This window comes from Nansenia antarctica (genome assembly GCF_963989245.1).
Source record: "Nansenia antarctica genome assembly, chromosome: 9".
Classification (NCBI taxonomy): domain Eukaryota; kingdom Metazoa; phylum Chordata; class Actinopteri; order Argentiniformes; family Microstomatidae; genus Nansenia; species Nansenia antarctica.
Genome location: NC_137679.1, coordinates 31,570,018 through 31,641,840, shown reverse-complemented (window position 1 = coordinate 31,641,840; position 71,823 = coordinate 31,570,018). Strand labels below are relative to the sequence as shown.

Below are 71,823 nucleotides of genomic sequence, written 5' to 3'. Positions count from 1 at the left end.
CTTGGAGGTAATGTTGGAGACACAGTTAATGGTTTGTGTAATCTCTACAAACATGAGTCAATAGCTGGTGGGAGTAGAGTAGGAGGATAGGCTTTCTCAAGGTGTCAGAAAAGGAGAATAGAAAAGAGGATGTGATGCTTGGTTTGGTGGGCAGCGAGAGTGTTCCCTGTGAAAGCAGAAAGGATCTGTAGAAGACTGTGTTCTCCAGGTTTACGTTGAGGGGAGAGGGGTTTGTGAAGGTCAAGGGGAAATGATAGGCTAGTTGAGTCGAACTTGGGTGCAAATAAGGACACAAATTCATACTAGAACATATTTCTGCTTTATTATTCAGTGTCATGTTTACGTTTGTTTTGAGTACCTCTTCCCAATCACATCAGTAGGGTCCCAGCGGGAAACACACCCACGACCTAAGCGTTGTTTGCGCCATGCTCTACCCACTGAGCCACAGAGGGCCACATCTATTACGTCTTGCTTGTGTCATGGGGCGGCTGTGGCGCAGGAGGTAGAGCTGCAGTCTAATGATCGCAAGGTTGGCAGATCGGCGGTTCGAGCCCCTGCTGGCCACATGTCGAAGTGTCCTTGGGCAAGACACTGAACCCCAAATTGCTCCCAGTGAGCGGGCCGGCGCCTTGCATGGTAGCCATTGGTGTGTGAATGGGTGAATGAGAGGTTGTTGTAAAGGTGCTATATAAGTGCGGTCCGTTTACCAGTCCATTTATGAAATCACATACGGATAAAAAACAACATCCTTTTCTAACAATTCAATGAAATAAAACTTGATTTTGTTGAACAAGAACGGTGTGGTGTGGGGGGGAGTCCCTGCAGCGGGTGGAGGATGTTGTAATATAGACTGAATGATAATTGATGATTTGGACATGGTAGATTAGGACGTCATGTACTCTAAAATGATGCAGGCTTGAATCACTGAGGGCGAACCACCTAGTTCAGTGCCGCGTGTCTGGGGCTCTGGAGGCCATTGTGAGGTTTAGCGTTGGAAATGGGAAACAATTACACGTTTGGTCTCATTACAAGAGCTATTGTTGACATGTCTCAGAGGAGATCCCACGTCCGTTTCAGGTGGGAGGATGTCTATATTTGATGCCCCTGTTAGCCTTACTCACGGACCAGCCCAATTGGTACTGTCGCTACTGTATGTCACAGGAAACCGGGAGAGGATGTTGTAATTTTAGGGGTGTTGCTGCTCTCAAACGGACTCAATCCAAAGAGTTACATTAACATCCGGTGATGTCACAATGAATGAATCAACTTCCTTTGCACTCGCAAGCGTATTTGTGTAATATCCTGTGCAGGTTTGCCATGTGAAAGAGAAACACATTAGTTCCATGCCATTTGAGGTGGCAACACCAGTTGAGAATAAGTCTGCTCCATTAAAAACATCTGTGAGTGGCATTATTCAGGACTAGCATTACAGTACTACTTACTTAGTACACAGGCTTTTGGTGTACGTTTTACGTAACTAGGTTTCGTTGTCTCAGTATTTGTACACTGCAGTGACAACGTTGAATCTAATCTAATACCTACTCTTTGCCATGGTTACAAGTATGCTAAACTAAGTATTCCAAAGCCAGTGTTGAGGTACTTACAGGGTTGGGGACATCTCCTACATAAAGAGCAAGGGAGGCTGGTGGAGGTAGAAATCGGATGACAGCTTCATTGTAATTCATGTAATGGAATGAAGAATGGCATCAAGCACATACCATTTCTTATTCCATCCCATGCATTACAATGAGCCCATCCTCCGATTTCTACCTTCATCAGCCTCTACTGCCACAGAGAGGGAGAGAGAGAGGCTGAGGCCCTGTGGGTCAGAAACAGAGACTGTAATGCTCTCACTCTCGCTGCCAGTCAGTTAGGAACAGGAAGCGTGGCTGCAGTGAAGTGCACTTAAGGGAGAGGATTAGATCTTAGGGTATTATTAGAGCCAGCTGATTATCCCTTACCTGAGCCTCCTAATACCTCTGGTAGTCTATTCATTGGAAGAAAAGGAAGGCAATTATTTGCATCCAGAAAAGCAACATAGGGCTTTTTCCTCTCAGTTTGTGGTTAGAGTTGATTTGCTGGAGTCTATGTGGTCACTGGGTCTTTGTTTGCTGTGTAGGCTGGTCTCCCGGCTCTCTGGCCCGTGGGGGTTCAGTGATTAATGCACTGCTGACCATGGAGACTGGCTGACCAAGGGGACTTGTCCAAGTGCCAGGGAACAGACAAAGGAAAATGGTCTCTAAATGACCTAATGATGAAGGGGGTGGGATACAGGCGCGCAGCCGTGGAGCCATGCCCCCCCCCCGCCGCTCTGCTTTAGGTCTGAACACAAATGACCCAATATCCCCAGAGACGATCCCCCACGATTGCACGTTTGGAATTGACCCAGGACTGTATACTGTAGTCTTGATACAGTTTCTGCTGTGGACTCACAGGTTTCTGCCTAGAACGGGCTTTGTGTTCCGTTGATCCATTCAGGGGCTTTTCATCGACCCTGGCCCCTGTCCATGCACCTGTCTGTGTAAGCCTTTACAGAGAGAGCCTATGATGCATGGGTTGAACTGGCTGTGGGACCCGACGAAATGACTGTGAATAGCGAATGAAAAATGGCTGCAGTTGTTCAAGTTAAACCTATTCCTCACAAGCATCTACAGTAGAAGTGTTGTGTTATGAATGGGATATAAGGCCTATTACTTCTGTAGCACAGAGCCACAGTTGGCTGTTTTCCAAATTGACTGATGAGGTCAGATTGAGGAAACGTGTTTGGGAGGAGAGGAGAGGGGGTGAGGGAAAGGGAAGGGAGAGGAGAGGAGAGGAGAGGAGAGAATAAGAAGAGAGGTAAGCAGAGAGAGGAGGAGAGGAGGCCAAGATCCGGTGTGATCAAAGAGTTTTTTGACACAGGGTTGATCGCCTCTTCACCTCCCATACAGGGATCATGGGACCACTGCCCGAAGCACTGAAATGACAGTTTGGCAGCACGTCACTTGTCAGTAAGACCTTACACTTGAGTAACTTGAGTAGAATGTCTACTGGATTGTTTTTTGCTGGGTGTTCAATTTGTTGCTTGGTACCCACCCCCTCAATATTGACGTAATGGTGGTGTTAAGATTTTTGGTATGAAATGTATTCTAACTGTGTCTTTCCTTTCTTTCCAGTGTCCAGTGTCATGAAACTTAATCCACAACAAGCTCCGTTATATGTAAGTATTAGACCTAATGCTTGATTATCTCCATATGTAATGCTAGATACCCAGTTGCATATAATAGCAAGGCATGGCAGTGAATGAATTAATAAGCCAAAAGAAGAGTATTTCCCCTGATATCAGCTCCCTCAGTACAGTAGACAGTACATGTACTGTATGTCTTCAGGGCTATTAGGATAATCACTTTGAATCCTTGTTATCCTCCTGAAGATAAACCTGAGAGGAGTTGCCCAGTGCTGATCCCATGCTGCGTGGGCCTGTTGCATGTGGCTGTGGTTTATTAATAATGTGGGTTACCAGGCGTAGGTGTTCTGGCTCTGAGTTGCCCAGTTTGACCCCACAGGAAGGCACTGCAGTGGAGGCTGGTGGAGGTAGAAAACGGAGGACAGGGTCAATGTTTGGTCAAAGTTTGATACCATTCCTGACTCCATTCCATGCGTTAGAAGCCCTTCCTCCCATCTATACCCCCACCGGCCTCCCCATCCACTGGCAGATAACAGGGTTTCTGTGTGTCGAAGGAAAGCTCTGCTGGATTGAATACATTAACCACACTGCCTTCTCTCATCATCACTGACACTTTACCCAGTAGACTCATCATCTCACCTTTCATGTGGGATAGGAGCGGGCCAGCGCGCGCTTAGCGCCAGGCTACCGTACGTACCATCGTCTGGTGGAAGCTTGAGGTCACGTCGGCATCCGTCCTCTGAATGTAATCATGTGAATCAGTTCCACTCAGTCCCACGGGGGGGGAAGTGGACATGGGGTTGTATTGTGGTGGGAAGTGGACTTGGGGTTGTATTGTGGTTCTTTCCAATAGGGGGCTGCCTCCCCCAGCAGCCTCCAAGTCACGGGGCTGTCAGCACCCTTTGTAGGGCGGAAGGGGAGAGACCGGGAGGAGAGTGATGTATGGCCCAGGCTCTGGTTACACCCCTCGTCAGGGGACAAGCAGTGCACATACAAACACACACACACATGCGCGCCCGCACATGCAGACACATGCAAACACACACACACACACATGCATACACACACACACACACAGGAACACACACACTCAGACCCTGAAGTTCATAATTCAGACTAGACTCAGCAGTCAAGTCAGTCACCGCAGTGCAAGACACTCCCAGAGAGAAGAGCAGCTCCCTGAGTCACCCCGCTGTGTCTTGTGGCTTCAAAGAGACCTTCTGATGTGGCTTCAAAGAGACCTATCTCTCTGTTGACACACCACAATTAGCAGGTCAGGAAAGCTCAGTCAGGTCATTAAATGAGACAATTTGTGTTATGACTGCAATAAGAAACTCTTAATGAGATCCTTATTTAGATAACAATGATGACTTTGGTTGAACAAATGAACTAAAGTAAATATTGTACGCCAACCTCTGCGACTATCCTATTGTTCTTGCGTGCAGTGCTTTAGCCTCTGCCTTCAGATATGTTAGCAACATATCTGTCAAAACACTGTCTGTTTGTTTTCATTTTACCAAATGCACAATGCCTCCAGCCATATATTTACTTTGATGAATAGTGGAGTTCTCTGCCCTCCTACTCCTGACACATGAACACTGACTACACTGCAGTGTGTATGTATGTGTGTGTGTGTGTGTGTGTGTGTGTGTGTGTGTGTGTGTGCGTGCATGCGTGCGTGCGTGTGGTGTGTCTGTGTGTGTTTGTGTGTGTCTCTGTGTGTGTGTGTGTGTGAGTAGGTGTGCGTAGGTGTGCGTGTGTGCGTGCGGTGTGTGTGTGTGTGTCTGTGTGTCTGTGTGTGTGTGTGTGTGTCTGTGTGTCTGTCTGTGTGTGTGTGTGTGTGTGTGTGTGTGTGTGTGTGTGTGTGTGATGTCTTGTGCAACAGCCATCTGTGGTCAACTCTGCAGAAGGGTGGTGTGTGCAGCGTTTCCTGTCCCCCACAGCAGCATATGTTTCACATCTTTTGCTTGCGGTGGCAGACAACCATTCTGTCTTTAGTCTGAAATGCTAGTTATTCAAAATAGTCTGAACACCAAGGATTTTGACCTTGTAGAACACTGTACTATTATAATAACAATATGGTTATTTGTCAATAATGAAAACATCATCATTTAGTAAGCTATATATACAGTTTATTAGGATTCAGGTGAACATACATTACAGGATGTTGTGAGCTTTAACGACATTACCACCACCATGTCCTTACCATCAACATGAAGGTAACACCCCCATCTTCCGGTTCTACGTTTCTTGTGGTGGAGATTGCAGATAGATCTGATGTTACGGCTGGAGTTAGTAGAATTAGGGTTTAGCTGGAGCTACAGAAGGGTTGGGGGTGGAGTTAGGGTTAGGGCTGGAGCTATGTTAGGGTTAGGGTTAGGGCTGGAGCTAGGGTTACGGCTGGAGCTAGGGTTAGGGCTGGAGCTAGGATTAAAGGCTGGTGCTAGGATTAAGGGCTGGAGCAAGGCCTAACATCTCCTTCCTATATTCCTCTGCAACAGCAGCTTGCAGAACAAGTGTTGACAATGATGATGATGATGATGATGATGATGATGATGGGTCTTAGCGTGATGTTGTCCCTGACAAGCCTGTTGTCCCTGCTGTCATCTGGGTAATCTCCGCCTGTGTGACAGAGGCCTGAGGTGACAGCTGCACAAAGTGGCGGAGGAAACAGGAAGTAGCGTGTCTCCTCAGAGAATGACCTCTGACCTCCCTATGTATACCCCCTCTTTAACGCAGCCTCAGGGCTCAGCAGCAGGAGATGGCCTGCTTCAGACAGATGTTGTTGTTACAGCTCTGTTCATCTGTGTACACCCAGACCGCCGTTGGTGAAAGCACGATAGGATGGCTCTTAATATGATATGACAGAGATTTTTTTTTGTGTATCTTCTTCAGTCATCTGTCCTCAGATGACGTGACATCGCCAAGTAGCTCACACACAACTGTCAAAAAAACGCCTGCTGCTCGTGACATTCTGAAGGATGACAGAGTGAGAGGTAGAAATTGTGCTTCAGTCATATTGTGTTCTCTCCTGGTCTATTCATCCTCAGTTGAAGTATTGGAGGGACAACTTAATCACAGGCCTGCTGTGTCTCCATATATAAGAGAGAGAGAGAGAGAGAGAGAGAGAGAGAGAGAGAGAGAGAGAGAGAGAGAGAGAGAGAGAGAGAGAGAGAGAGAGAGAGAGAGAGAGAGAGAGAGAGAGAGAGAGAGAGAGAGAGAGAGAGAGAGAGAGAGAGAGAGAGAGAGAGAGAGAGAGAGAGAGAGAGAGAGAGAGAGAGAGAGAGAGAGAGAGAGTGTATCTCTTTCCCCCCCAAGACCCACTGGGTATGTGATAAGACAGTGGTGGTATCAGGGTTTTGTGAATCTGACCCCTGAACACACAGCCTATAAATAAAGGCCATAAGGGCAGAACTGTACAGTTGCCCCCCCATATCTTATCTGTTTCCTTGCAGGCTCCTCTGTGTGTGGCAGTTTCAGTCAATCATGTCTTGAGTAGCGGGGGCATGACCCTGGTTGTCAGTTACAACACTCAATCACAACACAAGGTGTTTTGCTTTTTAACACAAGTACACTAGTACTCTCCGAGCTGGTTTCACAGACAAGGCTTAAGCCTAGTCCTGGACTGAATCACAATTTCAATGTAAAATCTCCATTGAAGATGCTTTTTAGTCTAGGATTAGGCTTAAGCCTGGTCTATGAAACCGGCCCTCCATGTTTTAGTAATTCCTGCCTTTCTCTCTCTCACTCTCTCTCTCTCTCTCTCTCTCTCTCTCTCTCTCTCTCTCTCTCTCTCTCTCTCTCTCTCTCTCTCTCTCTCTCTCTCTCTCTCTCTCTCTCTCTCTCTCTCTCTCTCTCTCTCTCACTCTCTCTCAGGGCAATTGTGTGATTACTGTGCAGCTATGTGATGAAGAGCTGGTTGAGGATGAGGATGGTGTGGTGGAGTACTTCCTGTTGTTCGCTGGCGCCACCCAGAGACACCTGACCAGCACCCTGAGGAGCGGCCATGACACCCTGCAGGCTGTGTGTCCCGGTAAGAGAGAGGGAGAGAAAAGGGGACTAAAGAGAGAGAAAGAGAAAGAGCGTGTGAGTGCGTGTGTGTTGGTATCTCCAGGTAAGCTTTCACATCACGCATGGCCCACAATCCTTTGCAGGAAGCCATCAGTCACACTGTATTCATGGCATGGTAGCTCCACCTACTGTGCTGGCTACATATACTGCATTTTACTATTCTCTGGATTCAATTGTTTCTAGCATCTTAGCCATTGTAAGGCTAGGATTGTTGTCACTTCCCCTCAATTGAAACCATTTCGGGAGACCACACTAGTTACAGTGTTAACAGTGTTTGTAGTCCCAGGGGGTAACCCTGCACAACCGGCACGTGACCGACCATCAACATGTGAAATGTGTTCGAAATATGTCAGTTGTGACATACGTTTAATGTTTAATGCCACATTTCCTTTCAAAATTCAACAGTGATTCAACTTTGCTTCATGACGTTGATTCACCCGTGAATAAATGTTAAAATGCTGGCTGGGAAATGTTTAATTGGGTCCTCATTCATTCTGTGAGTGTGTTTGCTGAGATCCATGCCTGTTGACTCTGCTGGGTTGAGGAAATTTCGCCCCCCCCCGCCTGTTACAACTCTGCCTATTAGATTTCCTTCAGTTAGAGTTTCTAATTGATAGCACTCCCACACTAGCCACCGTTACAGATCTGTTCCCCTCCGTGGAGTGTGAGGTAGGTAGCAACAGCACGTAGCCTGTCAGGAAACATGTTCATCTTGTTATCTTGTTAAGGGCTCAGGTGGATTGGAGGAGAGGAGGAGAGGAGGTCTGTCACAAACAGAGCTGTTGCCTTGAGGCCGCTAGGGGGGGTCGATCCTTCTGGTTACACATTAGTGCTGCTGTCAGTGACGCCCATCCAGGCTTGTATCTCTGGGGGAATGTAGCTGAACAAGCCCCGACAATCTAGCGTCAATGATTTACCCCTGGGGTCAGAGTCGATGCTAGGCTAAGGCTGGGCCTACCAATACAGTTAATGATGCTAGGCTAAAGCTAAGGCTTGTCTTTCTTGCGTTGTGGTTGCGTGGGCGTCGGTTGGAAAGGCCTCAATTCACAGGGAGGAGGGTGAGAGGAGTTAGCTGTGTGGTTTGTTGTTTAATTGGAGATGAATCATGTTTCCTTATTGTCTGGTCTCTGAGACCAGAGCCAGGATAAATCGACAGAATGAGCCGCAGCCCTCCAGAGACTTCATTCCGCTGAAACCGTGCCTTGGCTGCAGCTTTGTTATTTGCTCACTTTGTTGAGTAGCTTATGTTCCCCCTATACGTTCGGCCTAATGACACAGAGCTGCAGCGTTCGGCAGTTTTCTAATCGTTTACGCGCTGTGTTAATATACCGTGTCGCTGTGCAGAATGGAATATCATTAATGTGTTGTCAAGGACGTTTGTTCCTCCTCTTCTTGTTTGGCTGTGTAACAACATAAGATGAAAGGCAGGGAAATCATACGGTGTGGCTGTTAGGCTATTAGGTCATACAGTTCACTGTTTTCGCACACATACTGAGTTGATCTGCAATATATTTCGCTCACCTGAAAGCACAGGGAAACACTATTCAAATTTCTATTTGTGTAATGTAATGTGGTTTCTGGTTTAGTCCATTTTACCAGAATTGCAGTGTATTTTTCCTATAGGGCCATCTCTGACGTAGATGAGCTAAACCACCTTATTTAGGGGCTAACCGCTTTGTGGAATGAACACTGGCTGTCACTTTTACTGGCAACGAGCTTCCTGACCACAGCAGTTAGGGTGTGTGTGTGTGTATGTGTGTGTCTGTGTGTGTGAGTGTGTGCCACTCAGACCTCAGTCTCTGTAACAGATAATGCCTCACACAGCACCCACCAAGCCCTGAGCAGAACTTCTTAAACCATGTTTATGCACACTTTCCCACTTGCGGTGTTGACGAAGAGGTTGCATAACACTGAAGTGTTATTTTCCTTAGACCGCAGTGTTTGAGTGTGACATGAAATGGGATAGTGTACACTTCATACTGCTATATTATTATGTACTCTTCAAAAAGTGTCCTTAAAATGTTGTCCAGAATGGACGTCGCGTTAAATATAAAGACAAGCTGTGGCCTGGGGTGGTCCAGTGGTCTAGCACCGCTGGCTACAGTCCACACATATGCCCATGTTGGCATGGGTTCAAATCCATCCCATGCCCTGCTGATATGCCCTGTCCTCCTTACTTTCCTGTCTACCTTCACTATCTCTATCCTATAAAATGAAGAATATGATTTTTTTTTTAAATAACCTTAAAAAGAATATAGCTTCCTTTCTCCCGGTAGACTGTGTGATGTGAGCAGCCAGCCTCCTCAGTTATGTCCTGTTGTTGGTAACACGAGAACCTGAAAGTATACATCACACACATGGACTGCTTTGCCACAGGGTCATTTATGACACTGAGAAAGGCCAGTCTATTTGCAGCAACAAGGTGACAAAGACAGTAATTCACACAGTCTGTAAGCTGTCAGCCTCGCCCACACACTCTCATTCATACCGTCATGGCTCTTTCTGACACTTTGACATCTCATGCGAGCGACTGAGAGATTGTTTATTGAGCCTCAGGTAAAGGCTGTGTTGTGTTCGTTCACTGTAGGATGGCTGACCTTGTACAATTGTTTCTGATGATTACCACTCGTTTTCTTTGAGTCTAACTCCCTCCCTCCTCTCCCTGCCCCCCCCTCCAGCCCATGAATGCTGTGAGGCGGTGCGGGTCACCCTGTGCAGGGCAGCCAGGCCCAGCGGACCCACAGCCCAAGTGGCCGAGCAGCGCTTCAGCTTTGTGCAGGACCTGGCCTTTGACATGGCCCAGTTCCTGGTGAGCACCGCAGGGAGGGCGGACGGCCTGGAGGGGGCGCTGCTGCTGGACGAGTGTCAGATCCCCCTGCAGGAGTGTGAGAGGCTGGACCAGAGTCTGGCTCTGGCTCTCACACACCTCTCCCTGCCCCAGGGGTGGAGCGTGCTGGGGACCAAACTCAACAATAGCACAGGTGAGACACACAGACTGGGAAAGTGTGTGTGTGTGTGTGTGTGTGTATGTTTATAGGTGTGTTTGTGTGTGTGTGTGTGTCTGTGTGTGTTTGTATGTTTATAGGTGTGTGTGTGTGTGTGTGTGTGTGTCTGTGTGTGTTTGTATGTTTATAGGTGTGCGTATCTGTGAGTGTGTGCGTGTGTGCGTGCGTGCGTGTCTGTGTCTGTGTCTGTGTCTGTGTCTGTGTCTGTATCTGTGTCTGTGTGCGTGTGTGTGTGCGTGCACACTCGTGTGTGTAACACCACAGTTCATGTTGACTTAGATAGTTATATTCCATAGTGGCAACATACAGTACATCCTGCTGTAGTTATAATTCATTTATAATTATGGTAATTATAACACCATATCAGCCATCTGCAACATATTTCACTTACAGTAGGGGATGCAATTACAGTGTCTTACTAATTAGTGAAACACCTACAAGAGGAAAATGTGGTGTTTCTGAGGAGGAGGCGGTTGCATGGGCGACTGGGGTCCCAACATGGGGACAGTGGTTCTCCATAGACCCAGCTCCCAGCCCTGGGACTGCAGCAGGGGTCCCAACATGGGGACAGTGGTTCTCCATCGACCCAGCTCCCAGCCCTGGGACTGCAGCAGACACATCACTGTTGTTCTTGGCGCTTCTCCTTAGATGCATTTCCAACTCTCCTCCTTTCCCCACTCTCTTTCCTACCAGGCTTGCCATTACAACCCCGGAACATAATGTCAGACATTCTAAAACAAACATTCCTGGCCAATTAAAATGTCTCTTTCTGGCACTTTTTAGGCTGTAATACCCTGTAAGTGGAGCTAAAGTGGTGGGTAATGATAAATGTATGAGTCTGGTGTCAGACAGCTCACTGATACTTCTGCTTAATACTGAGAGCAGAGCTTTAGTCTACCAGACAGGAGAGAGCAAAGCACTGCAACTCTGTTCTTTAAACGTTAGCAAGACAGAAAATGTAACTTTTTTTGCTTTTCTTTTCATAAAGGTTTCTTGTTGCGTAGCCGCCATGCAATGGTTTTGTATATGTTTCTGAGTTATGGAAAGGACACATTTAATTTCCCTGCACCCTATGTGTGTGTATGGACGAGTGTTAACAGGGCACCTGTATCTGAAGAGGGTTAAGGAGAGGACCAGGTGTGGTTGAGGTAAGTTGGTCATGCATGAGAGAGACTGCCCTGTGTGTGTGTATGGACTAGTGTTAACTAGGCACCTATATCGGCAGATGGTTAAGGAGAGAGGACCAGGTGAAGTTGAGGTAAGTTTGTCATGCGTGAGGGAGACTCCCCTGTGTGGGCGCTTCGTGACCACAGTGTACAGTGTGCTGGAGGCAGGATAGAGAGACCAGGCTGTTGAACTAGGCCACTGGTGTTCGTACTGTGTGAACAGTGTCGTACTGTTTTACATTGACATTTTTGACATTTAACATAGCCGCCTATATACAAAGCGACTTAACACAAGTACATTTGTTTCAAGTAAGTGAATCATCTATACATCGGTCGATAAGAAAAACGAATATATACATACCTTTGAAGAGAGGCACAATTGTGTACAATGGCTTTGTAAATCAGTGGGTAGGGTCGTGTGTGACATTTCCAAATATTAACACGTACTGTATTAAATACATTTGAATAGAGTCAGTGGCTACAGCCATGGGAGACATTCCTAACATTAACACTGATCAAATACATCTGAATAGAAGGATGAGTTACTGTATCAAAGTATCACAATCTGTAAATGGTTTTATTGGCTGTATGTGATATACGGAATAGTAAATGTTTATACAAGAGCACCGACACTCATGATATGGCGTGGGCTAAACTTTAATTAGGCTGCAGCCAGTAGGCTGTACAATGCCTTCGGAAAATAATATTCGGACCCCTGTACTGTGAGAAATGTATTCAAATGTATTCAAGAGCCCCTCAAAGGAGAGATAGCTGACATGATGGATCCAGTTTCATATGGCCATTGATACTGATAGCTCAGTTGATTTGAGATGATAAACACTCTGAGGTAATTGCTTGCTGTACAAGCTCTGTCGACAAGGTTTTGGGAATACTTTGCGGGGCTGCGTTGAACGTGCTTATCCCCGTGGCTATTGTAAACATAATAGCAGGAGGATAATAACTTCCTCTTCTAAATTACACCACATCTTCAGCTCCACATTTTTGAAAACGTAATTGTTTGTAGAGATAAAACAGTGACGGCTCAGTTTGAGAGTGATTACTTGACTTGTGTGCCGGAAAACATTTATGAAACGACTTTTGTACAAGAATCACTCAAAGTATACAGTTTTAAACAGAGACAGTTTAAACTAGGCCTACTCGGAAGCTCACTGCTTTCTCCAGCCATTGAACCAGCATGCACATACTATCGTTGATGGGCTTAGCCTTTTTAATTTGTGCACATTATAGTGGACATGGCCTGGTTGGGTGGGAGCCTACGCATAGACCTTGTACTAATGGGATCAAAGGTCTTAGAAGGCTCCCCCTCATCCTCTCTGGGCCCGCTAGGCTGAGCAGAACTTGTGTGCTCTATTGTCATGAGTGTTTTACATTTTTGTACATTTTTAACCATAGCAGACAATGCAATTACGTGCAATTACACTTACACTTGCGATTGACAAATGCGAGTTGCAATTCAGATCACAGGGACAGTCTCCCTGGAGTAAGTTGGGGCTAAGTGCCTTACTTAAGGCCACACTAGTGGTGGCGTTCCCAGGTGGGTTTTGATCTCATGACCTTCTGATCACCAGTCCAACTCAATATCCCCTAGGTCACCACTACCCCGTTTAGGTCGTTTTTTTAGGTAGCTCCACTGCTGATGTGCCGTTGTCTAGTTCTGTACAATAGGTTCTGCTAAACAGCATGCCTCAGCTTCAGAACAACACTGACGTGAATATTAAGTGTCAATGTGAAAAGGAACATCAGAATATCTCTTGACAGTGTGTGTCAAATCTGTCTGTTTGATTGATGTCTCAAGAGCCACGTTGGAAGGGAATGTGTCTCAAATCATCCATCACAGTGTTGAAAAAAGGAGTCGCGTCCATGCCCCGGCAGTACGCGCTTCTACGGAGACAGTTGGGTAATGTTTCACATTTTCAACAGCCTGTTGACTGCTCTGTCACCATATGATCGAACGGTACTGCGCATATTTCTGATGGCCCCTCTGGCTAGGGAAAATTGAGTCATTTTCATTGCCTGCCCATGAAGAATGGCCGGCTTTGGGACCGAGACAAGACCGTGGCATTTCCTACAGCTGGCAAGGGCACCAGGACCAGACAGAGCCCAAACTGGCAGTTAGCTCGCATGGCTAACTGGGGCATTTAATTGGTGAAATTAGCCTTAGCCTCTTCCCCAGGCTATCACCACAGCAACAGCTATAGCCAACCTCCGACGGAATGGAACCATTCGGAGGGCACAGGGACAGAAAATGTGAAATGTTTGTAGCAAACGAATAGTGAGCTTTGAATAATAGTGTTTCAGTGAGTTTTTATCTAGAAAGGGTTTTATCCTCACTTATGAATTCTGCTGCTGCATTGAGTTATCACAGTATTACAGTTTTGTTTGTTTGTGTGTTTATGTTTATTAGTTTATTTGACAGGGACAATGAATGCACAATACATATATTGCGCCACACGTTATGCAACCACGGTCTACAGTATTTAACAAGGATCTTATCAGGCTCATAAACAGCCTTCCTCCTTATTGATGCCTTTTTGTGCCCAAATTGCCTATTAATTTCCTGATCTAACCCCATGGACTCTCACTCCCTGCACTGGCATTAACATGCCTTAACAGTGCTACTGTGCATACCTTGCTGGCCTCAGAGGACAACTGAAAAGGCCACAGCAGCTCTTTAGGTCCCAAAATATACTGATAATCTGTCTCAGTGAGAGCAGAGGGAGAAAGCTCTTAAAGGTTTAATTACACTCCCACTAATTAGGCTGGGGGTTTGAAGTTACTAAAAACAACCTGGAGTTGGCTAGCTCTCTGTGACTTATCTAGTGCACAGCTAGCTACATTGACAGGGACGTGAGGGAGGACGAGGGTAAGGGTAGGACAAAACGTGTGTGTGTGCGTGTGTATGTGTGTTTGTATGTGTGTGTGTGTATATGTATATGTGTATGTGTATGTGTGTGTGTGTGTGTGTGTGTGTGTGAGTCTTTGTGTGTATGTGTGTATTTGTATGTGTGTGTGTGTGTGTGTGTGTGTGTGTGTGTGTGTGTGTGTGTGTGTGTGTGCGTGTGTGCTAGGGGAGGGATGAATAGCTTATATACCGTTTCACTCCATGCGCCTACCAGTTAAACTGGCTCAGTGGTAGAGCGCTGTTGTTGTTCCACTAATCGTAAAAAGGATATTGCACTTCCCTGATTTACTCTCTAACCTAGCTACTGTAGACCAGACCAGGCCTCTGGTGTTGCTATGCCGGGCGACCCTGTGGCATGCCCGCTATAGGACCACACTCTGTTTGGCTGGAGGGGTGTGTGAAGGAATTGCGTGACGGACACTGCCTCCCTCCCTCTCTCCCTCCCTCCCTCCATCCCTCCTTCAGAGCCGGAGCCCCAGGAGACTTTGCTGCACTTTGCAGCCCGTCGTGGCCTGAGGAGAGTGGCAGAGTTCCTGCTGCTGCAGCGTGGAGCCAGAGACGCCCTCAGACTGCCCAACAAGCAGGGCGTCACCCCGGCCGCCATCGCAGAGCAGAGGGGACACAGCCTGCTGCAGGAGCTACTCACACAGTTAGTACAAACCTTGCACCATTTACATGACATTTACATTTTTTACGCCTTTATCCAAAGATACTTACAACATGTTGGAAATGTTATTCTGAGTTAGTTAACTTCTTGTGATTGATGCCAACTTATTGTCATTTGAGGAAAGTTGATAGAGAGAATTGGGCATATATTTTTTAAAGGATTCTGTCAGTAGTTGTAAATCTTTGGACACTCTCTGGTGGTCCTCTGTGGCTCAGTTGGTAGAGCATGGTGCTAACAATGCTTAGGTTGTGGGTTCGATTCCTACTGGGACCATATATACTGAAAAATGTATGCACTCACTGCAATGTAAGTTGCTTTGGATAAAAGCGTCAGATAAATGGCATATATTATTACTCTCTGACTCCCCAGTGAGAGGGTAAACAATGACTTCCATCTATAGGTGGAGCTATGTCAAGAGGAAGTCATGGACATGTTGAAACAATTTTGTCTTTGTGTGAAAGAGATAGTCTCTGTGAACATTGCTCTTTCCTTGTATAAACAGTCTATGTCAACACAGCAGGGGGGCACAGTTTTGTTGTAGGTTCTCTGACTGACACGTTTTCACATTTTCTAGTCAGTTGTTTGGGAAATGGTTTGTGTGTTTGGGAGAGAGCAATTGACCTACTCTTATAAATAACTTATCCACACAGCAAAGACACTATTTCCCAAGTGGGTTTGATGTAGCCCTAGCTTTGTTAGGGAAGAACAGAGACCTTTAACACTACCAGCATGGCACCATGTTCACCTATTTGAAGCGCACCCTCGGGAGTCATGATACCCCCTAGTCTTGGAAGCTGTTACTGACACACAAAGATCACTAGATGGCGCCTCATGTACATTAGCCTGCCTCCGCTGCTCCGAGCTGATTCTCCGTTTACAAACATTGTCAGGTTTTCACTGGTCAATGGGTAGCTGTGTGCGGTGTCTTTTTGATAGCTTTTTGATGTGCATTCAACATGTATTTTGTGTCAACATCCACTTCTACCCGATACACACGGGTCGGAAAAACTGGTTTTTATGAGCAGAGAAGCGGGGGAAATGTCTAGTGCAAAAAGTGAGATTTGTTGACTTAGGTCTGTTTGCTACAGTTGTCATAGAATGAATGAATGAATGAATGGTCTTTATTGTCATTGCTACAGTACAGGTACCAAACAACGAAATTTAGGAGGGGTGGCTCCCCTGGTGTTAGGAAAAAAAAAAAAAAAAAAAAAAACTTTAAAAAAAATCACAAGAAGGGAAGAGCTGGTTTACATAAATAAAGGCTATGTACACTATCCACTGTACTATACTGTACAGATAGACGACTAGGGTTGTCTAGGGTTGTCATATTGCACAATAGAGAACAACTACCAGTCGGCTAAATCTTGATTTTCGTTAAAACATGGAACAAATAAAATTAGATAATGTAATCATGACCTACTATAGATATATAGATATAAACACCTCAAAAAACTTTCTGAAACATTATTTCGGTCGATTATTCCTCCCCTTTAATAATACTAATTGGTATTGTATTTTATATCGTTGAAAAGCCTGATTAGTCACCTAGACAACAAGGTACAACTTGTAAGGATCATGCATTTGTGGAATGAGCAACACAGCTAACGTGTGGGTAGCGGCCCAAAAACATTTGCCAAAATCCCCTGCAATATTCTTCTGTTGGTATTCACTCTCGTTTTGAGTTGCTTGGTGGATTGGATGATTGCATTCTCCCACAGTAATAAGGAAAAAACAACACATGTTGGCCATTTTTACACGTTATTCATTTTACACTGTCAGGGACCTCAGTTAGCTCAGTTAGCTGTGTTGCTCATTCCACGAATGCATGATCCTTCCAAGTTGTACCTCGTTGTAAAGGTGACTAATCAGGCTTTCCAACGATATAAAATACAATACCAATTAGGGCTGGGTATCGCCACTGATTTCCCAAAACGATTCGATTCCGATTCACAGCTTTCGATTAGATTCACGATTCGATTCGATTCGATTCGATTCCGATTCGATTTAGTTACAATATCAATTTTCCTTGAATATGAAGAGATTCTCAGAACTAATGCTATAAATGGTTCAAGGAACCCTATAACATGTAGCATTGTTAAACATATCAATGTTTACATTAAGAATTGACTTCAAAGCAGTTACATGAATGTACTTCTTATTGGAACATAAATGAACATCATTGACCAACATTTTGCTAAATCAGACACTACAAAAAGTGCTTTTTAACGTGCTTTACTGCAGCCAGTGTAAATAAAGGGGCTACAAACATAGCCTATCGGTAAACAAGACATCACATATCCCTCAGGACTGTCTCAAATAGCTTATTTGCATAATATATATATATATATATAGTATATACCAAATAAAAATGTGCAAAACTCAAACGAAAATAGTGCAATAGATGAGGGTATTTTGGGGAACAAAAAAACACATTGTAAACCATAATGTCCATGAAACTAAAGCCCTTCATTACTGCTTTCTCACTTTTTGGAGATTGGAAGATTTTATTCAGGAATAAACATAATTGGAAAATCAATGATTATTAAAATACTGTAGTATACAGTAACAATAAGTTAGTGGAAACACCACAAATCTACGGAACCACTTATTGAGGCATCACCCTGACGTGAAACATGGAAAAGCTGATCCGAAACAAGCCTCGATGATAAAGTGGCAAGTGATTGTCAGGTACGAGTCCATTGCTCTGGATGTTCAGCTGTCACACGTTATGGCAACTCTCTGCTGGCTGAAGTGAAGTTGCGATGTCACGTTTCACCTGCGCGGACATGTCTGGGACTATCACTTCACTCAACTGTTTGTGTGTCGGTAACACGTAGCGTGGTTCTAGTACACTGACGACACTGACGACGCTGTAGTAATTTGTTGGGCACGCGGAAAATTTGATTGTAATTTGCAACCAAACGTCTTTATCAGCGAGGCTTGTTTCGGACCCGCTTTTACATGTTTCACGTCAGGGTGATGCCTCAATAAGTGGTTCCGTAGATTTGTGGTGTTTCCACAAAAATGTACCTCCACTGCGCACAGCTTGCATATGGCTTTGCTTTTGTCCTGCTCATCTCTATCGTCATAATTTTTACATCCAAAATGCACCCAGACATCTGCCTTTAAGCCTGGTCGTTGCGTGAGATATGATAAATTCTTGTAGCGCGAGATCTGGCCACGAGATCTCGTTGCGGGTTGAAGCTGCAAGCAGAAAAAACAAACAAAAAGTGCCCCGCGGTGGTGTAGCGGTCTACGCACTGGCCACTAGTGCATGCTGCCCACCGGGGCCGGGGTTCGTATCCCAGCTCGCCAGATCCAGATATGGCCGAGGCACACGGGAAGCGGCATATTGGGCGGCCGCTTCCGAGGGCGGTATAGGAGTATTTCTGGACAAGGATCCGTCGCGCAACACCGCCCCCTGGGTGCCGGAATAACGGTGCTGGGCTCGAGGAGCCAGTCAGCTAGTCTGCCTGGCGGCCTCTTCTGGGACTGCCGGCCACGGGGTCGTGCGGCGGATCCTATGCAATAGGCAGGGGATAATTGGATGCTAGGTTGGGTTCAATTGGCTACCAAATTGGGTGAAAAAGGGATAAAATCTGGGAAAAAAAAAAAAAAGCATGAAAGATCGATCTCGGGATTTATGAATCGATAATCGCTCATTCAATGAAGATCGATTCAGAATCGGGAAATCGATTTTTTTAACCCAGCCCTAATACCAATTGGTATTATTAAAGGGGAGGAATAATTGACAGAAATAACGTTTCAAACTTTTTTGGAGGAGTTTACATGTATTTATTCTATTCAAATTTGTCCAGGCACATTGAAACCCGCAAGCTTGTAGAATGCTTGCCACGCCATTGCATTATATACATACTCTGCTTGTCCTGATGACACTTATGTATTCTGTTTACTGCTTATTGTTATTATTATATGTAAATAAAGTTGGCCAATTTAATGAACCTGCACTTGACAGAGACGATGTGAATACCTGATACAAAGTAAACATTTCATTATGTCTGCCCATATACCTCTAAACTACAGTACATGCCATGGTAATATGCCTATGCAATGGTAATAAAGCACATATTGAAGCACATATATATAATATTATATATAATAATAATAATAATACATTAGACTTATATAGCACTTTTCTAGACACTCAAAGACTCAAACTGAAAAGATTGAGTAGTAAAATAAAAAGAAACAAATAAATAGATAAAAGAAAGTATAGGGGTCTAATTAATTTTTAGATTACTAAATCTAAATCTAGGTGTCTTTGTAGAACAATCTACTCTGTATACTGCAATTACACCTAGATTTCGGGCGGAGAAGCGGCGAACAAGCAACGCCAGCGTCCTCTCTCGACCGGCATTTTTTGAAAATATGAACTGTCTTATTGAATATGTAATCACACTCACTTCACAATAACACAATAATAATAAACAACGTACTGTAAGTAAGCAAAAAAAGTAATCCCACAACGACAAGGAAATAAAGTGGCCTTTTGGTAAAGTGGTAATTTCACAGAAGCCTCAATACAACATACAGATATTTGTTTTTATCTATTCACTAAATTGTTGGTAAAATTGGTAACTTGTTTGTATGTGTGTGTGTGTGTGTTGGTGGGCAAATCTATATGTATGTATGCAGAAATGTTTGGGAGGGAGGGGTGGGTGGAGGGGAGGGAGAAAAACAGAAGATATTCATGCATTTTTCAATGTACATGACATCTTCTATACTGGAATAAAAAATATTATATATTATTATTTTTTAAAAGAAGAAAGGTAAGGTAAGAAAGGAATTGCCACGGGGAAATAAACCACATTCCATTCCTCCTTCCACTGTTAAACATTAAGCTGGGGAATTCAGTCACCTTTTGGTAGTCAATGGACTGAGTCAGTTTGGTGTAGACAGTGCAATGCTCCTCTTGTTGTTTTTAAGAGATAGTGAAAGCTAAAAGGCAACAATGAACAATGCCTCCCTTTCATGTCAAGTCTTAGCTTCGGTCAGCTCTCTTCTCGTCCGTTTGTAAATGCACTTCACTCATGACAAAATGAAATCATGCGAAGCTATACTGGTGACCTCAACACTCAGACTGAGTCAGAGCTCAGAGCTCAGCCACTCCACCCAGCCTTACGCAACCAGATCCGGGCTAGGAGGATTCTCCCACCCTCACACACTGGAGGAAAACACAAAACAGTCCATGCTTGTACTCTTCAGCTCCAGCCATGCATGTCTGGATGTAAATGCATCCCAGTCTGTTTACTCAAACACCTACTTTGTGTGGAGTTATTCAGTAGATAATGAGTTGGGGATAGATCATTTGTTAATTGGGACTAGATTGGGGGAGAAAAAAAACAAAAGAAAAAAAAACTCAGCAGTTGCTTGTGTTGAGTAACAAAAGGAGAACAGGGAAGTGTCTGTTGGAAGCACAGTGAGATCGGACCAAACTAGTTAAACCAACAGATCAAACCAGAAGCTGAATCCACCACAGTAGCCAGCACCATGCTGTGTGGGTATGTCACATGACCAGTGTGTGTCCTCTGAGCTGCTTGTGTCATCTTGTTTGAACAGGGCAGAGACAGAGACAGAGACAGAGACAGGCAGAGGGACAGAGACCCCCCAACCAGCCCCGACGGATGCCAGGGTGGTGTGCCACCTCCCCGTCCTGAACACCCACACCCTGACGGTGGGCACGGCCTCCGGTGACATCCCCCCTACCCTCCAGAGAGCTGTGGAGGAGCTGAGCCACCTGATCTGCCATCTACATGCCAAGGTGAGCCCTGCCAGCCTCCCGCCTCCTCCTTTAACAAGCTTACTTGGCAGTAGAGCAGGTCGTGTTAACGCTGTCTAAATAGCACACGCATGCCACACATTTACATTTAAGATAGGGTTAACCCGAGCTTGCTGTGCTGTCAGTCAGTGGTGTGTTTGCTTTTCTGCATGCCTTCTTGATTTAACCTTCAGGGCAGTTTTGTGTGCCTTATGTAACTGTGTAACGTACCTCGGGCTTCAGCGGTTAGTTAATCATAGTTAGAGAGGGTTCTCCTCTCCACCTCGGCGTCGCTCCAGGACAGAGAATGCTAATGAGTTTCGTGCCTCTCCTTCTTTTGTGCAGGGAGGTCCTTCGCTTCGGCTGCAGTCTCTTCACACGGCCCGGGAGTGCAACAACAGCCTAGGAACAGAGGCAGACGACGAGGCCCGCTTGGATCAGCGACAGCCGGACTCTCCGGACCCCAGAGCCCAGGGCCGTGTGTGGGAAAACAACACAGCGGCCAGAAGCGGCCGTGCCGGCAACGAGGGGAGCGACAGGCCTCTTTATCACCCTCACACTCCTCCAACCTCAGGGTGGCCCCCACCACAACCACCCACTCCTCCCCCGGACAATGGCCCCACGGAGGACCGGGTGTGTCCCAGTCCAAACACTGACTGCAGAGATTACAGCCAAGGAGAGAAGGAGAGAGAGAGGGAGGAGGAGGAGAGGAGGGAGGAGGCTGGTGTAGAGCATTCGGGGAGTGTGTGTGAAAGTAGTGACACTATACAGAACCAGTCGGAGAGGGAGAAACAGACTGCCGTAGGAACCCCACTATCCTGTGGAAAAGAGCTGGAGGAAACTGATACCGAGGGGACCATAATCAACGAGACACAGGGGGGAACAGAGGAGGGGACGGACGGACAGAACCAGGAAGGAGAAGAGAGCACTGCTGAGAAGGAGGAGGAGATACAATCTGAACCCAAGGATCTGTCTGCCCTCGGTGGAGACACAACACCTACCACAGACATGGGCATCACTCAGTCCCTGGAAAGCTCTGAAAGCTCTGACACGGACATGAAGGAGTGCTCCCAGGAAGTGGAGAGCAGCTACGGGGAGAATGACGCTGAGACAGAGACCTTTCAGGACCCCTGCGGTACCTTTCTCTCAGAAGAGGAACCGGCAGTGAGCCAAGCGTTAACAGACCCTATCTCCGCTGCGACGGGCCTCCCTAGCCCCTCTCCTGTGGACAATGGTGATGAAATACAGGAGGTTCCCTCTGATTCGGTGTGTCCCTGTCCCACGGTAGAGGGCCTCCACGAGGGTGAACCTCCTCCATCACAGACAGACAGCAGGGAACAAAGTCAGGAAACAGCTGCTGAGGATTACTGTACGGAGACACAGTCGGACTGCGCTGAGGTGGAAAATCATGGGGCTCCAGAAACCAGAGGTCATTCTGGGGATTGTACTGAGAACGGGACAGAACGGGTCAGCGGAGATACAGGACTGGCTAGTGATACAGGCCTTCCAGGGGCTTCTGAGGTAGAGTTTTCTGAGGTAGAGTTTTCATCACTCGCAACTGACCTGGATAGTCCATCTTTATCACAGGCTACCGATTCTGCAGAAACACCCATAGACCACACAGAGGAGAGCTCGGCCACCAGTGACCCTATGGACAGTGCAGTGACAGTAGTATCAGACTGTGATCGGCCTCCCTGCACCGTGACCTCAGTCTCAGAAAACGGACTTACGGAGGGGGACGCTGGGACGACCCATTCTCTCTCCAGCGACGAAGAGGAGGACTCCTTTAGGTCCGTCACGAGCTCTTCCGAGGTCTTCCGCTTGACGGAGGACGCAGACGCGGCGGACAGCGGGGAGCGGAACCTGGAGGGGACGGGAGAGGAGGGGGATGTGAGCGACTGCCTGCCACTCGTGGACTCGGCGTTCGCCTCAGAGCTGAACAGTGACGAGACGAGAGTGACGGGCTGTGGAGCGGCCTCGCTGACCCACCCTGGCGGTGAGGCCGAGTCTCAACCGTCCCAGAGCCAGAACACAGTGGGGCTATCGAGGCCTGAGAAGGAGAAAGAGGAGGCCTCTTCTCTGGGGACTTCGTCAGAGCTGGTGTCGGCTGAGACTGAGGGTGAAGTGGCCTCGTCTCTAGAGCTGGTGTCTGCTGAGGCTGTGGCTGAGGGTGACCTACCGCTGGAGGCCACTGAGAGCCTGTGTGAGCCCACAGTGACCAATGACCTCAGAGCTGGGACTGGGGAGAACGTATCGGGGTCGGAGGGGTCACGGGTGGCTGAGGGGGTCGTGTCTGCCTCAGACACAGACCTGCAGGCCTGTGTCTTGCCATCCATTCCGGAGGGTGGAGATGGGTCCACTCTTATGGTGGGAGAGCGAGAGGGAGACAGTCTGGCCACAGGGAAACAGTCTGGCACGGAGGAGAAACAGTCGGGTGGTGGGGAGGAGAGTGTAGTGATAGAACTACGGCAGCCAGTCTTACGGCAACTCAGCGGGGACATCTACGAAACAACAGTGGATGGCGATCCCGAGGCAGGTGAGAGGTCAGGGCTGGTAGACCGTCATCGGTCTGCGACAGACGAAGCCCTCTGCCTCTCTTTGTCCCAGACGGACAGCGACGTCACTCCTGTGTCAGCGATGTCATCAGACACAGACAACGTTTCTCTGGAGGGTCCAGACTCGTTCGAGGATCTAGGGGCCAGTGATGCGGGTCTGGAGGAGGCGGTCCCAGACGCGACCTTGGACCCGGAGCCCTCGGAGACCACAGACAGAGACCAGGAAGTGTCTGAGAGCTGTACCATTCTCTCTGCCAGTCCTGTTCACGGTGAGGAAATATATTATTATTGTTGCTTTTTGTTTTGTAATCATGTATTAAATGGCCATAGCCAGAGGTGAAATTACAGTATGTTGCATTTCATTGTGAGTGATGATGGCAGTAGAGAGATCATATCCTCATTTAATGAAGATTAGCCATGCTACAGTGCTTACTTGTCATGTATGATTAGTATCCTGCATTAAGTAGCCTATAGTACGGCCCATGGCGTGCAGCCGCCATGACATGTTACATAACGGAAGATGATGTACCACTTTATCTCAGTCCCTTTTCTGCTTTTGGTAGGTTAAGCCATGCGTAATATGACAGCACTCTGGCTTTTGTGACATTCAGGCACACAGACACACACACACACACACACACACACACACACACACACACACACACACACACACACACACACACACACACACAGGTGGGGGTCATTGTAATGCATGGAATGAAGAATGGTATCAAACATTCCATTCCTCATTCCATCCTATGTGTTTGATATCACGCCGCGTTCCATTCCATGCATTACAATGAGCCCGGCCTCCGATTTCTACCTCCAACCGCCTCCACTGGCTCACAGTGTGCTGAAGTGAGGCTTGAAGTTAAAATAATGAATAAATAAGAGGATGTCAAGTGTACCACAGTGTCTGTGGTTTGCGTCATACAGAGAATAGGGTGTGTTTATGTAGCGCAGGATGTATTTAGGCCAGGCAGACCGTATCATAGCAACCGGTGATCTCATCAGATGTCCAGGAAAACAGTTGAGCTGAAAAGTCATCTCCCATGTTTTCATTTTTTCCTGTTTGATGAGAAACATCAAGACTGTAACACCCATTTTTAATACCTATTGTTAAAATTATTGGACATTACGTGCAGTGTTTCCCCTAGGTTTGCTGCCTTGGGGGGGTGGCATGGACCGTGGCATGGACCCCCCCCCCCCCCCCCAGGGGGTAAGACCCTGCCTCATACCAGCGTCATGTCCAGGGGTGTACTTGTACATTAAGCCGCCTCACGCTACGGAAACAGTAGATAGGCTCCTGCCCATTGGGCCATTAGGCTCCAGAACCATTGGTTCTCAAGGCTACTTACTTATGTGGTCTTGACTACCTGTCCACTTTCTCACCTGGTTCTTGCTCTCTCTCTCTGGTGTGCCGACACCATCCTGCTCTCTCTCATTCTCTCCCTCCCTACCCTCCTCTCTCCCTTTTGCTGTCAACCAAAAGGTAAACAAAACAGCCAGAGTATTTATAATCTAATAAGAGGCATACATTGATCCATATCAATTTATAACATAATTATAATTGAATATTGGATTGCTGTGGGCAATCCAGTCAGATAATGTCATTTTGACTTTACTCTCACCTGAAAAAAAATGGTATGTCCAACTATAAAAAACAGACATTTCCAATGCTTCAATCAACTGTCCATGTACTGTAAATATGCCATTATGGTATTACCATGAAGCCCAACTCTAGCAGGATAAGAAAGATAGTATATCTACTTTAAAAAACCCTTGTGTGATGTTCACTTTTTGGACCCTTTCGTACTGTTCGGGTCCAGTTGACCCGGGACATCATTGGGGTTTTAAAAGCACTTGTCTTGACACGGTGCTCCTAGTCCCAAGGGTGACCCATACAAGGGGGTATACTCAGGGCGCAAGAAAGCCCCAAAATAGCCCATAATATTAAAGGGCGCCTCCTGTGGGCACAAACAGGTACTGTACCCAATAATGCACAATAGGTACTGTGTACACATTCAAAAGTGCATATCTTTTGTTCTGGTGGATCTAGGGGGCTGCCCTTTGGAGAGGCTGGAGCAGAGGATGCTTAGTAACAACCCACAAAGTGTCAGACCCCTGGGAATAGGTGGGGCCGAACGACAGCATGATGAGTAGAAGCGTTTTTACGCACATGATGCCCCTAACTTTGAAAATGCAAAATCCACTATAATAAAGACCTGGGTGTCATAAATCATACTTATCTAGGAAAAATGTTAATGAAACAATGTTTTCATTGCTGTTTATTATTTTGAATTTATATTCTCAATTGAATTTCACATTTATCTAATTATAATCAAAGCTGTAAAGAAAATACAGGTGATGAACAAGAATAGAAATGAAAGAACCAAACTAAGATTGTTTTTGCCAATAGCTATGAAATACATCTCTCAAAAATGTCTGCAAATGCTGAATCACAAAACACGAACGGAATGTACACTGTTTTCACTGTCACTGTCGAAATACAGTATTATGTCTGAAAAATCCCAAATAATTCTGAAATACCACTGGCTACAATTGTGTGTGCATGGGTATGCCTGTCTACACAACACATGAAGCACAGAATGTGACAGTGTGTGTACCTCAAATGTACTTTTTGCAGTTGCTGCATACGTTCTGTACAGTGCAAGAAAATGTAAAAATGTTTACAATGTTGCACTTCAAAGGGTAAAAAGTGTGAGAGCAGACGGCTTCTTGGCACGGGAAAGCTAGAGCAGAGGTGTGTGAGTGAGTGAGTGAGTGTCAGTGTGAGTGTGTGTATGTTTCTGTGTGTCTCTGTGCATCCGGGCCTAAATGACCCGAACATCTTATGAAGGACATAAATGTGTTGGGGTATTGTAGGATGTGTATTTTTTATTTGTTTTTCCACTTTTACATGTTTTCCATAGAAAATAAGCCAAGGCCATGGAGTTTCATATTGATCAAATGTATTCTTGTACCATTTCTCACCAAGTAAAAATGTAAAACGGGTCCGGTTGACCCGAACACCACACAAGGGTTAAGTAAAATAATAAAGTGCCTCCAGTTATCTCTTTAGCTGGCAAGTGTGCAAGGAGACTAGCTCATCTCATCACCTCTGAGCTAGCTAGCTTGCTAGTTCTTTGACACTATTTACACTATGGAACTATAGTCAGACACTTTCTAGTCACGATAATAACGACCAATTTTAACCAACTTTCTCTGTCAGAACACTCAGCAATTATATTTGCTAACGTTTGAACTTGCTTACTTTCAATCTGCAGACATCACAGCCGGCAAAAACTCTCGCGTCTCGCGCGCACACTTGCGCAAAATCTTGTATTATTCTCCAGCGCGGCACAGCGCGAAGTGTGGAGATAGGTCTGGCTATGCGAGACTACGGCGGACTAACGTTACCAACGAGCCTATGGGCTTGCCACTCGCCAGATTCGGGTTGGGTGCGTTTAAAAAACGCGGATATTTTAGCCTGCTTGTCAGATGTTTGGTGTCTACGTCCGTAATAATTCCTCTTTTTTGGGGGGGCGGGGGGTTCTGTTGGGAGGGCGGCCCGCCCCCCCAAGGCAATGGTAGGGGAAACACTGACGTGATATCACTGAAATAGCCGGACTGCCTATTTTCAGAAATGTCCTCTCTCTCTCCGCTGCCTTTTTCGAATCGCAGTCAGCCACTCTCTAAAGCACAACAAGGAATGTTGTTTTAAACTGTTTTTAGATATAAAGCAAACAGTATTATGTCATACAAAAAAAAAATGTTATCTTGAATCTCTGTAGCCTGTAGCTACTCGTTCTCATATCTCTCTCTCTCTAATGATGTGACTGATAGTGGGTACTGTGTGTTCATCCAGATGTGGAGGTCCCGCCGGAGGAGGAGGAGGAGGAGGTGATGGACGCTCAGGGAGAACAGTCCTTGGAGGAGCAGGACACATCCACGGTGAGTCCCCCTCGTCGGTTCTCATCTCAACACTGTCATGGCAGAACTCCATTGTTTTGTTCCCGAATCACACTCCAGTCTCACAGACGTAGCACTCTATTACATGACGTCTCTTCCCTGGAGAGATCCCAGGAGAGATCCCCATCTTTTTTCTCTTGTAGTCTCTACCCACTTAATTGGTTTCACACACCGTAAGTCTACTCCGAGCACCCTTTTCCATGCAGCGCAATTCTTCTTCTTCTTCGGTGTATGGGTAGTTGTTTTCCTCTCCACTCCACCAGGCTCTGGGCCGAGGGGCTACCCTTTTACCACCCCGAGACCTGGGTGAGGGGCTCACCCGGGCTATATTTCTGGACACCCCTCCAGAAGCCACATCATCGTCTCGTCATCTAATACCGACAGACCATGCACCCTGTTGGGTGGGTGGTACACCGGGCAATCCAGGATAACATGGTCTGCGGTTTGGTCCTCTGTGCCACACTCGCACGACGCATTTGGGGCAAAGCCCCATCTGTGCATTGATGAGCGGAAACGCCCGACGCCGGTCCGGAGACGATTGAGCCTCACCCAGGATAGCCTTGGCAAGTCCATCCCGAGGGGCTCAGGGCCGGCGATTGGGATGTGGTCGCAGAGTTTGGAGGTGTTAGCCTCCCACTCCGCGCGCCACATATAGTCCGCCCATCCTGCCGCACTGATGTTAAGATCTCTGCATTGCTGCCTGAGATCCTGTGCGGCAGGCACAAATGGGTGTCTCGACTTGAGACGCCGGGAGGGCTCCGCTGTTATAGTGAGCCTATCATGGAGCAGATGGTTATTAAGCTCCACGGCCCGGCAGGCGAGACGTGCTTTGGCTCCCATGCGGCGGAGGCCTGCGGGCTGGATGCCTGCTAGGATGGGAAGGTTGTCCACGGGGGTAGGACGCAGGCATCCTGTCACAATGCGCAAGGCTTCGTTTATAGGCGAGTCGATGAGGCGGGTGTGGGCACTGCGACACCATACTGTGGCGCAGTATTCACTAGTTGAATAAACGAGGGCTAGGGCTGCCGTGCGCAAGGTCCTTGCGCCGGCGCCCCAGCCCGAGCCAACCAGTCACCTCATCAACGCCACACGAGCTGTTAACTTCTTGCGCAGTGACTCGAGGTGTCGGCGAAACGTGAGCGTCCTGTCCAATGTCACGCCGAGATAGATTGGCTCAGCAGAACATGGCAGGGGAGTTCCATCTAGGTGTACTCTAAGCTCACGTTTAGCCTCCCTGTTGTTAAGGTGGAAGGCAGCCGACACCGTCTTTGCCTCGCTAAGCTTCAATCTCCGGAAGTATGCCACTAGTGTCTGCATGTCCTGGCTCAGAATCCCCTCCACAGACTGCCAATTTCCAGCAGAGTACACCACTGCGAGGTCGTCTGCGTAGGCGTACTTCCGCGAGAGTGTGTTGGGCAGGTCATAGGTAGATATTATAGAGGAGGGGGGCCAGGACCGATCCCTGAGGGACGCCGTTCTTAAGGCGTCGAAGCCTGCTTAGCTGTCCGCAACCGGTGGTGAGGGTAAAGCTGCGGTTACGGATGAGCTCCATGATCATTCTGACCATGTGCCTGTCCGGCAGCAGGCGGAGCAGCTTGCAGGTGAGGCCGCGATGCCATACGGTATCGTAGGCAGCCGTCAGGTCTATAAAGACGGCCCCGGCCTTCTTTTTTGCCGAAAAGCAATCCTCGATGTCTTGAGTCATAAGGGTGACTTGATCTACGGTCGACCTCCCGCGTCGGGGGATGCATAACAGAGAGATGGGACGGTAACTCTTAGGGTCCCCTTCAGGCTTATTCGGTTTAGGGATCGCAACAACAGCAGCATGCAGCGCAATGATGGAACCTTTTTCCTAAGGATCCCGATGACATCATAGGTGGTGAAACATAGGAAGTGTTGATAGATGAGGTTGTCCATCCCCAGCAGCCCAGGGCGGGGTGAGGTGGGGCGCTGGTGGAAGTGCCTGATGAAATTCAGGATACATCCATGGTGAAAAGGCCAGGAGGCTGGAGAGCATTAATAATCTGCCCTCTTCCTGTGGGGGAAGTCCATTCTCCCCCTATCCCTTCCTGCTGACCGCGGCCCTGACTACTCCCTGGGTCCTCTCCTATGAGCAGAGCTGCTATCCCTTCCTGCTGACCGTGGCCCTGACTACTCCCTGGGTCCTCTCCTATGAGCAGAGCTGCTATCCCTTCCTGCTGACCGCGGCACTGACTAATACCTGAGTCCTCTCCTATAAGCAGAACTTTTATCCCTTCTTGCTCACTTCAGCCCTGACTAATACCTGGGTCCTCACTACCCCCTCCTGTGAGCAGAGCCCCTGCTCTGAATCTGTTACAGACAGGCAGCCCTATCTGAACACATGTAAGTGATCAATCCTCTCTGGGAGGCTCTCCTTCTGCATGTTGCTGACTTACAGATTCCATAGCAGTCCTTGCATTGCTTATTCCTAGGCCTTCTATTGGATGTGGTTTACGCCGTGCTAATGACTCCTTCTGCCAGAGTACCAGATGTGAATCTGAACATAGCTCCGATCATACAGCGGTTTCTCCAACAGAGGGCGATGCAACCTTGATGTCTCTATTTGAAGTTTTTTTAAGTGAACCTTATTGGATGATGTTGTTAACATGAAGAGAATTAATGTCCTGATATTTGATCCTGTTGAAAATCTCCATCTGCTGGTAGCATCTGCTGAATGAGTTTTATACAGGTAGGCTGTGTTAGTGGTAGCATCTGCTGAATGAGTTTTATACAGGTAGGCTGTGTTAGTGGTAGCACTGCTGAATGAGTTTTATACAGGTAGGCTGTGTTAGTGGTAGCATCTGCTGAATGAGTTTTATACAGGTAGGCTGTGTTAGTGGTAGCATCTGCTGAATGAGTTTTATACAGGTAGGTTGTGTTAGTGGTAGCATCTGCTGAATGAGTTTTATACAGGTAGGCTGTGTTAGTGGTAGCATCTGCTGCGTGAGGGGTAAGGTAAGCCGTAGCCTGGGAGGCTGCTGGGGAAAATGTGGAAGTGTTTACTCTATGAGAGGTCAGGGCAGAGGGGGGTGGGGCAGAGGACTGAAAACAGGAAACCATGTGGCAGAGTGTGTGTGTGTGTGTGTGTGTGTGCACCATATGTGTCTGATGGCTCTACTGTGTGTGTGTGAACGGTGAGCCTTTGTGCATCGCATGTGCATGAGAGGGAGTGAGAGAGAAAGAAAGAGAGAGAGAGAGAGAGAGAGAGAGAGAGAGAGAGAGAGAGAGAGAGAGAGAGAGAGAGAGAGAGAGAGAGAGAGAGAGAGAGAGAGAGAGAGAGAGAGAGAGAGAGAGAGAGAGAGAGAGAGAGAGAGAGAGAGAGAGAGAGAGAGAGAGAGAGAGAGAGAATGAGGGTGGGGCGGGGGCTTGAGAAAGGGAACATTTAGCGGGGCTAGTCTGTCACTTTGTCAAAATTCCAGGACACGTGATCGAGCACTGAGCAGCTTTCCAGTTTGAATAATGTGGAAAGAAAGAGTAATGCAAGCTGGAAAGTTGTTAGGAAGGTTAATGGGTTTCACCTCACAAAGAGAGAGAGAGAGAGAGAGAGAGAGAGAGAGAGAGAGAGAGAGAGAGAGAGAGAGAGAACAACTGAACGACTACAATGTCTTGATCCTGTACACACTTTGGTGTTATAAATGGTATATATGGAAACACTCACGCAGGGAAGTTTGTTTTGTATTCCCCTCTCAAAACGCACAGCACTCAATTTCCTCCTGCAGTCTTTGCCAAAACGAACTGTGTGCTTTAATGCTCTTTTTCTTTTTCCTTCTTTTTTTCTGTTTGTTTTTCTTAAATCTAGACCTCTCTTTGGCGTGGTAATGCAACTGCTCCTGGGTCGTTTGGTTTTACAGTTTGATGCAATGTGGCCTCAAGAGAGACAACTGTTAGTCAGGGAGGGTCTCCAATTGAAGGGAGTGGGCGGGGGGTGGGGGGGGATTCTGTTTTCTTTCGTGACAAATGTGTGAGACTAGTGTCAGGATAGTGCTGGTGTCCTCTCAGCTGGCAGCACCAGATGACAGATGACGACGCATACCCTCTCCCAACTGCTTCCGTTTTGGGGACAATAAGTTCGAAGAAGAAGCTGTCTGTCCAGACCTCCAAAGGTACAGTGTTCCGTCATGTACTGTACTGTCACTAGGCTCAGCGGCCATTACAGAGTCGCCCTGTCATGTCACCGGTCTGGCCTGGACGCACGCAGCATTATCACTCTGTCCCAGTGGATGGGACTTTCCTGCTGCCCAGGAACTGAGCTCATAGCTGTGATTCACTTCACTGTGAGAGTCTCAGACTCAGTCTCTGTCTCTGGGATAGAGAGAGGAAGAGGGGGGAGTAGAAGGGGAGGGAGGGGAGAGAGGGGTTAAAGAGAGAGAAAAAGGGGGGGAGAGAGAGAGAGAAAAGAGTGTGAGTGTGAGAGAGAGAGAGAGAGAGAGTGAGAGAGAGAGAGAGAGAGAGAAGAGAGGGGGAGGGAAGGAGGAGGGAGGGGGGCTGAGCCTGAGAGGGGTTGGTTCACCACACAGATGTGATAGATTAGTAGGCTCTCTCTCAGTTTTCCAAAGCTTCAACCAGGACACTACTACCCCTCAGGACTTTTCATGTTGGATTTTACCCTTCTTTTGTGCAATAACACCTCTGTGAACCTGGGACAAATATGTATGAACGACACAAGAGGAGGTACAGTCTATGTGCTAAGGGGGAGAGAGCTGTGGATGTAGTTTTGATAAAGGTATGGATTTGTGTATTTTTCTTTCTGTATAGTCAGCACCATCGCAAAAAAGCTGCATAACTGTATGAACATGTCAAGGAATACACAGTCCAGTAGATGAGATGAGTATTGATCACTGAATCGAATTACTAACATAGTAATTGCTGAATTCCATTGCTTGGAGAAAAGAAATATACACGACTTGAATGATAAAGTTTCTGTCATTCATTTCATGTTTCTCATGAACAAATCGTTTGTCAGATTAAATAAAGACATGTGTGCATTCTGAGTGTCTGCGTGTGCGCTGCCTGCTATCCTCTGAGTTTAAAGTTGAAGTTGCAGTATGGCACTTCACCTTGAGTTTAGCTGCTAGACGGGTCACTGTGTCTTGACTGAAGAGGAGTGGATTACTTTGGTGGAGTTTGTCATTGGCTGTGTGATGAAGACTTAGAGAGCACCAGTGAGCTCAGTATATGTATACTTGATCTATGGATGTTTACATTGGAGGATGGGCCATACTGTAGTACGTAACGCAGTCGATTCAATTCCACTAAAGCCACGCATCTCTCTTTGGACAGCGTTTGTATGACATTGTCTTAAGTTGAGTCATGGAGGCGTTTCATGTCCGTCGGTGTGAACACTGAACAGTGAACCTCTGAGACGTGACATGGAATGGGAGGTAATGTGAGGTATAAATAAGATCTAAAGTGGTGTTCTCTGGGTCGTGTATCCTGCTGACAGACAACCCTGAGAGCACGGTGACAGAATTAAGTCGCCAAACACGCATTCCTGACAGAAACACATTGTTGTCCTGCGTCATGGTCTATATGTGTTCTTGTTGTCAGGGAGAGGGATGACATTTGAGACTTCGTCCACACCTTGTCTTTACTTTCATTGGGCTAATGACGATAGAGACATGATAATGAGTCGTTTTTGTTGTTGAGACAGTAGAATCGATCGCTTTTCAGCCCAGAGTGTTATGATTGGAGGAAGTGGGCCCCGAGGCATTGGTCCATCAATGGGCATTCCTTCCGGGGGCGTTTGAGAGAAAGCCTTACCACTCCCCCTAATTAAGTGAAATACTAACTACTCATACTCTGATACCTGTCTCACTGGCCTTCAGCCGCCCAGAGAGACAGAGACAGAGACAGAGACAGAGAGAGAGAGAGAGAGAGAGAGAGAGAGAGACAGTCAGAGAGAGAGAGAGAGAGACAGTCAGAGACAGAGAGAGAGAGAGACAGTCAGAGGGAGAGAGGGCAAGGGCTGGTCGCTGGATGAGTTTGGTTCGGTGCCGCTCTGGGAAAGGCAGCTCTCTCCTAACGGTTTCTCTTGGCTCCCGGCCGGGCCTGTCTGATGGGAACGGGCGCAGGGCCAAGTGACTTCATAACAGCACGCCTTTCACCTCACATCTCTACTCTCACACCTCAACCACAGCCTCCCTCAGCCCCGTCCTGTACACCACCGTTCAAACCAGACAGACAGACACATGGTTACATGATTCCAGTTGCTATAGGGACCACCCATTGTCTTGGGACAGATAGCGACAAAATAGTTCACACTGTAGTTTGTGTGACGCGGCTGACAATGGCAATGGCAGTCCCCTAGTAACTGTGGCCGTCCTCAGGCCATCCTCAAATCACAGTTGATTGATTATATGCTTATATAGAACACAGCCCTAGATGATGTGATGAAATGCTTAAAAAGTGCACAGTTGTGCAGGAGCTGAAACCACGGCAGCCGTACGCGCGGCGCCATCTTGAATCAAGTCTCCTCTGGACATTGTCTTCATTGTCCAATGGCCTCAGCGTTGCCCCTGGCAACTGGCCTTGTCCACTGTACCCACTTAGACATGGGCATGTTCCAAGGACTGTGCCCCCCCCCACCCCCCTCCCTCCACCCCTACTGGGTGAGTCATCTCAGCCATCCATTGAGAACAACTCTCTCTCAGGCCCCTTTATTTTTAAACCATATGTGTTTTTATTGGGCACATTTTAGAATGTTTTGCTTCCGACCAAACCCGCTGGCATTCCTTTCCTTTTCAGTTGATCCCCTGGCTCTCCAAGTATGCGTCGTGAACAGCACTGGTGCCAGATCGCAGACGAGGGAGAGAGAGAGACAGAGAGAGAGAGAGAGAGAGAGAGAGAGAGAGAGAGAGAGAGAGAGAGAGAGAGAGAGAGAGAGAGAGAGAGAGAGAGAGAGAGAGAGAGAGAGAGAGAGAGAGAGAGAGAGAGAGAGAGAGAGAGAGAGAGAGAGAGAGAGAGAGAGAGAGAGAGAGAGAGAGAGAGAGAGAGAGAGAGAGAGAGGAGGGAGGGAGGGAGGGAGGGAGGGAGGGAGGGAGGGAGGGATACGTCTCTCTGGCTGGCTGGGTTTGGGTCTGGGTCTATGCTGAAATCTGGGGGGGACATGATTTCAGCATAGAGCGTGAGACTGATTTCTCATCCTCTTCCCTCCCTCTCTGTCAAGAGGGCCTAGTCTCTGATCAGGCTAGGATGCTCCAGGGCCTAGTCTCTGTGAAGGAAACATCAGTAGAGTTCTCAGTTTGAGACAGACAGGGTGGACAGGGATGCTGTGTGTGGGATCTGGGCTGGGAGGGAGCTGTTGCCTGTTGTTCTATTTTGACCTGGTTGCAGGCAGGGTTTCAGTCTGTAGTCTGTATTCCACCCAACGATTAAAAACACATACTGTAAGGAAACCGCTTGGCTGACCCATGCTCCCATCCCATGTTGTTAACCTGCTCTGTGTTGTTGTGTAAAATGTATTAGACCCCTATACTTTCTTTTATTTCTTTTTTTGTTTCTTTTTATTTTACTCCTCTATCTTTTCAGTTTGTAAAGCGTCTTTGAGTGTCTACTGTGTAGAAAAGCGCTATATAAGTAATGTATTATTAAAAATGAGGTTTAAGTAGGTTCAGGTGGGACACTTTAAGTGGAATGGTGCAGGGGACGGACAGCTGATTCACATGGCAGTAAAACATCATTAAACATCAGCACAAGTCTCAGGGACAAGGCTTAAAAGAGCTGAGTATGCAACACTCCACCATGGTTAAACAGTGTTGGCTGTAAGAGTTACTTATGGGTTGTCCCACCCATACACCATCCCAGCCTCCATCCGCTTGGCAGCTCTGTATTTACCTACCTATGTGTTGATAGAATGGCCTCCCAGCTAATGTTATTTAGCATTTTATGATGTTTATTAGGCCAAACCTAAATGTACTACCATTTTCAGTAAACATGATTAAACCGACCTAAGTGTCCTGACTGAATTTTCAATTAGTGATGATTAGTGAAGTATCAGGGGATAATGCACTCTCAGAACTAGGTCTAAACCAATGAGTATGGTAATTAGGTGAGGGCTACTTTGATCCATTTACGGTCCCCATCAGCAAAGCCATTTCCAAAGCATTTCCAACAGAGTGTTTTTTCCTGCCGTGTCCTGCATGCATCCCTAATCTCTCATCATCAGTGTGTTTGTTCTCCTTTGCAGCGGCTGTTTGATATCTGAACACTGTTGTGGGGACTGGACTGAGCAGTTGGTGCGTGTGTGTGTGTGTGTGTGTGTGTGCACGTGCGTGTGAGTGCGTGTGTGAACATGTGCGTCTTTAGGTACATGTTCATGTGTCTCGGTTAGTGGAAATGTCTGTGTGCTCATGTGCACTGTATGTATAATTGATGTGTGTGTACGTCCCTGGGTGTGTTGTGTTTGTGTGTGTGTGTGTGTGTTGGGGGGGGGGGGGATCAGGCCTGTATGTTGGGGCCTCTCCCCAGGACAACAGAGGGTAGTGTTCTCTCTACCCAGGCAGAGAGGCAGGGAGGTAGGCAGGCAGGCAGGGAGGCACGCAGGCAGGCAGAGAGAGAAGGAGGCAGGCAGGTAAGCCAGGCCTCAGAGCCACACAGAGGCTGCTCAGTGCTGACACATCCCTGGGCCAGAGCCATCAATAGTGTGCTGTGTCGTGGTAATTGCTTCAAAACTGTGCAGGGTCCACTGCTCAGGGTCTATAGGGGTGTAAACACAATTAGCTAGCTACAGGCCAGAGGGGGAAATCTGAGCCGCTCTCACGTGCTACACTTCAGCGGTGATACCCGCACATCAGAGCACTAGTACTAGGGACATTTGACCCCCACCGTGTGACTACCTCTCTCTTTCTTTCTTTCTTTCTTTCTCTCTTTCTCTCTTTCTTTCTTTCTCTCTCTTTCTTTCTCTCTCTCTCTCTGTCTCTCTCTCTCTCTTGCTTTCCATCTATCTCTCCCCCTCTCCCCTCCCCCCTCTCTCTCTCTCTTGCTTTCTTTCTCTCTCTTTCTCTCTCTCTTCAGATAAGACTCTTTGTTGACTTTGTTGATCTTCACCCCTTGTTTTTTGCTTGCTCTTCATATTTCTTGTTTTATTTTTAGACTAAACAATGAGCTCTTTCACTCCTACCTATGTGAGATCTTTGGTGGTATTCAGCCCAGGAATCTTTTTCTTTCACAAATTGGAGCTCTCTGGAAACAAATAACCAAGGATTTGCGGTATACATTTCTTGTCTCTCTTGTCTTGTCATCCCTTCAGTCTGTGTTCTCCCTTCACCCGCTCTGTCAGATAGAAGCCTGAAGAACATCAAAGCAGCAAATTAGTCATTGAAGTTACGACAGCTGATTTTCTTATTCCCCCGAAAGTCCTCTTGCTGTCAAAGTTCCTTTTGTAGGCAAATTTCGACGTGTGCTTTGCATATGGCAAGACAAGGCTTCCACTTGTTTTTTATTCGAAGCTTCAAGCACCATGATCTATTCTATGTAGTTGTGATTTGACAGCCTAACAAAACAGTTTAGGGTGACACGCTCAAAGTTCAAGTTCTCCTCAAAACCTCTCGGTGTTCATCGAAGCTCACCCTCACTCACACATTCTCCCCAAGCTATTGTTCAATTCTCCTCAGCATTCAGATCTGTCACTCAAATCCACCACCCAGTGTTGTCCAAATTGTTGAAGCCTCTATGGTGGCTGAGAGGCGAAGAGAGGCTAGGGGGAGGATAGGGGGAGGATCGGGGGATTTTGTGGGTTTTTTGTTGCTCACACACACAGCTGTTGCAGACCCTCAGTGTGTAGACACACACAGACCACAGAGGAAGCCTAGCCCCACGGCAATCTCTCTGTGTGTGTGTGTGTGTGTGTGTGTGTGTGTGTCGGAGAAACAACGACAGCCTGTCTGACCGCAGAGATCACACTCTTTGCTGAGTGTGTTTGCGAGGGGAATGTGTGAGAGGGGGGGAGGGGGGTGTGTGTGTGATGCACTGATGAGCAGGTTTAGATGACAGATTGGGACAGACGTCGACCAGGGAAGAAATGGCAACACAGAATTTGAATACTCAGAAAAGGATTTGTTGGATTGAAAGTCGTATACTGTATAAAGTTGCAATGAACATGAATAGTTAAAGAGTCAATTTGGGAACTCTGAAACAGCGTGAGTGGACGCACCATGACCTGATGCTGAATAATAACAGCTCATTGTCACAGCCCTCTGTTTCGTCAGGGTGCATCATAGTGGACCTATTTGTTTCTGGGGGAGGGGGGACAGTCACATGAATGAGTCTGAGTCTTGAGCCTGTGTGTGTTCCTCTTTTTTCTGTTCTCAGATCCACAGAGAGAAGGAGGCAGTCTTCCCAGAAGCCTTCTCTCCTCCTCAGACACACACGGACACTGCTGAGAAGAGGCCGAGCTCCGACGCCACAGGTAAGACATCGGCTAGATGTTCTCCCTCCCAAGTGGGTCTACTGTTGCAGGTTCATCAGGACAGAAATCGGAGGAGGGCTTGTTGTAATGTATGGAATGGATTGAGGAACGGTATCAAGTGTTTGATACCATTCCACATTCCATACCATTTGTCATTCCATTCCATTCCATGCATCAAGTAGTAATGCATGGAATGGAATGTTTCATACCTACATTGTTTGATACATTCCATTCCATTCATCACAATGAGCCCGTCCTCCGATTTCTACCTCCACCAGCCTCCCCTGAGCTCAATGTAAAGCGATGGCCTGGCATCTTCGAATCAGGCAAGAAACACACTTTGCTTGTTTTTGGTACTTTTTGTGTTTTCACACTCCTCTGAAACCACGGAGGATGAACAAGCCTGTACAGCAAGCGCTCAAATTGTGTGCCGTGTCATCAACTCCCACACAGTACGCGGGGAACGAATCCCATTTCCGAAAGTGCCATCCACCACTGCCTCGATCCCCTCGACGCACACACACCGACTGATTGATCAATCTCCTGAAGAGAGGCGGCAGAGAGAGAGAGAGACCGCAGGACTCTAGAACAGAGGCCTCTATTGTGACGCTCAGAGACAAGCCACCATCTCATCTTCCTCCTGCTGATGTGGGGAGGGGGGGGGGGGGGGGGTGTTCACTGTAGCTGCCAGGCCCCAGAGCCAGCAGAGTGAATGGTGGTGCTGTGCCTGGGCTAGGCTGTCTGTGTGAAGCGTCCTCTTTCCCTCTGCAGCGGCTGGGGAGACCCACACCAGGCTTTTGAAGTGGAAATGTCCGCCCCCCTTGCCAAGCTAGCTAGCAAGCTAGTGCCTCTCGCTCTCTCTTCTTCTCTCCCTCTCTCTCTCTCGGCTCTCCCACTCTCTCTCTGTAGCTCTCCCACTCTCTCTCCCCCTTCCCCCCCCCTCTCTCTCTCTCCCTCTCTCTCTAGCTCTCTCTCTCTCTCTTTCTCTCTCTCTCTATACCACCTCCCTCCCCCGCCTCTCTCTTTATTCCCCCCCTCTCTCCCCCCCTCTCTTTCTCTCTCAAGTAGTTAAATAGCCATTTCCCCCTGGCTGTCATCTCTCAGACAGTAATAAAGTGAAGAGGAGTGTCTTCAGATAACATGGCTGCCGCGTGTGTGATGAGAGAGTGGCGGTGACTCGGAGAGTTTGCAGATGAGACAGCGGCTATGAAGTGTGAAGTTCGGTGGCTCTATCTGCAGTCTGCGCACAACATTCAGCCTCGATTTGCCCACGCTGTTTTTCGGCCTGACCAGCCCCTTTGATGAATGCGTTTGGCGATGCGGGGGCATGTTTGGTCTCTGATGTTTACACAGCGTCTCTAACGGTGACAGTGTCTCTAACCAGAGTTAGTTTAATGACCAAAGTCTTAAAGCTTTTGCTGTCATGCTGTAGCTACATGACTGGCGTGTCATAACTGGCAAGCCAAGGCCACGGCGATATTGTGAAGGTTGACTTAATCTGTATAGCAGAATGTTTGTACGCGTGGGCGTACTGTACCGTCTGCACTGCACTGAGTGGTTCCTTTTTAGCCAGAGCAGAAACTGAACGAAGTAGAGGCTAGAGTAGCTTTAACAGTGTGCAGCTGAGGAGAGCTGAGGTGATTTAGAGCTGAACCCTGCTCTTTTTCCCAAGAACAGACCCCACGACTCAGGGATTTAGGTGAGGTCTTCCACACCACCTGTGTGTGTGTGTGTGTGTGTGTGTGTGTGTGTGTGTGTGTGTGTGTGTGTGTGAGTGTGCGAGTGTGTGTGTGTGTGTGTGTGTGTGTGTGTGTGTGTGTGAGTGTGCGAGTGTGTGTGTGTGTGTGAGTGTGTGTGTAAGTATTTGTGTATGTGTGAGAGTGTGTGAGTGTGTCTGTGTGTGTGTGTGTGTGTGTGTGTGTGAGTGTGTGTGAGTGTGAGTGTGTGTGTGAGTATGTGTGTGTGTGTGTGTGGGTGTGTGTGTGTGGGTGTGTGTGTTTGTGTGTGTGTGTGTGTGTGTGTGTGTGACAGCTGTCAAAAGCTCACACTCCCTTGCCAGTTTTCCTGCACAGATGTCACAGGGCCGAATCCGAGAAAAGGCTGTGTCTGTTGGTTAACAACCCTCCCTGTAATTGACCCAGAGCCAGCCAGGCAGAGACTGACAACCTGCTACTGTAGGAGCCATAGGGACCCTCCTTGTGACCACAGAACAGACATTACCATAAGGACTGGGAATGAAAGGGACACCCAGGATGACACAGTGACAGAAATGAAGTAGATGGCATACTGGACACACACACAGACATGAACATACCATTTATGTTGTGTGTTTGTGTTTTTTTTTTTTAAGAAAGCCTAATGTTATTTTTTAAGTGACCAGTTTGTTGTTATTGAGTGGCGCAATGCCCGCTGGGATGATTGTGTGTGTGTGTGTGTGTGTGTGTGTGTGTGTGTGTGTGTGTGTGTTCAGGCGCATGTGTGTGTGCGTCCATGTGTGTGTGTGTGTGTGTGTGTGTTGACGGATAGTCAGGGCCAGAGATACAGTATAGACCACTTCTTCTGGGTCACATGAGACGAGGGATGTTCCGTGTGGGAACAGGGTGACTTCCGCTTTCTGACAGGAATAGAAGTGCTCAACGATACCAAGCAACACACTTAGAGGACGATCTCATCCACGTCGCACAGTACCAAACTACATAAGAATATGCTGTTTCTGTGTCAGAGGTTCCTCTTTCAAGTAGGATAAGGATGGTTTTTTTCATCTACTGACATGTCCCTGTGTCGCGTGCAGTAAGGCAACGCTGTGTAACATTTTCAAGATTTTCATAGAGATTCAGTCTTTTATTCAGGGTTCCTGTGCTGGTCTTAAAAAGCCTTAAAGTCTAAAATCCAGCAAACAAAAATTCAAGGCCTAAAGGTAAAAAAATTAGGTGCTAGATCTTAAAAATGTGATCCTGCAAGGAAATCAGTCTGACCACATTTATTTAAATTAATCAAGCTGGAACCCCAAAAATGCTAATTCGCTTCCTTTTTTGTCTGTATGGCAGTGAAATCCCTAATTTCATCACCTCGAGGATGACAAAAAACTATCACATGGTGTCGCAAATAGGTCTAAAATGATATTCAAAGAGGTCTAAAAAAAGATCTAAAAAGGTCTTAAATTTGACTTGTTGAAACTCGTTGGCTTAGTTTTAATACCTTCATGACATTCATATGAGGTGAATGTGACTGTTCTGTGGTAGACCTGACTGTTGTGTGTCTGTGTCATAGACTGTTCTGTAGTAGACCTGACTGTTGTGTGTCTGTGTGTCTGTGTCATAGACTGTTCCCGGTCCTCAGTGAGCCACAGCGTCAGCAGCTCCGCCCCTCACAGGGACTCAGGCAGCGACACAGAGAGCTTCTTCAGCACCGGAGACCCGGCGGAGGACTGCGTCTTCAGGAAGGTGAGACGGCCTCAGGTCACAGCCTGGTCCACAAGCACAACAACTGCCCTTCCTGTGGCCTTTTTCATAACTATGTATAATATAATAATATATGGCATTTAGCTGACGCTTTTATCCAATGCGACTTAGATTGCAGTGAGTGCGTACATTTTTCAGTATACGTATATGGTCCCAGTGGGAATTGAACCCACAACCTAAGCGTTGTTAGCGCCAGGCTCTATCACAGAGGACCAATTGTGATAACTCTTTTAGTACTACACAGGTTATTCATTTACTACTGTAATATTGACTGAATGGGGGAAAAAAACCCATGTTGTTTTAATCATGAAATATGCTTGTTTGCTGTAGATTACAGCCTTGAGGTTAATTTCCTTTTGTGAATGTATAAGCAAATAATACTTGTTATACATTATGCTCTCTAAATACATGTTAGAGAGCATAATATGTATTATTATGGCAGATATTATCTGGTGAGGGCTGATGTGTGAGTGTGTGTACAGCTCTCAAGCTCTGAGACCTTGGGGTGGGGGGGTGACCTGGGGGTGGGGGGTTCTGCTCTGAGGTCATGGGACTGAGAAGTCAGGCAATAGAAGTCAGGCAATTCTGACCTCAGCCCCCTCCGTTCTCAGAACCACCCCCTGTTTCCTCACACACGCATGCGCACGCGCTCGCACACACACTCACACTCACACTCAGGGGAAGTCATCTCCAGAGCACATGAATGGAGAGCTTTCATCCTATGTGGGCCAACAACAGAACCAGTGTGTGTCCCTGAGTCTGAGGCCTTCTCCACCTACTCTCTCTCACACTGCAGCTGCCCAGCACAATGGCCTGAATTAAATATCACACCTACAAAGCTGTAAACTGGATTGTGTGTGTGTGTGTGTGTGTGTGTGTGTGTGTGTGTGTGTGTGTGTGTGTTTGTGCGTGTGTGTGTTTGTGCGTGTGCGCACACATACAATCTGTTCCCACGATTACTGGTTAACCTTTGTTGTCTGCTACAACTCTCAACGACTTAAATATGATCACATAAGCCTGAGTAACATGCCCTTCCTGTCAACCCACACACCATTGCTCCACACGATGTCTAAAGACCTGCCACTTCTGCAATCGGTCTAGACCTCAAATTCATTCGTGTCTCCACCGATGACGGTGAAAACAAGTCACAGACTTTATCGCTCGATCTCTGACAATTACAAGCAGGATCATTGCTTGGCCTATGTATTTGTATTTTTGGCAATAAATCAAATCAAATCAAAAAAACGTTAGTGTACTACCGTAGACTTTTCTCGCACACTGGCAAAACGACCGTCAACATATTTTAATATATGCCATTTAGCTGTCGCTTTTATCCAAAGCGACTTAAGGGCTCTGCACACAGCGTGCGATTTCTGTTGCGCGTCAACGTTCCATTTTGAAGTTTGAATGGAAGTCTATGAGAACATCGCATTTACCCACACACGGCCCCGATTTTAATCGCACAGCGAACATTCGATTCCATTCATTTTGAATGGGACAAAGCACACGGCGTGCGAGTTTTGTCGCACTGTCAAATGAATGGAATCGAATGTTCGCCGTGCGATTAAAATCGGGGCCGTGTGTGGGTAAATGCGATGTTCTCATAGACTTCCATTCAAACTTCAAAATGGAACTTTGACGCGCAACAGAAATCGCACGCTGTGTGCAGAGCCCTTTACATTGCAGTGAGTGCATGTATTTTCCGTAGTATATATGGTCTCAGCGGGAATCGAACCCCCAACCTAAGCATTTGTTAGCGCCATGCTCTACCAACTGAGCCACAGAGGACTACCCTTTTTCCCCGGGAAATGTACTTTTTCATGAGGTTCCGCTCGTTTAATTGGTGTGTGTCTTTGTGCCCAGATCATCATAAACTCGTTATCCTCTACCGAAAGCGTTTCTTCTTCATTGTAATTCAGTGCGGTGGGTTGTGTGCCATTCCCAGGGAGCATCGAGACATGCTTCATCACAGTAACATCAAACATTATTACCTAGATTCAACTCCCCGAGTGACTTGTCAGACAGTGTCAGGATTCAGCTGTGTTCTCAACATGCCTGGTGTAGGTCACATGAGTAACTGTTAATGGGATTCACTGGTGAGTTTTCAAGTGAGCATACGCCAAAACAAAAGGAGGAAGATCGACACATGATTATCGATTTGACCTTCAAAACCTTCTTTTGAGCTTACTGCGTTGTGTGGGATTTTCTCTACTGTTCACATATCACATGACCAAAACTAAGCTACTAGCAAGTAGCTCTCTCTCTCTCTCTCTCTCCCTCTCCCCCCCCCCCCCCCCGTGTTCCTCTGTGGCTCAGTTCGTAGAACATGGTGCTAACAACTTTTAGGTTGTGGGTTCAATTTCCACCGGGACCATATATACTGAAACATTTATGCACTCTGCAATGGAAGTCGGTTTCGATGAAATCGCTAAAAGCTCCCCTCTCTCTCTCTCCCTCTCCCTCTCGCTCTCTCCTCTCTCTCTCTCTCTCTCTCTCTCTCTCTCTCTCTCTCTCTCTCTCTCTCTCTCTCTCTCTCTCTCTCATGAGTCTAACACTCCTGTGTTCCTCCCGTCCCCAGGGCGATGACCCAGTGACCGGGGGCGACAGCACCAGCGAGGTGTCTGTGTCCTGCTCCTCCACAGACGACGCAGCCAGCGTGGGCCTGGCCAGCTCCAGCCCCGAGAGCTGTGTAGAGGGCCCGGGCCTGGGCAGGGACCACCGCGACCGCCTGGCCCGGAGCTGGAGCCCTGAGGAGGCCGGGCAGACACGAGCTACAGGAGGTGGAGGAGGAGGAGGGGGAGGGGGACAGACTGAGGAGGAGGCTAAAGACAGGCTGACGGAGGTCCCCCGGCGCTCACCTGTCATCCGCTCCCTGTCTCCCTTCCGCCGCCACAGCTGGGGTCCCGGGAAGAACACAGGGGGAGAGGCGGAGATGAGCCAGCGCAGGTGAGCCTGTGGGATGCGGTGGAGGGGGCCTGGGGGTCTGGGGAAGTGCTCTATACAGCATTCTGTACACACATGTTTGATTTTCTTCAAAACAACCCACACTGTAAGTGGTGTAGCACACTAAGGCGCGTGCCATATCATTGCAGGGTCCCCGGTTTCATTCCGGCTGTCGACATATCCTGCTTATCCCTAAAAACATATAAAACACACAAAATCAAAAACACCCAGAGGATGCAGATTCACTTCTGTTGATAACATTCATTTCTGTTGATAAGATAACCCTTGGGGAGCATGCAACGCCAAAGATGCTATTTGAGAAAGCGGTGAAATTGGGAGGACAGTACAACATTGTCTTCTCACCTATCATCCAGACACCTGGGGGTATTCCATGAACGCCGCTAAAGGAGAATCCAGGCTTATTTTGATAACTTTCGCAAAGATGAATAAAAGAAAATCTCAGGAAGTCTCAGGAGACTTACCGAAAATAAGCCTGGATTCCTTTAGCGACGTTGATGGAATGCCCCCCTGGTGTTATCCTTGTTTACTGTTGATTTGCAGTGAGTCAGACTTAGCTGTGCTCTTTGGAGCACTGTTGCTTTCCAGCCTGAGGGAGTAGTCAGTAGTCAGACTTGAAGGGTTGTCTCTAATCCCCTCTGGGCATAGCTGTCCTCCCACTTCTACTGCTAACAGCTGTGCTGCCAGTTGTCCTGTGTGTGTGTGTGTGTGTGTGTGTGTGTGTGTGTGTGTGTGTGTGCGCGTCTGTATGTGTGTGTGCGTGTGTGTGTTTGTGTGTGTGTTTGCGCGTGTGTGTGTGTGTGCGTCTGTATGCGTGTGTGCGTGTGTGTGTGCGTGTGTGTGTGTATGGGGACAATCCGGTGTGTACATAAACCTTTTCCCACTGATCCAGTAGGAGAACGGTTGCTTTAGCCGTCTGCTGAAGGTTGCGTAGAGAAATGAAACGTCACCCTGTAACTTCCCCCTGTTTGTTTCGTTGCTCCTTCTCACTGAGCGATCACAATCACATGAAACCAAGCTGTTCCACCCTCCTACTGTACATGACCGATGGTCCGTCAACTCAGTGATGTCAGGCATGCTGACTTCTCATCATGTCTACACATCTCAGGGATTCATTTCATCTCTCGTGTCTCTCGTGCTTCACTCATCATTTTCTCCTCCATCCTTTTCAGTTCTATACGGAGTCCTGGCGAAGGGAAGTCGACATTTCATAGGAGAAGGTACTTATATAATGTGTAGATACATTGGATTGACATTGCATGAATGGATTCATCTCTGTAATAGTACAACAGCCGTCAGGAACGGCAAGCCTCATTTCAAGAACAACACAGGTAGAAATACAGACACTAAAAGCACAGCGTCCTCCTGCTGGAATTCAATGATGCTTCACCCTTAACTTTCTCTCTCTACCATGCCATTGATTTTACCTATCCCAATATCTCCCTGTCCCTCTCCACCTCCACCTCACCCCCTCCCACCTCACCCCCTCCCACCTCACCCCCTCCTCCTCCGCCTGCTTCCTGCCCTGTCAGTATGAGCTGGTGTCCCCCTGAAGCTCCCCTCAGTCCAGGCCTGGATGTGATTAGTTGTCTAAGGTACTGTGTGTGTGTGTGTCAGTGTGTCTGTGTGTGTGTGTGTGCGTGTCTATGTGTGTGTGTGTGTGTGTGTGCGTGCGTGCGTGCGTGCGTGTCTGTGTGTATGAGCGTGCGTGTCTGTGTGTATGTGCGTACGTGTCTGTGTGTGTGTGTATGTGTGTGTGTGTGTGTGTGTGTTTCTGTGTGTATGTGTCTGTGTCCTTGTCTGGGTAATGCCTGGCAAACGACACAACCACCCTCTTTGAATGAGACACTTTGCATGCTCCCAGATTTGCATAGTTTCTTTGTGTAAGAGAGAGAGAGAGTGTGTGTGTGTGTGAGAGAGGCTCCCTTTTTGTTTACCTATGCCCTTTCCTTCTTGCTTCGCTCAGCTCCTCAACTCTCCATTAGACGCTAACTGTACATTACAGCAGCACGAACCGCATTGCTAAATACATACCGCCGTAGACCTTCTGAAATAATGTGAGAGTTAATTAACGGCTGCCTAGAATGACCAGTATAGTAATCTACGTGAGCGAGCCAGAGGCCAGGTGAGTGGTGCTACTGTGTCATCTCGTTCAGTCATCATTCGCTGTTATTTACCGACGAGAAAATGCTTTCGGATGAGCTCGAGAGTTATAGTGGTAGCATAAAATCCATCATGTCAAAATCTCTGAATTTGAATCTCATTGCACATCTCTCCCACTCTTCCGTTCTGTCTCCTCATCTCCATACCTATAGACTTACATAATGGGGTCCCGTTATATTCAAAGCCCTTATTTACAGTAGGAGATCAATGTAATTACCGTTGTAAATCTTTCCTCTGATGTTCATACAGTGCTGTATGCTGATGCCTTGGAATTGATGTTGACGTTGGAAGTCACTTGTGACAGTCATTAACTGTAAATCTCCCTCCTGGAGAGGGGAGAGAAATGATTTATCAGACTGCTTAAGCACACAGCAGTTAAAGCTGAGAGAGACAGAGAGGGAGTGAGGGATGGAGAGATTGAGGGATAGACGGAGGGAGAGGGAGAGGGGGTAGGGGGAGAGAGAGGAAGAGAGAATGATAGAATACTGGGCAGAGTAATAGATATTTACCCACTATCGCTAGAGAGACGGGCTCAGTCATCGCCTTATAGTCTCTGTCCACCTTGATACTATTGTCTCCAGGGGAGGCTGGTGGAGACAGAAATCAGAGGACGGGCTCATTATCTTAAGACACTTAGATTTAGATTTAGTCATCTAAAAATGAATTAGACCCCTATACTTTCTTTTATCTATTTTTTTGTTTCTTTTTATTTTACTACTCAATCTTTTCAGTTTGTGAAGCGTCTTTGAGTGTCTAGAAAAGTGCTATATAAGTCTAATGTATTATTATTATTATTATTATTTTATTATTATTATAATGGAGGGAATGGAATGAGAAATGGTAGCAAACTTGGTACAATTCCTCATTCCATTCCCTGCATCACAATGAGCCCCACCTCCACCAGCCTCCCCAGATTGCCTCTCGCTTTATCCTGCACAATAGCTTGAACCTCGAACCTTGAACCATGTCCTTCTCCCTTCTCCTACAGTTACAGTCTGGAGGGCCTGAGTGCAGAAGGGGATGATGGGAAAGGCAAGTCAGCCCAGGGGGCCGCTACCCTGCCTCCACGCGTGGTCCGGCAGCACAGTGTGGAGACAGGCTCCCTGGTCTCTCTGACAGAGGAACGGGAGTCGGAGCTGGGAGAGCGCAGTGGTCTGGACACGGTACGCTCCACACCGTCAGCCAGCTCTGAGAGGCTGTTTCTCCAGTCTGTCGTTTGATGTCATTTATCAGATAATTCCTATAGTGAAATGACAATACCGGTTTGTTATGTATTGGAACTTCCTATAGTGAAATGACAATACCGGTTTGTTATGTATTGGAACTTTTGTTGGTATTTTCCTGCAAGTTTCCTGTAGTTATAACGCTAAGCCTTATGGGTAATACTGTCCCTGAGCAGTGCAACGCACTTCTCCGCCTCAGTCTCCGTTCATCAGTGGATGTTAGTCTGAAAGTTGAAGACATAACACAGTTGTTTTGTTTTGCAGAAATCGAGGAGGTATCGGCCTTTGCGGCACAGCTGTCCGCCCATGACTCTGCCCCTCACCAAGTCTGTGTCCATGCTGGCCATCAGCCAGAGGGACCTGGATGGTGAGTCTCAGGCCTGTCCCTTGTCTTTCCCCATGTCCCATGTCTCATTTGACATTTTAACCATTTAGCAGACGTCTTTATCCAAAACGACTTACCATGAGAGATCACAGGGAGTCTAACAGGAGCTAAGTGCCTTACTCAAGGGCACACTAGTGGTGGTGTTACCCGGTGGGATTTGAACTCATGACCTTGTCCACTCCAACTCACTATCCACTAGGCCACCACTATCCCTAGGCTGTCTGTCTGTCCTTACGGCTGTTCCTCTTCTCAGCTCCTCCCAGGCCGTGATCTTGTGTGTATTGACCCCATTGCACCCTTCTCTAGTCTCCTTTGTCAGCGCCATGCTTTACCAACTGAGCCACAGACGACCACATAATATACTGTATGTGATTAAGCTGACGCTTTTATCCAAAGCGACTTACATATTGCAGTGAGTGCATATATCTCTCAGTATAAATGGTCCCAGCGGGAATCGAACCGACAACCAAAGCGTTGTCAGCGCCATTTTCCTTTCTTTTTTTTCCTTCTCAGTCCTCTAGGTTAGTGTCCCGCCCCTTGTGAAATATAAGGTATTCCTACCAGATGAATGGTGTTGGAGTTCCTGAGTCTGAATGCATGCTCTGGTTTCTTTGTGCCCCGCCCCTCCACCGGAACCCCCAGCGAGAAAGGCTCGACATAAGAGGCGGCAAATCTCCTTGTCTTTCAACCTCTCTCCGATCCTCCCCAAATGTAAAACTATCCTTTCTGTGGACTCTTCATCCAGTGATGAGGAGAACACTTTGAGTAAGTACAGAACACTACAGAACTAGCCCCCGGTAGATACCCAGAAGCCCCCAGGTTGTAAGAACTCTCCCGCCGTTATTACACATAGTTATTATACAGTTATTACAAATTGACTAGAGAGTCAGTGAAAATTAATGAAATGATGTGTTTTCTTCATCTGACTGAAGTCAGGGGTCCTATTGTGATCACTGTTGTTGTTGTTGAAAAGTAAAAAGGATTCTGTTGCGCTGATAAATTCAATTTATCAGTCTGCTGATAAATTGTACACTGATCCTCATCAGGCATTTATACACAGACCTTTGTCAGGCCCTATTGTTAGAACTAGTGAAGATGGAGAAGATTAATGGTGATATACAGTTCTATTGCTCTCTGGCTCGGTGTCCCTCCCCCACTGAGCTCCTGAGCTTTCTGTTGAAGACCAGACCCATTCGTTCTTATCTGATCTGAGATCAACATTTTAGTTTTAGTGAAATGTTTCCTGAAGTGTTTTCTGTCTCCTTGGCAGTGTTGCTACCAACACAGACTGGCCAAATTCTGTCTCCTCCTTATCCTCTTCTGGATCGATTTACAGTCCAAAGAAAGCAGCTCAACAATGCTTTGCATATTTAAGTGTAACTCTGAATATTTGGCAGAAGGCGTCTTGAGAAGATTCTGGTTTTATGGCCTGGTTCTGTGGATGTCTTTAGTCTTGTTGATACCGAACAGATTCAGATACTGTAGTGATTATTTGGAAAGCATATTACGTAAATGTACTTTTGATTATAGTATGTGGGGAGAGTTGCAGTACTTCATGTATTTACTGTGCATTCAAGCTAAACCACCATGATGAAAAGTAGGGAGAGGGAGACCTTGAAAGAGCTCCAAACCAACATCTGGAAAACGACTTGCCCTGCTAAAATATGCCTTCCCATTAACAGAGATAATAATCCAAGTTGTTCCTGATTATAAGACAAGAGAGGAATGGAACCTTGTTGTGCTCATCTCTCTTGACGTTTCTCTCCAGGTATGAGGTCATTCTCCAGTGCCTCTGGATCTCTGGCCTACAGGTGAGGCCTTCTGCATCTCTCTTTAAGTCTGTTGTTTATCACTGCCTGTGGTCATAGTGAACTCACCTCTCTGTTCAAAAGCATCCGTCTCTGTGTGTCAGTATATCTGATATATACAGTAAGTCATTGTTAAAAGCGTGTGTGTGTGTGTGTGTGTGTGTCAGTATATCTGAGGAAGAGCCAGGGCCTCTGAGGAGCGACAACGAGGGCAAGAGTGGGACGAAGGTCAGCCGCACCTTCAGCTACCTCAAGAGCAAGATGTACAGGAAGACCCGGGTGAGTTCAACTGAGGCCAGCGTAGCTGTGTTTGTTATGACACTCTGGCTGGTTTTGATGAGGTGATGTTTCAGGATGGAATCCAAGCTGTCAGCGCTTTTCACTCTTCTGTTGAAGATAGACTGTGTTGCAATTCTGTAGCGTTTTTCAGTCAGTCATTCTTCAGGGACACATCACTGATTTTAGTCTCATTTTCACTGTCTCCAGCACCATACCAGTGTCTACATAATGTTTGGTAGTTTTGTAGTGAGGAAATTGCCCCCTATGATGTCATTTTAGGTAAAACATTTTTTTATAAATGATATTAAAGAACTACTTCCACAAATGCGCTCCCACTGGCTGGAAACTAGTTTCTGAAAATCACTGAATTGAGATGATAGGGGGTAATTTCCATAGCACTTTTACTCATTTTGACTACATCGCAGTTTTCAAATACAGTATACTCTAGAATGGTACTGGAGATAATGAATATGAGGTTGAAAGTGTCCCGATGAGGCCATTGACGCCTCTTGTTTTAAATTAGTTGCTATCTGATCATTCTCCGGGATAGTAACAGCTTGAAGATAAACCCAATCAGCCGAGTGTTTTCTAATTTCACCCCAGTGTTCCTAAAATGTCCCTAAATTAGAACAATTAAGGTTATCGAGTTGGTATCAGGCGATGGCGATATAATCTTGAACGCTCCATGTAGTTGAGTGTGACGAGCTGTGGAGAGGCTGTAGAGAAGCGGAGGTTGAGATAGCGGAGCTGTCTCTGAGCCATAAGGGAAGCAGAACAGGAAGATGACTCACGCTGTGGTTTCATCCTCTTCTCTGACCTCAGCAGTCTGATTTTAAAGTGCTAGTAAAGCCTCCACAGTACGAAACAGACCCCGGGCACCAACCATTGTGCTGATTTTGTCTGTCTAGGAAAGATTCAAGGGCTTCGTTGCCATGACAGAGGCCTAAGCTTTTCCTGTGCCCTGTAAGAGTTGAGTTTAGAATCTCCTGCTCTTTGCACTAAAGCCTCTGTATATCAGAATCAGAATCAGAATCAAATTATTACATATTTTTAAAACAATATTATTACATCTCAATGTACAAGTGCACAAAAGAGTCCAATTCTTTGGCTTTGGTTCCTCAACATTGGCAAGTGAAATATGTAATACTACAGTAATAAAATAATAAGTGAATGGAAAAGTGATGGAAGTGGCTGCAGTGGCTTCGATAGTGCACAGATGCTGTGCAAAGTACAATGGGATGAAAGGCAATATAATACAGTACAATAGTAATCCAGTAGAGTGCAAGTAGTTAATAATATATGAATACAATAATATGCACACATGTGCAAGAATATCCGAGCTTCAAAAAGGGGGTTGTGTAGCCTGTTTCTCTGTGCTGCGCAGTGTGTACTGGAGATAGGGGGCCAGGCAGAAACAGCACCCCCTGTACACAGTCAGTCAGGCAGTCACTTCCTGAACCAACTGTCTACTGCTACTTTACTGGGAACTACAGAAGTGTGGTGGAGAGCTCAGTTCAGCCGGCGCTCAAGAAGCCTAGTACTCTGCTCTCCAGACAGCCATGCTGTATCGAAGGTTCTTTGATGGCCGCAGTCTCTCCAAGAAGTTGAAGGGGGTCAGAGGCCATGAGGTAGGGTAAGGCCAACGGACCACTGTGTGGTCTGTTACCAGCAGCTCTGTAAGGCATCAGCAGCGTGATCCTGTTTCTCCTAGTGCCTGTGTGGAAAACATTGCCTTTTATGTCTCTCTATTTTTGTCTGTTTTTGTGCTTTTTAATCGGTTGTTTATGCTGTCATAAGCAATCGAAATTCCTCATCCAACATCGTAGAATTGTTAACTTACCAAATTTGCTGATGATTTTTCAGGGTTCTCGGTTTCTTTTTTTCTTTTTTTCTCAAGTAACAGTTGTTTTGGAACACGCTTGGAGTACTTGAAAAGTTGTTGAAACAATTGGATTGAAATTTGAAGAGCTCATAACTGTGTGTTTCAATGTAGGCTTAAATAACAGGAAGTAGCTGTAAACCAAATAAGAACGTGGTCACAATGGTCCTATATGTGGTCTTTCTGTGGTCAAGAAGACCTTATGGTTCAGTATATGTATTTATAATTAAATGAGCATTAATTTGTATGAGCGTTGCGGTCCTGTCAAACTAAGAGGCCCTGGGTTTGCTTACCAGTTAAATATGTGGAAACTCCGTTTTTTAACATTTCCTTTGGGTTTGGGTGGAGCATCATCATGATCATGAGAATCATGGGCTATTTTCTTCAGTCTGCACCCTACTGAACACTGGATTCAGCTCAGTGTACTGATGGTGAACTTTTAAACATGCACACTAGAGATGTATATATATATACTCTTTTTGTACAGATAAGGAAATCCGTGTTGTATATCTCCATGAACCGACTATGTCCTGTTACTTTTTTATGGCCTATTGCTTTGGTCCAATTACCTTTTACTTCCTGTATCCTATGACTTTTTTTTTCTTAGGGAAGATATTCTGTAGATTTAATCATGCATGTTTTATGCTGGTAGAGCATGGCACTAACAATGCTTAGGTTGTGGGTTCAATTCCAGCTGGGACCATATATACCGACAAATGTATGCACTCACTGCAATGTAAGTCGCTTTGGATAAAAGCGTCAGCTAAATGACATATATCATATGTATCATATATCCTATGCTCGTAATGAATTTGACTACGTTTCCCATGGCCAACGACATATAACTGGGCTTCATGTGGCCCGCTACAGCCTAACGGAGCCAGCATGGCAGCATCACCTTCGACAGCAGATCACTGGCTGTCAACCCAAACCAGATCAAACCAAACAACAACAATGGCATTTCAAAGCCGCACTTTACAGGGAAAAAGACTGAAAACATGAAAAGAGAAAAACACTGTTCAATGGAGAGTGAAGGGAGAGGAGGAGAGGAACTGTGAGGGCATGACTCCCCTCTTCTCGCTCCGGTTGTTTCTGCTCCGACAATAATCACTGCTTTTGTTCACTGCAGGAAAAGGACCGAGAGAAGAGCAGAGATAAAGACAGGGAGGCCAAGGAGTGGGAGAAGAGGACCTTGAATGGACATCAGTTCACTACTGTCAACTCCGCCCATGCTGCCCCCTGCCACCAATGCAACAAAGCTATCAACACTAAGGAAGCCTTCCTCTGCACCAGTAAGACAATGCTCTACTGACAACATATAAAACACCTAGAAAACAACTACCTACCATTTAGATTAGCCTATCCAGCTCAGCTCTCTTCTTACATCGTACAATGGGCCCACTGTAACCTCCCATACTGTACTGTGCTGTAGCATAGGCTGTTTAATTGCTGACCATAATGCCTGATGTGTGGGACAGACCATTCACAGTGAACCATTGTAAAACAGTGTGTGTGTGTGTGTGTGTGTGTGTGTGTGTGTGTGTGTGTGTGTGTGTGTGTGTGTGTGTGCATGTGCGTGTCTGTGTGTGTGTAACAGCACCCTAAAGAGGATGTTGTTTATTGCACAAGTCCTGGCATTGCCCCAGCAAAACTGAAAAGGGGAAACCATTACTGCAATGGATCACAGCACCCTTCCTTACTTCCCCTTTGACAAGCTACAGCCTCGGAGCAGCATCTGCTATGGACCATTTTTATGGCCCATTTACTGAATAAATACATCTTGTTGTGTATAGAGACAATCTGTTTTGTATTGTGGGCTGAGATGCAGGCAGTTGGGGGTGTATTTGGTATTCTGGGCGTTAGGATTGCAATGCTAGGCCCAACTCGATGGTGATTTTGGAGACAGAAGTCAATGATTTTTAGTCAGAACCATTATACGCAAGGGAAGTTCCTACTATTTTTTAGATGCACCTAGTTTTGTGTGTTCGTGCATGGAATGTGAATAATTATTTTTGTTCAATGTTATTTCCTTTGCGTGAGTGTTTGCATGCAAACTATGTTTTTATTGTTGTGTATTTATTAGGTATGGAAGACACAGCCAATAGGAAAGGCCAGTTTTAGCAGTATTACCCTGCGTTGCATCACTCTCCCCCAGCCTTCCTCTCTCTCATGTGTAGTCAGCTGACAGTCTGGTTTTTATTACTGGGCTTGGTGGAGTTTCCTGGCTGGCTCCGGAGACCAGAGCTAACTTTCTAGTCGAAGTGCAGAATACAGAAGTAGACAGATCTTTAGAGGACTTGCCCCCTGTTAAATTATTCACTAGAAGTCTAACTTTGGCTAACTTAGACTTTTTTGTTCTGTTTGTTTGTTGTGTTGTTTCACTTTTTCCAGGCTGCAATGCACATGTTCATAAGGGCTGTAGAGAAAACCTGCCTGTTTGTGCCAAGGTGAAAATGAAGGTAAAAAACTTTATTACAAAGGTATTCATGATACCACAATGTGCCACCCAGTAGAATGGGTTGCCTACTGTCTGTGTGCGTATTTCTGTTAGATGTTGATTTTCATGACTAAACTGCTCTTTTTTCGTTTCTTCTAGTTCTCCAAACAACAGTTTGCGATACCAGATTCAAACACTGTTCCAGTAGTCACCTTGAGAACTAAATGTATGAGTATCTGAACTCTTTACTCTCTTTTATTCAAACAGTATCTTCACCAGTTTTAATACAACCCCCCCCACGGCCATGTCTGAATGATGTGTTTTTGTGTCTGGTTCCAGCCACTGTGTTGCGAGAGCGGCCGCGGTCAGCCATCTTGTCTCCAGATGAGCACTCCCTGGGCATCCCTTCCAGGAGACACACCAGCATCATGCCCTTCCACGGCAGCAACCTGTCTAAGAGTATCTCCATCAGCAACATCGCTGGGTGAGACACTGCCGCTGTGGTCTAACAGAACCTCCGTTTTACAAACCCAGTTAAAATGAAAGTAGCATGATGAGGAAAAAGAGGAGATACTGTATGGTTCATTGATGAATTTTATTTGAGAAATTATGTCCTTCAAGAGAATTGTGAACTGTAAACTTCAATGTCTGTATGACTGACTGAATGACTGTCTGTCTGTCTGTCTGACTGTCTATCTCTCTGTCTGTCTATCTGTCTGTCTGTCTGTCTCTCCATCAGTCCGGTGTTTGATGACATGCCTATCAAGGGCCTGAGGTACCTGTCCCAGTCCACTGACTCCCTGCACAAGACCAACCTGGTTAATGAGTCCACAGAGTCCCTCACAGACGAAGGTCAGGAGCTTTCTGCTGCGCTAAACTCAATATATTATACACAGCCTCTCTCTGTCTCTACCTCTCTCTCTCTCTCTCTCTCTCTCTCTCACTCTCTCTCTCTCTCACTCTCTCACTCTCTCTCTCGCTCTCTCTCTCTCTCTCTCTCCCCCTGCTATACTTCCAACAGCTGGAGAACAGCTGTGTTCTCAGACAGGATTTGTGACAGGATTTGTGTGTGTGTTTGTGTGTGTGTGTATGCGTGTTTGTGGTGTGTGTGTGTGTGTGTGTGTGTGTGTATGCGTGTTTGTGGTGTGTGTGTGTGTGTGTGTGGGTGTGGGTGTGGGTGTGCGCATGCATGTGTGTGTGTGCATGAGAGCACCAGTCAATTTCTTTGATGAACGAAAAAAATACACAAAATAGAGTTTTATTGGGGATGTGTCCTAACACTTATGAAATTCGATCTGGAGAATGTCAGTGGGATATTGAGCGGTGTGTGTGTGTACGTGTGTGATGTTCGATGCAGGGACAGAGATGATTGACAGCCAGCTGATGGGGGAGTTCGAGGCAGACGTGAAGGAGCTGGAGTCAGACTCCTGGAGCATCACCGTCGAGAAGAAGTACCTGAAACAACTGAAGAAGGACGTCATCAAGAGACAAGACGTCATCTACGGTATTCCCACACCTAACGGAGGACCATCTGGTCCACCCTCATCATAACACACACCGGCCCCATGTCGCTACTTTAACACGGCAGCATCGTTTTGACGTCAAGTTTCCCCAGAGTGGGCTTTGCTGAGACGACCATAGACATAGTGAAACCTGGGAGTTGTTTATTAAGTATTTTACCCCCCCTCCCCTCTCCTCACTCACTGTCAACATGCGTCACACCACCGACGTATGTCACACACCCCCTCTATATCTCACACACTCCCCCCTCTACCCCCCATCCCCCCCCCCCCCCCCCCCCCCCCCCCCCCCCCCCTTCTCTCTGTGTTTCCAGAGCTGATCCAGACAGAGATGCACCACGTGCGGACCTTGCGGATCATGTCGGAGGTGTTCAGTAAGGGCCTGCAGAAGGAGGTGCAGCTGGAGAGCCAGACGGTGGAGAAGGTGTTCCCCGTCCTGGACGAGCTGCTGGACATCCACACGCAGTTCTTCACCCGCATCCTGGAGAGGAAGAAGGAGAGCCAGCAGGTGGCGGAGGACGGAGGAGGAGGCGTCGTCATCAACAAGATAGGAGACATCCTGTCCTCGCAGGTCAGAGGTCAAACGCAGGCTGCGGTTTAAAGGTGTACATTGTGCTGAACGTTCTCTTGCACTTGTGTGGCTGTGAGATGAGGTACTAATACAAACCAGTTGAAACAACGATCGTGACGATAGTTTTGCTTGTTGATAGGTACAGTATGGCAAGTACAGTAGTTAGGTATATACAGTTATGAGCTATGTACAGTTACGGTTATTATTATTATTATTATGAGTTGTGTATTGATGCTGCCTCGTGTCCGGTCGGTCAGTTCTCAGGGTCCAATGCAGAGAGCATGAAGAGGGTCTATGGCAGGTTCTGCAGCCGCCACAACGAAGCCGTCAGCTTCTACAAGGAGCTGCTGACCAAAGACAAGCGCTTCCAGGCCTTCATCAAGGTAAGCACTTTGTCACTCCCGCGCTTGTTTTTCACGCTTCAATGTAGATTCCGCAATAAAGATAACAATCATTTTACTCATTTTAGTTCAGGTTTTAAATGTACTCTATGGTATGACATCTTTGTTTAGTCTTATTGTACATTGTATTGTATGTTCTGCATAGTTTTAATGATAGAAACGCCGGATTGTCCCCTTGGGGAACAATAAAGTACCTATCTATCTATCCAGCTATATATCTATCTATCTATCTATCTATCTATCTATCTATCTATCTAGAAACAACATGCTCACACAACATGCTCACACAATCATATTGGAAAGTACTGTTTGGGTGCTGAATCCTTGTAGAGTATCATAGCAAATATGGATTAATGGATTCTGCTGTTCTGTATTCAGAAAAAGAGGAGCAGCAGCATTGTCCGGAGGCTAGGCGTCCCAGAGTGCATTCTGTTAGTGACCCAGAGGATAACCAAGTACCCAGTGCTGATGCAGAGGATACTGCAGCACACCAAAGGTTAGTGCTAGACACACACACACACATACACACACACACACACACATACACACACACACACACACATACACACACACACACACACACACACACACACACGCACACACAACACAGACAAACACACACACACACACACACACACACGCACACACAACACAGACAAACACACACACATACACACACACACACATACACACACACACACACACACACACACACACACACACACACACACACACACACAGACATATGCTCACACACACACACACACTGCAGAACAAGTCAGCAGGAGGACAATGATGTGAAATCTCACACTGCTGCTGGCTGCCATGTGTTTGTGGAAAGCTGGGCGCTGGCCAGAGGACTTACTGCTGCTGCTGCTGCTGCTGCTACAGTACTGCTGCCAGGCCAGACGGCTGGGCCACGGCTAGCACTGAGACTGAGGCTGAGGCTAGGACTGAGGCTGAGGCTAGGACTGAGGCTGAGGCTAGGACTGAGGCTGGGACTGAGGCTGAGGCTAGGACTGAGGCTGAGGCTAGGACTGAGGCTGAGACTGAGGCTGGGACTGAGGCTGAGGCTAGGACTGAGGCTGAGGCTAGGACTGAGGCTAGGACTGAGGCTAGGACTGAGGCTGAGGCTAGGACTGAGGCTGAGGCTAGGACTGAGGCTGAGGCTAGGACTGAGGCTGAGGCTAGGACTGAGGCTAGGACTGAGGCTGAGGCTAGGACTGAGGCTGAGGCTAGGACTGAGGCTGGGGCTGAGGCTTTACCTCAAGGCTCAACCACCGTGTCTTTGTTTAGAGAAGAGGGGGAGAGAGAGGCAGTCTGTCATACTGTAGACCTGCTGTCCCCTGGATGGACCCCTGCTTTGTGGCCTGGCCTTTCTGTGTGTGTGTGTGTGTGTGTGTGTGTGTGTGTGTGTGTGTGTGTGTGTGTGTATGTATGTGTGTGTGTGTGTGTGGGAGTGTGTGTGAACATGTGTGGTAAGCAGCTTCCACAGGCTCTCTGTGTGGAAGTGTTTATAATCTCAAGGTTCTCATATGAAGAGAATGAAATGGATTTGGGTTAATTCCAGTGGTGCTGCTTAGTTGAATTTGCCCCCGCCAAGTCTTATATGGTTCAGTGTCTTATCTATAGGCTACCTGGGCACTGTTCTGTGTTCACTGTTCCACTGAGCAGCAGCTTGGCATGCCCCCCTGGAGAGAACACACAGAGCTGACGGATTACTGAGGAGCACACAGGATGTGTGCTGTGTGTGTGTGTGTGTGTGTGTGTGTGTGTGTGTGTGCGTGAGTGCGTGTGTGCGTTTGTGCACGTGTGCACGTGTGCACGTGTGCGTGCGCGTGTGTGTGTGCGTGCGTGTGTGCCTGCCTGCATGTGTCTTGTTTGCTTGCTCTTGTCTGTTCCTTCTTCCTGTTCTATCTTTATTTTGTATTTTTATCTGTTCTTATTTTAGCCTATTATTCAATTGTCACTTTATTTTGTTGTTGTTTTTTTGTGGTCTGACCTGCTGTAATGTCTATCCATGCCGTCTATCTACCTATCTCTCTATCTGTTTATTGATCTCTATCTCTCTATCTGTTTATCCATCTCTGTATCTGTTTATCCATCTCTCTATCTATCCATCTGTCTATCTCATGCAGAGAACGAGGAGGACCACGTGGCGCTGAGCCAGGCTCTGAGGCAGGTGAAGGAGGTGATCGCGGCGGTGGACAGCAAGGTCAACGAGCACGAGAAGAAGAGGCGGCTGAAGGACATCTACAGCCGGACGGACAGCAAGTCCATCATGAGGATGAAGAACGGTCAGATGTTCGCCCGGGAGGAGCTGGTGAGGGGGAGGAGGCTGATACACGACGGCCCTTTGCAGCTGAAGAACGCCCAGGGGAGACTCAAGGGTGAGCCTTCATTCATTTACATTTACATTTTTGGCATTTAGCAGAGGCCCAGTCATAATGCTAGAAAATTATTTTGTTTTTTTTAAATATATATATTTTATTTACAGTAGAGAAACTGTAGAGGGGATGAAGAGGTCTTAGGACGGACAGTTAAGGTGTAGCCTGAAGGAGGTGTAGCCATTCACAACTTTGATTCTTTCACTCTAAAATAGAAAATATTAACCCATCTCAAAATGAAAGTCGATGCGTTCTCGCTGTGTCATGGCAGTCACAAATAGTGCCATCAAACATATTAAACAATGTCCTTTGTGTATTTGTGATGTCATGTCCTGCGATGCCTTTGAATGGCTGTTGATCTACTGTATGCGTCTCCTCTAACGTCTAACCCTCTACCTCTCTTCCTCCGTATCTCTACCCAGACGTCCAGGCGGTCCTCATGTCAGATGTGTTTGTCTTCCTTCAGGAGAAAGACCAGAAATACGTCTTTGCTTCTCTGGTATGTTATTGATTTACCACACGCACACACACACACACACGCACACACACACACACACACACACACACACACACACACACACACACACACACACGCACACACACACACACAGACGCACACACACACAGACGCACACACAGACACACACACACACACACACACAGACACACACACACACAGACGCACACACAGACACACACACACACACACACGCACACACACACACACTCAAACACCCTGCCCTCCTGCCTACTCCCTGCCTGGTATGAAAGGCCCATTCAATGTCAGTGGGAGGTGGGAGTGGACTGTCAGATTTTCCTATCCCACTGTTGCTAAACCCTGTCTCCGAGTTAGCCCGCTCTCTAACCCGTCGCCTAATGTTGTCCTGCCACGATGCTGCGAGCCACTAGCTGGTTGTAATAAAGCAGTAACGTTGCTGGCGCTGGCTCAGGGACTCTCTTGGCAGCGTCCTGGCATTTGATCCAGCAGTTATACAAGGGCTGGCAGTTTTTTCCGTGCGTAGGGCAATTACATTGTTGATGGGGTTGGAGTTGGTTGTATGGAAATAGAGGCTGGTCTCTGACTGTGTTGCGTAATAAGCAGGTCCATCATGGAAAACATGGAGTGGTCGATAAAGATCTGTTACGTTGGCCAGATATCTTTGGAGGAGAGACGTGATTCTATAAATATACCAGAGATCTGTAGATATGGAAATTATGTTTTTTGAAGTGAAATTTTATTGGGAAGCTGTTTCCATTTTTTGTAATACACAGTAGATTATAGATGATGATATGATTTACCATTGTAGTATACAATCAGGGTATCCGCGGTGTCTTGAAAAGTATTAAAAGTTGATGAATCAATTTTGGGAAAATCAAGACCCTTAATAAGTATTAAAAAGTCTTATCACGATTTTATGAGGTCTTGAATTTTGTAGGTATTTTTCTGAAATAGACTCTGTCCAAAAAACTTTTAGTAAAAGTTTGTGAATTTATTAGTTTTATTAAAAAACAAAGATGAACCGGAAATTCTGTTGTATGATAGTGGTCTAGTCTATTGCAAACTAAAACTGTTAAGTTAAAGGTGTCACTGATGTAAACGGTTACAGCTCGAAGTGGCGGTGAGGTTTGGAAAAATATTGACAAGGTCTTGACAAAAGTCTTAGAAAGGTATTGAAATTAACCTCAATATTCCTGTATATACCCTGACAATACATATTAGTGTAAAAATCGATTACTTACTATTGGCTAAGGTACATTGACTGATGTAATTAACAATAGCACAGCCATGGGTGTAAAAAAAAATCTAATATATATATATCACTTTTATCAAATTTCAGGATCCTCCTTTCATTACTTTTCCTAGATATGTGCGTTCTACCACCCAGTATCCTTACATTTTCAAAATCACATCAGGATAAGCTAGTATAAAGCTATTTTGCAGTTTTTCTGTGTAGGAGGCAGGCTCATTTACAAGACGCGCCAACTAGTGGTCTTTGTGTGTAAGTAGCAGCTTCCAATTCTAAAGACTAGGCTCTAATAGTAGGTAAAATAGGCACGGCTGTTGTAGTGTTAAGTTGTAGAACTTGAGCTGTCTTGAAAGGTGAATGACATGATACTGGTCCTGATATTAGACTTCTCTCTCTCTCTCTCTGTCAATCTCTCTCTCCTGTCTCTTTCTATCTGCCACACCCTTTTCCCCTCCCCTTTTTCCTTCCCGCCCTCCCTCTCCCTATCTGCCCTACCTCGTTTCCCCTCCCCTCTCTTCCTCTCCCTCCTTCTACCTTCCACACCTCTTTTCCCCCTCCCCCTCTCCCTCTCTCCCTCTCCCTCCTTCCGCCCCCCCGGCAGGACCAGCGCTCCACGGTCATCTCCCTCCAGAAGCTGATCGTGCGCGAGGTGGCCAACGAGGAGCGGGGCCTGTTCCTGATCACCGCCGGCATCGAGAAGCCAGAGATGGTGGAGGTCCACGCCAGCACCAAGGACGAACGCAACACCTGGATGCAGCTCATACAGGACACCATGCAGTCCATGTGAGTCCCCCCCTCCTCCCCACCTTCCCCCCAGACCCAGCCAGCCGAGCCCAGAGCCCTGAGCGTCTGTTGTTAGCCTCTTCCCCCACGGACCTCTGGGGGTTTCGCTAGCTGTGCCTGGAGATGTCCTGGTAGGCTCTAATCTATCTGCCTAAAGGACAGGCCTCTGAACCTAACCTGAGGATTATTCCCCTCCAGGCAGCCCGGCCGGGGACGGCAGCCGGAGGATAGGTATTTACCCCTCCCTCCTCCAGCTGGCAGGCTGTAACAGTCACTGTGCTCTAGGTACTGTCAGCTATAGGCTTCCTCAGGCTATAGACTCTGGGTCCCTGTGGCTGCCGCTGCTAGCTGCTGTGTGCTACCTCGGGGGCAGTGGCAGATGGCTTCTGTAGGATGCGGACGTGAGAATGTGCGTGTGTGTGTGTGCGTGTGTGGAGTGTATTGTTGTACTGTAGTAGTAACTGTAGGTTGGGTTTACAGAGAGAAGGATGAGGATGAAGGGATCCCCAGTGAGACGGAGGAGGACAAGAGGCTGATGGAGACGAAAGCGAAGGAGATGAGAGGTGAGTGAGGAGACGCCCTTGCTGTGTGTGTGTCTGTGTGTCTGTGTGTCTGTGTGTGTGTGTGTGTGTGTGTGTGTGTCTGTCAGACAGTCTGTCTGTCTGTCTGTCTGTGCGTGTGTGTGTGTGAGCACATTTGTTTGTGTGTGTGTGCGTGAACGTGTTTGTTTGTTTGTGTGTGTGTGTGTGAACATGTTTGTTTGTGTGTGTGTGTGTGTGTGTGTGTGTGTGAACATGTTTGTTTGTGTGTGTGAGTGTGTGTGTGTATATATGTATTTGTATACCATCGAAGGGGACGACGACGACGTCACATGACTGACCGAGGTCCCCTCCTCTTCCTCCCCAGACATGTTGAGGAAGAAGGACGAGCAGATTGTGGCTCTGCTGGAGGAGAAGATGAAGGTGTTCAGGGACATGTGTGAGTGTGAGGAGGACCAGGGACCTGGGACCACGGCCCTGTTCAGGGCCAGCAGTGAGGACGTGCCGAAGGGAGAACCCCTCATGAAGGACGCCCTCCAGGAAGGTGAGGAGCCCTGGGGAACAGGGGGGGAGGGGTGTGTGTGTGTATGTGTGTAGGGAGGCAGGGGGGGCAGTGTTTCCCACAGGATTTTGTGAGACTGAGGCACATGGTCCATGTATTAAAAAAGAAAAACAAAGTCCGGGGAGAAATTGTGGACAGAGGGGTGCGGGGTGTGGGGGGGCACGTGGAGAACGGGGTGGGGGGGGGGTAGTGTGGCCCTAGCTCTGGCCGTTCCGCGAACCTGCTCAAACACTTTCCGCGACAGCGCGAGCAGCTCTGAAAAATGAAAACGGAGCTAAAAATACATTTGGCTCGTTATGAGACTATGGCAGGACAAATTAGACTATGGCGGCCCGCCACAGTCTCGTCTATGTATGCTAAACACTGCTTATGCAGTACTGTAGTTGTGCTGTTGCATGTGGTGAATCTACAATCACACTCGCACTGAATCTCCAAGGATTTCTTCTATCGTTCACAGTCAGGTGTGGGTGTACAGTATATTGTTTCCCCATGATGAGTTCCTAGTAGAGGACAGAGCCTACACACAGATGCTCTCGTTAACTGCTGTAAGACGCCTTGTTGTGGGCTGATTCAGATAGTTACAGTATACGTCTAAATAAGCCTCTTAAACACTGTTTTCCCTGTGCCTTAAAGATACAGTTATTACCACCCATGTTTGTCTTCTGGACTCTGTCTGTAATATAATTATTGTAATTTGGTTACTGACATGCCCTGTGTCTGTCTCTTTGTGTGTGGGTGTGGGTGTGTGTGTCTTTGTGTGTCTATGTGTGTGTGTGTGTGTGTGTGTGTGTGTGTGTTGTGTATGCGCCCGCGTGTGTGTGTGTGACAGTGGAGACATTGCAGACGCTGGTGAACGGCGGGCTGGGCGGGGCGGTGGGGCAGCAGGTGGTGTGTGTCCCAGAAGCAGGAGGCTCGGTGGGGCCAGTGTGTCTACCGCGCAGGGCCGAGACCTTCGGAGGCTTCGACAGCCACCAGATAAACATCTCCAAGAGTAAGAAAAACAAACCTCCCTGTCTCAGACTCTCAAGGACTGAGAGCCAGGCAGACGTGTCTGGGAGCTAGTTAAATCATAGTTATATCCCAAGGCCTACAGTACATATTGGGCCTCTTCTCATCCTGTTTTGTTTTTATTTTATAAAGCCTACACAGGGTTCCCGCGCTGGTCTTAAAAGGCCTTTAAGTATCAAATCCAGCAAGCAAATTTCGAAGGCCTAAAATGGTCTTAAATTCCAGTTATTCTGTCTATAAAAGAGGTGCTAGGTCTTAAAAATGAGATCCTGCAAAGAAATCAGTCCGACCACATCTATTTACGCGGAAATGAATCAAGCTGGAACCAAAGAAATGCCAATTGGCTTCCTTTTTTGTCTGTATGACAGTGAAATCCTTAATTTCATCACCTCGAGGATAACAAAAAGCTGTCATATGGTGTCGCGAATAGGTCAACATTTCTATTCAAAGAGGTCTAAAAAGGTCTTAAATTTGACTTGTTGAAACTTGTAGGAACCCTGCTACAGTATAACACATCTGGTTCTCAGTTGTCAATGTGAGTCTGTGAGATGTGATCTTCTCTCTGCCATTGACAGTTAATTCACTCAGGAGTGTTTTATCAATGCTAGATGGGGACAAGGAGGAGGGAGAGGACTCGGCAGACCTCAGAAGGACAGAGTCAGACAGCATACTAAAGAAGGTACGTGACCTACTGTACTCATTAAACAAACACTGGCTTTCTCAACACTGACATTATGTATTGACATTACATGAGTCATTTAGCACACACTCTTATCCACAGCCATTTACATTAAGTACATTTGTCTAAGGAAAGTGAATCAACTGTCCATCACAATCATTGCAGTCGAGTATGATTTTTCTATAGGAATAAGCGCCACGAGCAGTCATAGACCTGTAAACGGTAAAAATAAATTTCTAGTTAGATTTTTATTTGTATTTGTGTATGATACATGCCTGTGGCCATGTGGGTCACCGTGGTGGATCTGCATGTACAGCAACGCCACAATTAAGATGAATTTAGCTGGTCCTCATATGAATTAGCCCCCTGATTCTTCCTGCCAGGTCCCATTGCTAATGGAAGCCATTAGTTGTGTAAGAATTCAATAGAGGATGGAAATAAATGGTGCTCCATTAGGTGTAGCTACTGTAGGGCTCTCTGGCTGCCTGGCAGTAGTCCCTCTGCTTTCTAATACAAGTAATGGCTGTTGCTGCTCTGGCGGTTAGCTCCAACCAACACACACACACACACACACACACACACACACACACACACACACACATCCAGAGTGTGCTCCTCAGTAATCCTTCAGCTCTGTGTGTTCTCCCCAGGGAGGCCATGCCAACCTGCTGCTGCTGCTCAAGAGGAACAGTGAGGTAAGGCTCCGAGCCCAGACAGACACACCACTCAGCTGAACTGGGGAATGATTTCAATGCTTTCGTTGGCCATCCTCATCTCCTGTGTTCTCTTGCAGCAGGTCCTCCATAGTGTCACCCATCTTCATGACCTCCTGAGCACATTGCAGGTATGTATGCGCACACTCTCTCTCTCTCTCTCTCTCTCTCTCTGTCTCTCCTCACTCTCTCTCTGTCTCTCCTCACACTCTCTCTCTCTCTCTGTCTCTGTCTCCCTCTTTGTCTTTCTGTCTCTCTTTCTCTGTCTCTCTGCTGAGCCTGTCACGCTGTGCACATCCTTTCAAACTCTCGACTCCCCCAAGTCGTTAAATCACGAAACGATCTCCTCCCCTGCAGGCGGTGGTGGTTCAGCAGGACACCTTCATCGAGGACCAGCGGCAGGCCCTCAGCGACCGCGACCAGCGTGACCGCGAGCGCCCCGCCTCCCGTCCGTCCTCCCGGCCCAACTCCCTGATCGAGCAGGAGAAGCAGCGCAGCCTGGAGAAGCACCGGCAGGAGATGGCGGCGCTGCAGCGGCAGCAGGCGGCCCACGCCGAGGACAAGAGGAGGCGCGAGCGGGAGTGGGAGCTGAGGGAGCAGCAGCTGACGGACAGGGAGGTGCTGTTCCACGTGCAGGAGGAGGAGAGCGGCAGGAGGCGCAGGGAGCTGGAGACGGAGAGGCAGGAGCTCCTGAACAAGAAGGAGGACTATCAGAGAGACCTGGAGAGGCTGAGGGACGCCCAGCGGAAGCTAGACAGAGACAGGGAGCAGGTGCACCGGGAGTTGGAGAGGATAGAGATCACCAGGCAGGCTGAGGTGAGGCCGACCGTGACTGCGAGCTCTGCTAGCGGAAATGGACGGAAAGAACCGTTGAACGATTTGGATGATTTAAGGTTTTAATAAAACAGTGATCTGACAGCTCAGCGCAGAGTTCAGTTCTCAGTTTTTAAAGTCCTTGTAATATAAATGGGCCGTTTTTTTTTTTATCAAACATCCAGTGCAATTATTCAGCTCACTAAAACTCACTGAAGCATGCATTGTGTGCAGCATCAACTCTGGCCAAGAGCCTCTCCCCGAAATCTCCCTTCCTTATTTAAACCTGCGACCTTCTGCCGTTCCTCCCACAGAGGCGCATGTACAGGACCCCCTCTAGCACGTCCGAGGACTCCCTCAAGTTCCCCAGCAGCACGTCCCTGGAGAGGGAACCAGAGGGGGAGCTGTCCTCCTCCTCGCCCCCCAGGAAAGACTCTCTCAACAAGGCCAAGGGGAAGAGCCTGAATCCCTTCAACATGAGCCCGGGGCTGGGCCTGAGGGCGCACAGCGGTGACAGACAGAACCAGCTCCCCAACAGACTGATGCAGCTGGCCAAGAAGGACAAGAAGGAGAAGAAGAAGAAGAAGGTGAAAGGTCAGGGATCCTTGTCAGCAGGTATGTCATCTCTAATTGCAAGTCGCTTTGGACAAAAGCGTCCGCTAAAATGTGAAAAGATTGACATTAATGTGAGTATGGTCCTCTCCTCTCCACAGACACCCAGCACCTCCCAGAGACCCCCATAGACGGAGAGATCTTCTTTTGCTGAAAGACAGGCCTCTGGTCCTACCTATCAATGCAATGTAAAGTCCCACTCTCTAATCTACAGCACCAGCTGAATGTAAGGCCATGTTGCCAAAGTGACCAACCCCACCCATCCCCTTCCACACACACACAGACATACGCATACATGTATGCTCATACATGCTCATAAGCGGCTGCACACACACACACCCCTCCTAAACGCCACTGGCATGCCTGTGGCGAAAGAGAAGTGGATATTAAGGTTTTTCATGTGGTCTCGTATGAAACATAAGCTCCGTGTGCAAATGTCTATCTCACCGCTCATCGCTGTGGTCTATTACCTGATTAGAGACTGTCAATGGATCCTCCTTTTATGTCACACACATACTGTGCATATATGCTGGATGCAATGAAGACAAAATAGCTCCAGAAACAGATGATCGGAAACAGTGTTGAACTCGAAACCGGACTGAGCATTTCTCAAACGAACAAGTAGATTTTATTCTTTCCCACTCACAAAATTGTCTGTTTCAACCAGAATGAGTGTGACAACCAGGTCACACGGGACGGCGTCCTAGCTGTTTTCAATTCAAACATTTCAGTGCATTCTGCTGCCAACAATGATGAAGGTTCGCCTGATCTGCTCAACTGTCTCTGAATGGGCTTCTGTGTGGTCATCTTCTATGCATTCTGTTGAATCTACTCTTTCCTGTGTTCATTGGCATAAAACCTTACCTCTCATGTAGCATACTAATACCTTCTAACTCCAAGTGGAGTTGAAAATGTTTTCCTAAATGTTTTCCTAAACTGTATTCCATAGATACACGTTGTTAGCTATTGAACACAAACTTGGGAAAACGGAGGAATGCAAAGAGTTTAACACACAGACACACTTTAAGAGGTTGGGGCTCAGAGAGAGAAATAAAGAAAAAACAAAACAATGCATATTCAGTTTTCACCATTCAATAGGAGTGAGATTTAAGACGCTCCTCGAGGGCTCCTCATCTATTGCTTCAAGTTTCATATTTTACAATCAATAGAGTTAAAATCAATACAATTCACATTTGATGCCATTGAGCACTTTAATAATTTCTGTTACATGTCAGTGATTGCTTTGAAATGACAATCAATGTGCTCTATGAAGCCTGTGGATTGCCTTCGTCAAAGACTCTATAATGTTAAGATGAGGTGGCGGTAGTTTCACAAGCCCAAATTGTCTCTTATGACCCGTTTAGTGCGGGAAGATGAAGTGAATCAGGCGAATCATGGAGAAGCTGCAGTGTTTTACTTTCTGTCTCCAGAACAGAATGAGCAGAAGGGGTGAACTTGTGCAGGGGAGGCTGGTAGAGGTAGAAATTGGAGGATAGGGCTCATTGGAATGGAATGAGAAATGATTTGTGTTTGATACCATTCCTCATTCCATTCCTTGAGTAACGATGAAATCATCCAGTTTCTACCTCCAGGAGACTCCCCTGCTGAGTGTAACCCCATTTGGGCTTTCTTTTTGTTATTCCCATGGTGAGACCTTTACCTGCAGGACAGGTATCTACTCAAAGCATGTTAAAGAAAAACCCACAGCAACATTATTGGCCCAACAATGGCGACCGTCAGCAGGCCTACTGCTAACTACTGCACCAATGAAAGATACATTTCTCATTCTCACCTCGTCTCTTATTTCACATGTTAACCCTTTTTTGTGCTGCTTTATACTCTGCTCTGAAATTGCTGTCTGTGTCCATGGATTTAATTTCATATTTACATATTTTCTCCAGCCACAATACTAAGGACCTTAAGAGGCTTATTCGGTCAGTAAATGTGTTTCCTCATTTCAGGGTTGTATGATTGGAATATCATCCAGTTGAATACCTACAGTACTTAATTTGTGGTTCCGGCTTGTCACAACCACTAGAGGGCACTGCATCATTCTTTTTTTTGTCACGCTCCAAGAACGCTGGAAGCGCTTCCCCCCACCCCCCTCTTAATTCATGCTGTGCATAATTGACAATTTCTCTTGGATTTTATGCAGGTCATTGCCATTTGTAGATAAGTGCAATAAGCGTGGATGCACACACACACCTTCTATCAAAGAGCTAACGTCCCTCTGGCATTTGTAATTGGCTGAGGAAACAAATAAGTTGTCAGGAGTTGTAATTGGGTGTTAAATTAAACAAATCCTTAATGCCTCTAAAAGAGAAGACAGAATGCCTCTATAGTCCAACCAGACAGAAGAGAACAGAACAATGCTGAAACCTCTCTATAAGAGACACACAACAGATGCAAGCCAAGACAAATGAATTTCCCAAGAGTGATGATCGGCCTATATGACCCTGTCCACAAAACCTTGTGTAGCCTTAATTATAATGATGAAATGCACTAGAATATAATCCAGCATCTTCTCAGGAGGATACAGAATAGGTTTTATACCTCTGCTTTGAAAGTAAGGAAGTTGTTTGTACTGAAAGAGGTACAGATGTTGTTTTCTTCCTGAATACATGTAAAAAGTAAAAAGGGCAAAAACAAATATGTAAATATTACTTATGTAAAAAATTAAAATGTAAAAGTATTAATTATTTTTGTTTGTTTGATTTGTGATTTATTGCAACATTTTGTAATGAGGCGCTATTTATCTTTGATCCCAGCCTTTTCGGTGGTATTCAATGTAAAGTCATATTTCACTCATAATAAAGAACTATTATGTAAATGTATCTTAAAGACTTGCGACTTATTCACAGATTTATATTGCTTTTAAGTCTTGTGGTGACTCAACCAATACAGCATAAACACATCTCTTTTAGGTACTGTATATAGTATCTATGAAGCTCCTTGTATGCTCCCTGCAAAGGCCTGCCCTCTCAAATCACAGTGAGAACTGTATATCTGTTACTTTGTGTGTGTGCGACTAGTTTCTATAGATCTTTCTCCATCTGCCCTTAACATGTTCACATACTGTGTAATTTAGTCGCCTCTTATTCTGACATCTCATCAGCCTCACATCTCACCAGGCTAATATCGATCCAGCTGGGGGCCTATCCATGGGACTTCTTCCACAATATCTGTACTCAAATCCTTATTCATCCCAATTGACTCATTATAATGTCATAAACATGTCATTTTAGATTTTCCCCCTGTTTATCACTTGACTCAGACTACTGAAAGTAGCTTCCATCAGTGTCAGGGTTTTGCTCTGTGGTTGACATATTTCTGAGAGAGAGAGAGATTGAGGTGCATTGCCTTTGGCATTGATGTTCAAACACAGGCACCATGACAGAGATGTCAACTGTAACTGAGAGAGGAGGGGAGAGAGAGCGAGAGAGGGTGGGGGGGAGAGAGAGATAGAGAGAGGAATAGAGTTGGAGGGGGGAGAGAGAGCGAGAGAGGGTGGGGGAGAGAGAGAGAGATAGAGTGGGAGGGAGAGGGAGAGAGAGAGAGAGAGATGACCACAAGATGGAGGTAATAAACCATGGTCAATGAATCAAGAAGAAAGGCTCCTACTGTTATCTTCTCTCTCACAGTGGTTGTTTTCACAGTGGTTGTTTGTTTTCCATGAGAGTTGCTATTGGTAGTGTTGCACCGCAGGCTACACTTACGGTATATGTGCATTGGATGTGGATGCACAGCCATAGAATCATTTACTGAATAAACAGTCTCTCTTGAGGGAGGGAGGGACAAAGATGACGAAGAAGGTCCTTCATCTCGGCCAAATGTCTGGTCTGTGATTTAAGGGGGGTCTGCACGTGTGTGTGTGTGTGTGTGTGTGTGTGTGCGTGTGTCACCTGTCACCTGAATCACCTTGATGGACTAATCTGTGGTCTTCTGTGGCTCAGTTGGTAGAGCATGGCGCTTAGGTTGGGGTTTGATTCCCGCTGGAACTATATATATTGAAAAATGTATGCACTCACTGTAATTCGCTGTAACACTGTAAGTCGCTTCAAATAAAAGTGTCAGCTAAATGGCATATATAAACTCCCAGCTTGGCTGGCTGGTGCTGTGGTTCTCATGGCAATACCACAACTGTGTGGTACAACAACTGTTTATCGACCTGTTCAACATGACACTGACACCCAATCACCATGTAGCTACAGTACAACATTCACATTCACCAGTAAACAACATTGGTCTGTTGGCCTCTGCCTTGTACAGTACAATGTATACCCTCAGCCTGGCAATGTATGGAATGGTAAGTGGAACATTCATTGACAAGCTCTGACGGTAAAAACATGTTTTCGACTTGGTGACTGACACGTGGGCCTTGTGGATGAAAGCAACAGAGGTCATGGGCTTGGTTGTTTTCTGTAGAGATCCAGACTGTCTATATTTATCAGCAATGCTCTGCCACCCTCTGATAGCTAGGGTAACAAGTTGTCCAGTCTCTTTGTGCTCACACATCCTCACAGAGAGGCTCTCTACACGATGTTTATTATGTCTTGAGATCACCCGTGTTGGTTGCCTAGCAGTGCAACCTGTTGCTAGGGAAACGGTCAATCTCGATAATGGAGACAGAACTCATTTAAGCACCATTGTATGACCCTTAGAACCTCACAGGCGCTTATTAAAGTGTGATATATAGATATCATGTTCCCCGTTTGGCCTAGTTCTGTGCAACGGACCCTTTTTCATGTCCTCCTTTGGCCTCTTGTATTCTCGTCTTTTCTTAATAATATTATTCTTCATTTCCCATTCATTTTTATGCAATGAAATGAATTGTGAATGGTTTTAATCGAGGCAACAAAACCATGCCTTTGTGTCCTTTCAGGTGCCTTCTGTATGAGCAAGAAAATGAGGATATAAATAATAATAAAAAGGGATACGGAAACATTGCACCTATTCAAGGCCAAGGTTGAGCATCTATTCTTTCAGGTCTATGGTAAGTTTCTAGATGGTAGATTCAGATGTACTGTAGTGTCTATGTTACATTTACATTCCAATTTTGGCATTTAGAAGATGCCTTTATCCAAAGCGTCTTACAACGAATACATTTTTAGTATTGTATGTGAATCATCTATCCATCAGTCATCATAAGAAAAAGTTGTCT

The 71,823-nt window shown here is 46.7% G+C and overlaps 1 protein-coding gene across 3 annotated transcripts; it reads left to right on the top strand.

The window, feature by feature from the left end:
- The first annotated feature begins 23,065 nt into the window (after positions 1-23,065).
- Positions 23,066-69,496, top strand: LOC308164902 (A-kinase anchor protein 13-like). 3 transcript variants are annotated; one of them, XM_080538965.1, is made up of 32 exons: positions 23,066-23,601; positions 27,201-27,286; positions 37,634-37,730; positions 41,052-41,173; positions 43,770-44,137; positions 45,325-45,372; positions 45,685-45,747; positions 47,304-47,478; positions 47,803-47,905; positions 49,692-49,734; positions 49,899-50,010; positions 53,019-53,181; positions 54,281-54,348; positions 54,486-54,552; positions 54,666-54,810; positions 55,066-55,178; positions 55,684-55,830; positions 56,161-56,417; positions 56,675-56,800; positions 57,197-57,314; positions 58,957-59,208; positions 59,628-59,704; positions 61,555-61,736; positions 62,217-62,299; positions 62,643-62,819; positions 63,667-63,828; positions 64,454-64,524; positions 65,175-65,219; positions 65,318-65,368; positions 65,595-66,053; positions 66,365-66,644; positions 66,764-69,496. In XM_080538965.1, the coding sequence occupies exons 1-32, from the start codon at positions 23,142-23,144 to the stop codon at positions 66,814-66,816; spliced, it is 4,773 nt and encodes a 1,590-aa protein (XP_080395091.1). In that variant the 5' UTR covers positions 23,066-23,141; the 3' UTR covers positions 66,817-69,496. The 3 variants fall into 3 exon arrangements, with proteins under 3 accessions (XP_080395091.1, XP_080395090.1, XP_080395092.1); XM_080538964.1 differs by having other exon boundaries at positions 66,365-66,665; XM_080538966.1 differs by lacking the exon at positions 45,685-45,747 and having other exon boundaries at positions 66,365-66,665.
- Positions 69,497-71,823: the final 2,327 nt, after the last annotated feature.

Bases quoted from the DNA above. Each gene is read 5' to 3' on its own strand.
- LOC308164902 (XM_080538964.1), top strand. From the start codon at position 23,142: ATGGTGGGAGAGCGAGAGGGAGACAGTCTGGCCACAGGGAAACAGTCT. The intron at 55,831-56,160 runs GTATTCCCACAC...CTGTGTTTCCAG, and splicing joins GAGACAAGACGTCATCTACG to AGCTGATCCAGACAGAGATG. The intron at 56,418-56,674 runs GTCAGAGGTCAA...CCGGTCGGTCAG, and splicing joins GAGACATCCTGTCCTCGCAG to TTCTCAGGGTCCAATGCAGA.